Raw genomic sequence first — 72,089 nt, 5'->3', positions numbered from 1 at the left:
ATAGCAATATGATAAAGCACTAACTTGAAGCGTAAAATGCATTCTTTCTGGTTATTGCTCAGTATGAATGAAAGGTGAAATCCAGCAAAAAAATCATTTATCCTCTATCCATAGGACCCTCCAGCGATCTTGGGAATGGGACTTGGCACTCAGTGTGGAGTGCGTGCTGCAGATGCCACATGCTCCATTCATTTCTATGGGAGCTCCGAAAAGACCCAAGTACAGCACTCAGCATTCTCGTTGCTCCCATAGAAATGAATGAAGCGTGTGACGTCTACTTGTGGATGCTACGTGCTCCTCACTGAGAGAGCCGGGGTCCTGCGATCAGCTACTTATCCCCCATACTGTGGATAGAAAATAAGTACATTTTTGCTCTAGTTCTCCTTTAACCCCTTAAGGACCCATGACGTTGTCACGATTCGGCTGGCTGGAGGTGGATCCTCTGTGCCAGAGAGGGATTGGCGTGGACCGTGTTGGTGGACCGGTTCTAAGTTGCTACTGGTATTCACCAGAGCCCGCCGCAAAGCGGGATGGTCTTGCAGCGGCGGTAGCAACCAGGTCGTATCCACCAGCAACGGCTCAACCTCTCTGACTGCTGAAGATAGGCGCGGTACAAGGGAGTAGACAAAAGCAAGGTCGGACGTAGCAGAAGGTCAGGGCAGGCAGCAAGGATCGTAGTCAGGGGCAACGGCAGGAGGTCTGGAACACAGGCTAGGAACACACAAGGAACGCTTTCACTGGCACAATGGCAACAAGATCCGGCAAGGGAGTGCAGGGGAAGTGATGTATAAGTAGGGAGTGCACAGGTGAACACACTAATTAAGCCTGCTGCGCCAATCAGTGGCGCAGTGGCCCTTTAAATTGCAGAGACCCGGCGCGCGCGCGCCCTAAGGAGCGGGGCCGCGCGCGCCGGGACAAGACCGACGGGGAGCGAGTCAGGTACGGGAGCCGGGATGCGCATCGCGAGCGGGCGCCTCCCGCATCGCGAATCGCATCCCGGCTAAGAGAGACATTGCGGCGCTGCAAATGCGAGGAAGTTGCGAGCGCTCCGGGGAGGAGCGGGGACCCGGAGCGCTCGGCGTAACAGTCCCCCCCCCCTTGGGTCTCCCCCTCTTCTTGGAGCCTGAGAACCTGAGAATAAGACTTTTGTCTAGGATGTTGTCCTCAGGTTCCCAGGATCTCTCTTCTGGACCACAGCCTTCCCAATCCACCCAAAAAAATTTTTTTCCTCTGACTGTCTTGGAGGCCAGAATCTCCTTCACGGAGAAGACGTCAGAAGAACCGGATACAGGAGTGGGAGAAACAAGTTTGGGAGAGAAGCGGTTAATGATGAGTGGTTTAAGGAGAGAGACATGGAAGGCATTGGGAATACGAAGAGAAGGAGGAAGAAGGAGTTTGTAAGAGACAGGGTTGATCTGGCACAAGACTTTGAAAGGACCAAGATAGCGTGGTCCCAGTTTGTAACTGGGGACACGAAAGCGGACATATTTAGCAGAGAGCCATACCTTGTCTCCGGGAGCAAAAATGGGGGGAGTTCTTCTTTTCTTATCGGCAAATCTTTTCATCCGGGATGAAGCCTGTAAAAGAGAATTTTGGGTCTCTTTCCATATGGTGGAAAGATCACGAGTCACTTCATCCACAGCGGGCAAACCAGAGGGCAAGGGAGTAGGGAGGGGGGGAAGAGGGTGACGGCCGTACACCACGAAAAATGGGGACTTAGCAGAAGATTCGGAGACTCTGAAGTTGTATGAGAATTCGGCCCATGGTAGAAGATCTGCCCAGTCATCCTGGCGGGAGGAAACAAAATGCCGTAAATAGTCACCCAGGACCTGATTAATTCTTTCTACTTGCCCATTGGATTGGGGATGATAAGAAGAAGAGAAGTTTAATTTAATCTTGAGCTGTTTACAGAGGGCCCTCCAGAATTTAGACACGAATTGGACGCCTCTATCCGAGACGATATGCGTGGGCAATCCATGAAGGCGAAAAATGTGTACAAAAAATTGCTTTGCCAACTGAGGCGCTGAAGGAAGACCAGGAAGAGGAATAAAATGTGCCATCTTGGAAAATCGATCAACGACCACCCAAACAACTGTGTTGCCACGGGATGAGGGCAAGTCTGTAATAAAATCCATACCAATCTGTGACCAAGGCTGTTCGGGAACGGGCAGAGGATGAAGGAGGCCAGCAGGCTTCTGGCGAGGAGTCTTATCCCGGGCACAAACAGTACAGGCCCGCACAAAATCAACAACATCCGTCTCCAGAGTCGGCCACCAATAAAAACGAGAGATGAGTTGCAAGGATTTTTTGATGCCCGCATGGCCTGCGAGATGGGAGGAGTGTCCCCATTTGAGAATCCCGAGACGCTGGCGTGAAGAAACGAAGGTCTTCCCTGGATGAGTTTGCCTGATGGAGGCTGGAGAAGTGGAGATCAGACAGTCCGGAGGAATGATGTGTTGCGGAGAAACCTCTACTTCAGAGGCATCAGAAGAACGAGAGAGAGCATCGGCCCTAATGTTCTTGTCAGCAGGGCGAAAATGAATTTCAAAGTTAAAACGGGCAAAGAACAACGACCACCTGGCCTGGCGAGGGTTCAGTCGTTGGGCAGACTGGAGATAGGAGAGATTCTTGTGATCAGTGTATATGATAACTGGAAATTTTGATCCCTCCAGCAGATGCCTCCATTCCTCAAGCGCCAATTTAATGGCCAGTAGTTCTCAATCCCCGATGGAGTAATTTCTCTCCGCTGGAGAGAAGGTCCTAGAAAAAAACCCACAAGTAACAGCATGCCCGGAAGAATTTTTTTGTAGAAGGACAGCTCCAGCTCCCACTGAGGAGGCATCTACCTCCAATAGGAAGGGTTTAGATGGGTCAGGTCTGGAGAGCACGGGAGCAGAAGAAAAGGCAGACTTGAGATGTTTAAATGCGTCTTCCGCTTGTAGAGACCAGGACTTGGGATTGGCATTTTTCTTGGTTAAAGCCACGATAGGAGCCACAATAGTGGAAAAGTGTGGAATAAATTGTCTGTAATAATTGGCAAACCCCAAAAAACGTTGGATAGCACGGAGTCCGGAGGGGCGTGGCCAATCTAAGACGGCAGAGAGTTTATCTGGGTCCATTTGTAGTCCCTGGCCAGAGACCAAGTATCCTAGGAAAGGAAGAGATTGACATTCAAAGAGACATTTCTCCATTTTGGCATAAAGTTGATTGTCCCGAAGTCTCTGAAGAACCATGCGGACATGCTGGCGGTGTTCTTCTAAGTTGGCAGAAAAAATCAGAATGTCGTCCAGATAAACCACAACACAGGAATATAAGAGATCACGAAAAATTTCATTAACAAAGTCTTGGAAGACGGCAGGGGCGTTGCACAGGCCAAAGGGCATGACCAGATACTCAAAGTGTCCATCTCTGGTGTTAAATGCAGTCTTCCATTCGTCCCCCTCCCTGATGCGGATGAGATTATAAGCCCCCCTTAAGTCCAGTTTGGTAAAGATGTGGGCACCTTGTAGGCGATCAAAGAGTTCCGAGATAAGAGGTAAGGGGTAGCGTTTTTTTACCGTGATTTTATTAAGTCCGCGGTAGTCAATGCAAGGGCGTAGGGAGCCATCTTTTTTGGACACAAAAAAAAATCCAGCTCCGGCAGGAGAGGAGGATTTGCGGATAAACCCCTTTTTTAAATTTTCCTGGATGTACTCTGACATGGCAAGAGTCTCTGGAGCAGACAGAGGATAGATTCTGCCCTGGGGTGGAGTAGTACCCGGGAGGAGGTCAATAGGACAGTCATAAGGCCTGTGAGGGGGTAAAGTCTCCGCTTGCTTCTTGCAAAAGACGTCAGCATAGTCCATATAAGCCTTAGGAAGACCGGATACAGGGGGAACCACAGGGTCACGGCAGGGAGTACTGGGAACCGGTTTAAGACAGTCCTTGAGACAAGAAGTACCCCAGTTCTTGATTTCCCCTGTGGACCAATCAAGGGTTGGGGAATGGCGTTGAAGCCACGGTAATCCAAGAAGAATTTCAGAAGTGCAGTTGGAGAGGACCAAAAATTCAATTTTTTCGTGATGAGGTCCGATGCACATTAGGAGAGGTTCCGTGCGGTAACGCACGGTACAGTCCAATCTTTCATTGTTAACAGAATTGATGTAGAGGGGTCTGGCGAGACTGGTCACAGGGATGTTGAACCTGTTGATGAGAGAGGCCAAAATAAAATTTCTTGCAGATCCGGAATCCAAGAAGGCCATGGCAGAGAAGGAGAAGGTAGAGGAAGATATCCGCACAGGCACAGTAAGGCGTGGAGAAGCAGAGTTGACATCAAAAACTGTCTCACCTTTGTGCGGAGTCAGCGTACGTCTTTCCAGGCGGGGAGGACGTATAGTACAATCCTTCAAGAAGTGTTCAGTACTGGCACAGTACAGGCACAGATTCTCCATGCGGCGTCGGGTCCTCTCTTGAGGTGTCAAGCGAGACCGGTCAACTTGCATAGCCTCCACGGCGGGAGGCACAGGAACGGATTGCAGAGGACCAGAGGAGAGAGGAGCCGGGGAGAGAAACCGCCTCGTGCGAACAAAGTCCATATCCTGGCGGAGCTCCTGACGCCTTTCGGAAAAACGCATGTCAATGCGGGTGGCCAGATGAATAAGTTCATGCAGGTTAGCAGGAATTTCTCGTGCTTTTTTAAAGGTCGCGCAGAGGGCCTCATTATTCCAGGATAATTCGGAGGCAAGAGTACGGAATTGGATGGCGTACTCGCCAACAGAAGAATTACCCTGGACCAGGTTCAGCAGGGCAGTCTCAGCAGAAGAGGCTCGGGCAGGTTCCTCAAAGACACTTCGAATCTCCGTGAAGAAGGAGTGTACAGAGGCAGTGACAGGGTCATTGCGGTCCCAGAGCGGTGTGGCCCATGACAGAGCTTTTCCAGACAGAAGGCTGACTACGAAAGCCACCTTAGACCTTTCAGTAGGAAACTGGTCCGACATCATCTCCAAGTGCAGGGAACATTGTGAAAGAAAGCCACGGCAAAACTTAGAGTCCCCATCAAATTTATCCGGCAAGGATAATCGTAGGCCGGAAGCGGCCACTCGCTGCGGAGGAGGTGCAGGAGCTGGCGGAGGAGATTGTTGCTGGAGTTGTGGTAATAGCTGCTGTAGCATCACGGTCAGTTGAGACAGCTGGTGGCCTTGTTGCGCTATCTGTTGCGACTGCTGGGCGACCACCGTGGTGAGGTCGGCGACAACTGGCAGTGGGACTTCAGCGAGATCCATGGCCGGATCTACTGTCACGATTCGGCTGGCTGGAGGTGGATCCTCTGTGCCAGAGAGGGATTGGCGTGGACCGTGTTGGTGGACCGGTTCTAAGTTGCTACTGGTATTCACCAGAGCCCGCCGCAAAGCGGGATGGTCTTGCAGCGGCGGTAGCAACCAGGTCGTATCCACCAGCAACGGCTCAACCTCTCTGACTGCTGAAGATAGGCGCGGTACAAGGGAGTAGACAAAAGCAAGGTCGGACGTAGCAGAAGGTCAGGGCAGGCAGCAAGGATCGTAGTCAGGGGCAACGGCAGGAGGTCTGGAACACAGGCTAGGAACACACAGGGAACGCTTTCACTGGCACAATGGCAACAAGATCCGGCAAGGGAGTGCAGGGGAAGTGATGTATAAGTAGGGAGTGCACAGGTGAACACACTAATTAAGCCTGCTGCGCCAATCAGTGGCGCAGTGGCCCTTTAAATTGCAGAGACCCGGCGCGCGCGCGCCCTAAGGAGCGGGGCCGCGCGCGCCGGGACAAGACCGACGGGGAGCGAGTCAGGTACGGGAGCCGGGAAGCGCATCGCGAGCGGGCGCCTCCCGCATCGCGAATCGCATCCCGGCTGAGAGAGACATTGCAGCGCACCCGGTCAGCAGGTCTGACCGGGGCGCTGCAAATGCGAGGAAGTTGCGAGCGCTCCGGGGAGGAGCGGGGACCCGGAGCGCTCGGCGTAACAGACGTGCTGGTACGTCATGAGTCTGCTCCCATTCTATAACGCTGGGCCACGGCATGGCCCCACATCATAGCGGGTCGGGCCCGGACCGGAACCCGTGGCTAATAGCGTGCGGCATTGATCGCGGTGCCGCGCGCTATTCACCCTTTAGACGCGGCGTTCAAAGTTGAACGCCGCATCTAAAGTGAAAGTAAAACAATGCCGGTTAGCTCAGGGAGCTGTTCGGGATCGCCGCAGCGAAATTGCGGCATCCCGAACAGCTTACATGACAGCCGGAGGGTCCCTACCTGTCTGATCGCCGAATGACCGCTCAGTGCCTGAGATCCAGGCATGAGCAGTCAAGTGGCAGAATCATCGATCAGTGGTTTCTTATGAAAAACCAATGATCAATGTAGAAAATCAGTGTGTGCAGTGTTATAACCCCCTATGGTAGCTATAACACTGCAAAAAAAAAAAGTGAATCATTTAACACCTTCTCTAATAAAAGTTTGAATCACCCCCCTTTTCCCATTAAAAAAAAAAAAAAACTGTGTAAATTAAAATAAACATATGTGGTATCGCCTCGTGCGGAAATGTCCGAATTATAAAAATATTTAATTCATTAAACCGCACGGTCAATTGCGTACGCGCAAAAAAAATTCCAGAGTACAAAATACTGTATTTTTGGTTACTTTTTATATCATGAAAAAATGAATAAAAAGCGATCAAAAAGTCTGATCAAAGTCTTCAGATCACAGCGCAAAAAAGTAGCCCTCATACCGCCCCATACGCAGAAAAATAAAAATGTTATAGGGGTCAGAGGATGACAATTTTAAACGTATAAATTTTCCTGCATGTAGTTATGATTTTTTTTCAGAAGTATGACTAAATCAAACCTATATAAGTAGGGTATCATTTTAATGGTATGGACCTACAGAATAAAGAGAAGCTGTTATTTTTTTTACAGAAAAATGTACTGTGTAGAAACAGAAGCCCCCAAATGTTACAAAATGGCATTTTTTTCAAATTTTGTCTCACAATGATTTTTTTTCCATTTTTCTGTAGATTTTTGGGTAAAATTACTGACGTTATTATAAAGTAGAATTGGTTGCGCAAAAAATAAGCCATCATATGGATTTTTAGGTGCAAAATTGAAAGAGTTATTATTTTTTAAAGGTAAGGAGGAAAAACAAAAATGAAAAAAACTGAAAAATCCTGGGTCCTTAAGGGGTTAAGGACCAAGCCCATTTTGACCTTAAGGACCAGACCAATTTTATTTTTGCATTTTTGTTTTTTCCTCATACCTCTTTTATATTTCCATCCACAGACCCAATTGAGGGTTTGTTTTTTGCAGCACCAATTGTACTTTGTAATTACATCACTTATTTTAAAAATAAAATGGACGGCGCAACCAAATTAATATTATTTATGTGGGAAAATTGAAAAGAAAACCGCAATTTATCACATTTTTTAAGATTTTGTTTTCACGCTGTACACTTAACGGTAAAAATGACAGTTTATCTTTATTTTGTGGGTTAATATGATTAAAATGATACCCATGTTATATGCTTTTCTATAATTGTACTGCTTAAAAAAAATCTCAAACTATTTTAACAAAATTAGTATGAAATTGCCCTATTTTGAGCACCTATAACTTTCACATTTTTCCCTATACGGGGCGGTATAGGGGCTCATTTTTTGTGCCATAATCTTTTATTTTTAGGTTTTACTTTTTATAAATCTTTTATAAATTTTTTTGGGAATAAAATGTGACAAAAAAGCAGCAATTTTGGATTTTTAAATTTTTTTACGTTTACGCCGTTCACCGTATGGGATAATTAACAATATATTTTGATAGGTCAGACTTTTACACACGCGGCAGTACCAAATATGTGTATTAATTATTTTTTGGGGGTAAAATGGGACGTTTTAACTTTTTATTGGGAGAGGGGATTTTTCTAATTTTTTTACTTTTTTTTTCTTACACTTCAATAGTCCCCATAGAGGACTATTTAAAGCAATCATTTGATTGCTAATACTGTTCAGTGCTATGCATAGGACATAGCACCAATCAGTATTATCGGTGATCTTCTGCTCTAGTCTGCTCGATCTCAGACCAGAGCAGAAGACCCCGGGAGAGGGCCGGAGCCAGATGACGCGACCTCCGGCTGCCATGCTGGATGATTGGATCCCCGCATCAGCGATGCAGGCGATCCGATCATCCATTTAAAGTACCACACTGCCGCAGATGCAGTGATCTGTATTGATCATGGCATCTGAGGGGTTAATGGCGGACATCCGTGCTATTGGGGATGTCCGCCATTACCGGCGGTTTCCTGGCTACCGATAGCAGCCGGGACCTGCTGCGCATGACTCGAGCACCGGTCCGGTGCTTGCGGTCATGGTGGACCGTAAATGTATGTCATGGTGCGTTAAGTACCACAGCACCATAATGTACATTTACGTCCATTGTCGTTAAGCAGTTAAGGTTTTTTGTTGAAAATACTATTTGTGTGCATGAAAATTTGTGGTGTCAGTGGCAACAACTCTACTTTTCTTTACTCACCCTGGAGCCTCTTAAAGGTACACTTCAGGGACTGCCATTGGTGTATGGGACCAGCATCTATTGATCTTTCTTGGATTCAGCAAGAGTGGCAGCAGGTGACCCTTTCTGTTTTTATATGGCTTTATTCAAGGCTCATTCAAGTTAAGCATAAACACTGTCGGATTATCAAGTATATTCATGTACTGACCTACACACCTTCTCTTTTTTTTTATGTGCGAGCTTGTAATTGACATCCTAACCTTGGTACATACCAAAGAGATTCCTGGATTATATAACATAATATGTAACTTTCCATTTTCTTAACATTCCTGTGTCACCAACTACCACTATAATAGCGGCCAGATTTGAAAAATTGTATTGTAAAAAGCTTTAACAACATCTACACTGTGTATAGACAATGATCAGATAGTATTATGTGTTTTATTCTGCAGTATGGTTTAAGTATTTGTGAATCATGCTGAGATCCATAGCGAATAGTACTAATATTGTAACACAAGTATTTGCAAGAACAGGTGTGGCACCCGGCACTGCTATATCCAATCAGCCCGTAAGGATTTTCGGGATAGATAATGCTGCTGTGACCGTGTGATAGACTATCTTGCTGCGTGGAGTTGCAGACCGGTAGATAGAGGTGACTAATATCAGCCAATTGAATGAGGTAGAAAAAAGTCGCACTCACCAACCTGGAGCAGTGTTCAAAGTCTGTTCTTTATTCACACCGGCAGTGGAACAATAAAAGACGGTCACACACGCGGGGAGCAAGAGCAGCCACTCTCACGATGCGGGGGCACACCACCAGAGGCGACTAGTTTCGCATCACAGATTGACGCTTCTTCCGGCCAACAAGGTTGGCTGGAAGAAGCGTCAATCTGTGACGCGAAACTAGTCGGCTCTAGTGGTGTGCCACCGCATCGTGAGAGCGGCTGCTCTCGCAAACCTGCTTGTTTGACTGTCTTTTATTGTTCCACTGCCGGTGTGAATAAGGAACAGACTTTGAACTCTGCTCCAGGTTGGTGAGTGCGACTTTTTTCTACCTCATTCAATTGGCTAGTACTAATATTGTACTGAAAATCGAATATGGTTAGTCATTTCATGTGATAGAATATGATAAATAAAACCAGTAATTCTGGGTTTAATAACTCTGGGATGCTTTTACCAATCCTACTAATTCTCAGATGTCTTTTTCATGACACATTCTAGTTTATGATAGTGGTAAATTTCTGACGATACTTGCAGCGTTTGTAAAAAAAAACTCCAACATTTCATTCCCAAATAGTGTTGAGCGGCATAGGCCATATTCGAATTCGCGAATATATGGACGAATATTCGTCATATATTTGCGAATATTCGCATATTCGTTACATTCTCGTTTTATTTTCGCATATGCGTAAATTCGCGTATGCGAAAATTAACATATGTGAATATTAGCATATACAAAATTAGCATACGCGAAAATGCGCATATGCGAAAATTAGCATATGCGCATTTTCGCATATGCAAATTTTCGCACGCCAGTCTCACACAGTAGTATTACAGCCTTCTTTACACCACACAAGCTGGAAGCAGAGAGGGATGATCACTGTGATGTGTACTGTGAAAAAAAAAACAAAAAAAAAAAAACGAATATTCGTAATTACGAATATATAGCGCTATATTCGCGAAATTCGCGAATTCGCGAATATGCGATATTCGCGAATAATATTCGAATTGCGAATATTCGTGAGCAACACTATTCCCAAAAAATTCTCTTTTGGTAAGAAAAAAGGTCTTGCCAAATAAATTACATTTAGATTTACATGTACAATATGTATACTTTATGTTGGCATAAACATGTTGTGTTAGAGATTAGAGGGCCTAAAACTTTGACAGAAATTCTCCAAATTTTCACTAAAATTTCAAAAACTTTATTTGTCAGTTCAATTTGAAATTGATTTGAGGGTCTTTATGTTAGATATCCCCATAAACTACCCCATTATAAAAATTGCAGACCTTAAAGGGGTACTCCGGTGAAAAACTTTTTTCTTTTAAAACAACTGGTGCCAGAAAGTTAAACAGATTTGTATATTACTTCTATTAAAAAATCTTAATCCTTCCTGTACTTATTAGCTGCTGAATACTACAGAGGAAATTCTTTTCCGTTTGAAACACAGAGCTGTCTGCTGAATCATGAGCACAGTGCTCTCTGCTGACATCTCTGTCCATTTTAGGAACTGCCAGAGTAAAAGGAAATTCCCATAGCAAACGTATGCTGGCAGTTCCAAAAATGGACAGAGATGTCAGCAGAGAGCACTGTGCTCATGATGTCAGCAGACAGCTCTGTGTTTCAAAAAGAAAATAATTTCCGCTGTAGTATTCAGCAGCTAATAAGTACAGGAAGGATTAAGATTTTTTAATAGAAGTAATTTACAAATCTGTTTAACTTTCTGGCACTAGTTGATTTAAAAAAAAAAAAAAAAAAAAGGTTTTTCACCGGAGTAGCCCTTTAACCCCTTAAGGACGCAGGACGTAAATGTACGTCCTGGTGAGGTGGTACTTAACGCACCAGGACGTACATTTACGTCCTAAGCATAACCGCGGGCATCGGAGCGATGCCCGTGTCATGCGCGGCTGATCCCGGCTGCTGATCGCAGCCAGGGACCCGCCGGCAATGGCCGACGCCCGCGATCTCGCGGGCGTCCGCCATTAACCCCTCAGGTGCCGGGATCAATACAGATCCCGGCATCTGCGGCAGTTCGCGATTAAAATGAACGATCGGATCGCCCGCAGCGCTGCTGCGGGGATCCGATCATTCATAACGCCGCACGGAGGTCCCCTCACCTTCCTCCGTGCGGCTCCCGGCGTCTCCTGCTCTGGTCTGTGATCGAGCAGACCAGAGCAGGAGATGACCGATAATACTGATCTGTTCTATGTCCTATACATAGAACAGATCAGTATTAGCAATCATGGTATTGCTATGAATAGTCCCCTATGGGGACTATTCAAGTGTAAAAAAAAATGTAAAAAAATGTAAAAGTAAAAGTAAAAAAAAAGTGAAAAATCCCCTCCCCCAATAAAAAAGTAAAACGTCCGTTTTTTCCTATTTTACCCCCAAAAAGCGTAAAAAACATTTTTTATAGACATATTTGGTATCGCCGCGTGCGTAAATGTCCGAACTATTAAAATAAAATGTTAATGATCCCGTACGGTGAACGGCGTGAACGAAAAAAAATTTAAAAAGTCCAAAATTCCTACTTTTTTAATACATTTTATTAAAAAAAAAATTATAAAAAATGTATTAAAAGTTTTTTATATACAAATGTGGTATCAAAAAAAAGTACAGATCATGGCGCAAAAAATGAGCCCCCATACCGCCGCTTATACGGAAAAATAAAAAAGTTATAGGTCATCAAAATAAAGGGATTATAAACGTACTAATTTGGTTAAAAAGTTTGTGATTTTTTTTAAGCGCAACAATAATATAAAAGTATATAATAATGGGTATCATTTTAATCGTATTGACCCTCAGAATAAAGAACACACGTCATTTTTACCGTAAATTGTACGGCGTGAAAACAAAACCTTCCAAAATTAGCAAAATTGCGTTTTTCGTTTTAATTTCCCCACAAAAATAGTGTTTTTTGGTTGTGCCATACATTTTATGATATAATGAGTGATGTCATTACAAAGGACAACTGGTCGCGCAAAAAACAAGCCCTCATACTAGTCTGTGGATGAAAATATAAAAGAGTTATGATTTTTAGAAGGCGAGGAGGAAAAAATGAAAACGTAAAAATTAAATTGTCTGAGTCCTTAAGGCCAAAATGGGCTGAGTCCTTAAGGGGTTAAAGTATTCATAATGACATTTAGAAAGCTTAACACTTTAATGTTTAATCCTTTTTTTGCAGATGTTTCAGTTTATCTAATTTTGTCTGTAGCTCAGTAGCTAATAATAATAAAACTGCAACTCAACATATATTCCATAATTCAGCATTTTTTTTTTTTTTTAACCTAGTGGATTTTGAGGCCTACTTTTGAATTGGGTATTTTTCCAGTTTCATATTTGCTCTGCATTGGGTGCTGAAACATGAGAAATCCCCCAATAATGACCACATTTTGGAAACTATACCCCTCAAGGTATGTAACAAGGGTTGCAGTGAACATTTAGACCCAACAGGTGTTTTTGGAAATAGTGAGCCATGAAATAATATGTTACCATTGGTGTTCAAATGCTAACTGCACCACTTTTAACATTCCTTGAGGGGTGTAGTTTCCAAAATGGGGTCACATGTTTTTTTTTTTTAGCGTTTATGTCAGAACTATATGGTGTGTTTCCGTAGTCAGGAGAAATTGTGTTACGCATTTTGGGAGGCTTTTTTTTTCCTATTACCCCTTGTGAAAATGAATGATAATGAAAAATATGGGGCTACACCAGCATGTTAATGAAAAAAAATTTTGTTGTTTTTTTTTTAAACTAACATGCTTGTGAAGCCACCAAGTTTTCCTTTTCAGAAGTGGTAAAAAAAAAAAAGCCTCCCAAAATTTGTAACAAAATTTCTCCTGACTGCCCCATATGTAACTCAGAAGTGAGAGCGCTTCATAAGCATTTAAAGGCTAAATGGGTGATCTGCACGGTCTTGGCTGATAGTGGCAGGGATTCGGAAGGGGGCTTGCTGGGGATGTGCCCTATTCAAATGTGACTTTAACCTCTTCAGGACACAGGGCGTATGGATACACCCTGCATTCCGAGTCCTTAAGGACCGAGGGCGTATCCATACGCCCATGGGAAATCCGGTCCCCACCGCTAGCCGGTTGGGGACCGGAGCCGGATGCCTGCTGAAATCATTCAGCAGGCACCCTGGCACATCGCCCAGGGGGATCCTGAGACCCCCCCCAATCGCATGTCAATTCAGATATGTGATTTTCTCCAATTCCGGGCTGATCGGATCTCTGGTGACCCGATCACCCAGAAAATAGGGCTGATCGGAGCTGTCAGCAACAGCCCCGATCAGCCTAAGGGATAGGAGTGAGGTCGCAAAGCTGCGATCTACTCCTATCCCCTGGCATTAGTCAGAACGGAGTTCTGACCAATGGCAGCGCAGGACAGGGGGTTGCCATGGCAACCCCCCGTTCTGCCCGCCCCTGGATGTCGAGGGGCTCTGGGAAGAAGATGGAGGCCGTACCTGCAGGAAAAGATGCCTGGGGACCTGGGATCTTCGCTGGAGCCTGCTGGATCCTGATCAGGTAGGGAATCAACAGTGGGGGGGGGGGGGGGTAATTGAAAGTGAAAGTAAATCGATCTTTAATGTGGCAACCACTAGGGGGACCAAACTGCAACTCCCAGCATGCCCAGACAGCCAAAGGCTGTCTGGGCATGCTGGGAGTTGTAGTTTTGCAACATCTGGAGGGTCACCGTTTGGAGACCACTGTTCAGTGGTGCCCAAACAGTAGCCCTCCAGATGTTGCCAAACTACAACTCTCAGCATGCCTCGACTGCCCAGGCATGCTGGAAGTTGTAGTTCTGTAACATCTGTCCCTTCAGATTTAGCAATTTTCATGACATTTTTGAAAATTGCTGCTCTACTTTGAAGCCCTCTAATTTTTTCAAAAAGTATGTCCATTTTATGATGCCAACATAAAGTGGACATATTGTGTTTGTGAAGAAAAATAAAATGTATTTGGAATATCCATTTTTCCTTACAATTAGATAGCTTCAAAGTTAGAAAAATGCAAAATTTTCAAAATTTTCATGAAATTTGAGGATTTTTCACCAAAAAAGAATGCAAGTAACGCCGAAAATTTACCACCAAAATAAAGTAAAATATGTCACGAAAAAACAATCTCAGAATCAGAATATTCGGTAAAAGCGTTTTCGCGTTATTAATCCGTAAAGTGACGGTGGTCAGAATTTGCGAAAAAGGGCTCAGTCCTTAAGGTGAAAAAGGGCTGCGTCCTTAAGGGGTTAAGGTCGTGACACCTAAAGTTGTGGAAATATACACAACCTCCAAAGGTGGACTGCAACTGTCAACACATCCCACTCACACACAAAAAGTTAGCTAACAGCAGCCATCTTGGCCCGATCACTGCATGGTTAGCGCTGGTCATCAGAAGAGGCAATGACATACATGTGCCCACAGGTACAATCTGCATCCAGATTTAAGCGGTATTCCAGGATTTTTTTTTATTTGACTATGCTACAGGAGCTGTAAAGATAGTGTAGTTCATAATATAGTGTCTGCACTTTGTGTGACGGTGGTCTTCTGTGATTTTCTCCCCAATATTTATTTTTAACAGCATACAATATTATTCATGTCTCGGGATTTCCCAGGTTTCAGTGCATTGAGACCTGACATCAATAGTCAGGTGATCAGAAGGAGCCTGTCCTGCTCCAATTTAGAAACAGCTGTAGGCCCCCTGGTTAGAAAACTGTGTTTCAATGGGCGGGGTGGCTGATGTGTGGGAGGAAGGAAAGTGATCTCAAACTTTCAAGCATGGAACTATGGGATATGTAGTTTAGAGAACAAAATCCAACAGGAAATACCCAATTCCAGCAGATAAGTACTAAAAATCACCTTATGGTGGATAACCCCTTTAAGATGGGGCAGGCAGAGTGGGTGCCCTGATTTTTATATTCACTGCTGGGAGCCATGATTTGTCAGTCCTAATATGGAATATGAAATCACGGGAGGTGGCAGGAGCTCCAGGGTGATTGGTGCTGTCTCAAACAGCAACAATCACCCTTATCTTCCTGGCCATCGGAGGCTGGATTGGCATGGAAGCGTTGTGATTGGTCGGTCAGAATTAACTAACCAATAATGGTGTTCAGCGGGCAGGCCATCTGTGTGTGTGTGGGGGGGGTCCCATGCCTGATGTCCATGATTTTGTGGCGTCTTGTAACTGGGTGCAGTGTGTGTATAGATCGGTTTGTGATGCCAGGGCACTGTTAACCTACACGGTCCGAAGTTGATATAGCTTCTCCTGAGCCAGGCGTGGGGTAATGAATACACCGATGTAAGGGTAAGGATAAATATCTTTAGTGTTGCTGGAAATAGCAGATCTTAAACAGTTCAGTCTTTTACGCAGAGGGATGGGCAGAGTGTAACACAGGGAGCCTGTCATCTTGCTGGGAGTTGTAGTTGCTATTGAACGCAGCTTTAATAATATTAGCAGCACACACTGACTTGAAAGACTTAACTTGACTGACTGACTGAAGAAGAGATTCTCCACCAGGCTTTGATATTCACCTGTGCGCCAGGGTTTTTCCTGTGATTGGCTTGGCTGTGGAATTTTGTAGTTTTCTCCACCCTAGGCTTCTGCTCTGTACCTCAGCTTACTAGCAGGAACATACTCTCCCTCACTTCAACTGCTCTCACACTAACCTGAATTGCACTGAACTACAGCTCCTCACTAGACTGAACAGCTCCTCCCCCTCTACACTACATAAGGGCTAGGTTTAGGATTCCACCATTGGGGTGTCAGGGTCACCTGCCACAATCCCTGAAAGGTACAGTGCATAAATTAATACATCATTTACAATGGAGCAGGGGGCCCAATACATAGACAGCAGGGATGCCCGAGGCAATCTTTAGCCCACAGGACAGCCTTTAATGCTGGGTCTATGACAGCTGAAGTCAGTTTAGAAAAACATCAAATTGTATACCTTTTTGTGGCCTTGGAACTTCAATTATACATTATTTTATTTTGCTGCTACAATCCAACTCCCCCCCCCCCCCCATTTCAGAAATATATGGACTTTTATATTATGTTGTATGCCTGCACTGAATAGTCAGGTTGGTATGAATGTTATTTTTTTTTAAAAAGAGTGTGAATGCTAGGCTCAGGGGGTGTAAATATATAGATACTACTTTTTGAAATAAAGTTCATGACCACCTGACTATTCAGACAAAAGTAGAGATATACAGCCAAAATTGTAAAATCTCTGTTTTCAGGCAATGGTAAAGGTGTAGCAACATAATAAAATAGTGCTGAATTGGAGCACCAGATGCTACAAAATTATATAAAAAAATATATATATGTTTTTTTAAGCTGATCACATGTCTAAATTAGAACCTATGCACACGTTTGACATGGGACAAATGATACATACAGATGTTAGTGGTTACTTTGAGTTAAAAGTTGCCCTAATTTTCAGTCTGCAGTCAACATTCCTTTATACTGTTTCATTACCCCCTGATATGCAATTTACAACCTATTCCTAATTTTAGACTTTCTCATGTAAGCATGATTCTCTAAGTAATATGTGCTGGAGTTCTGCTTATCTAAGATGTTGTTGCATCATAAGCATTATCATTTCTCCTTGTTAAAGGGGTATTCCAGGAAAAAACTTATATATATATATATATATATATATATATATATATATATATATATATATAATAAACAGATTTCTAAATGACTTCTATTAAAAAATCTTAATCCTTTCAGTACTTATGAGCTTCTGAAGTTAAGGTTGTTCTTTTCTGTCTAAGTAGTCTCTGATGACACGTGTCTCAGGAACCGCCCAGTTTAGAAGCAAATTCCCATAGCAAACCTCTTCTAAACTGGGCGGTTCCCGAGACATGTGTCATCAGAGATTACTTAGACAGAAAAGAACAACCTAAAATTCAGAAGCTCATAAGTACTGAAAGGATTAAGATTTTTTGAAAGAAGTAATTTACAAATCTGTTTAACTTTCTGGAGCCAGTTGATATATAAAAAAAATGTTTTTCCTGGATAACCCCTTTAAGTTCACAAGGGATCTTTTCTCCCTCTGCTGAGAGACGCTGATGCTTAGTAGTAGTGTTACTCGCGAATATTCGCAATTCGAATTTTAATCGTGAATATCGCATATTTGTGAATATTGCGAATATAGCACTATATATTTGCAATTATGAATATTCGCTTTTTTTTGTTCACAGTACACATCACAGTGATCACTGCATCCCTCTCTGCTCTTCGCATATGTGCATATTCGCAAATAATGAGCCCTCTCTTCTTTAATGGTATAGGGAACTAATGGGCTAGTGCAGTGGTCTCCAACTTGCAGACCTCCAGATGTTGCAAAACTACAACTCCAGCATGCACGGACAGCCAACGGCTGTCCGGGCATGCTGGGAGTTGTAGTTTTGCAACATCTGGAGGTCTGCAGGGTGGAGACCACTGCACTAGCCCATTAGTTCCCTAAACCATTAAAGAAGAGAGGGCTCAATATTCGCGAATATGCACATATATTTTCGCATATGCGCATAAATATGCAAAATAACGAATATGCGAATTTCTCGAATATATGACGAATATTCATCCATATATTCGCAAAATATCGCGAATTTGAATATGGCCTATGCCGCTCATCACTACTAAGTAGTGTGTGATTTTTGTTTACCCTGCAGAAACTGCCAGATTCTCTCCTCTCATGTAACCAAATACACAGGGGGAGATTTATCAAAACGTGTCAAGAGGAAAAGTTGCCCTGTTGCCCATAGAAACCAATCAGATTCCTTCTTTCATTTTTAACAAGGCCTCTGCAAAATAAAAGAAGCGATCTGACTGTTTGCTATGGGCAACTGGGCAAATTTTCCTCTCGACAAGTTTTGATATATGTCCCCCATAGTCTTTATGTAAATCACCCTCCCCTGCACTTTCTTCACTCCATATACTCTGATACAGTTCAGCATGTGTGATCTGCTTTCCCTAAAAACTTGGATGCTTCTAATCCTCCACTCTGTGATCTACTATGTACAACCTCCTCGTCTTGTTCAAATAGGAGATGAGAGTTAACATACACTACTAGGAGCAGTGTGCTGTCAGGTCAATATCAGATTTGTCAGGACAGCCACCTATATGAAGGAGTTATATCCTCCACATCCTCAAGAAGCAAAATTGTATGAACTTTGAATAAAGATTACATTTGTATTTAGGAAGAATAGAAACAGTGGAACAAAAATTTATTAAAAAAAAGCTTCTCTATGGCTGGGTGTACATCAGTGTTTTTCATTTTCCTTACTCATATCTGTTACAGAATTTGAAAAACAAAAATTAAATAAGGGTCCAATTTATTTCTATGGGCTTTTGTTAATCCCTGCACTATGGTTATACCGTACATGCAGTACATTGAAGTCTATGGTGACGGACTTTATCTCTGTTAGCCTCCGTTATTTTTACATCTGTTATGGCTACTGAGCATGCTAAAAAAACACTGTATAAAAATGGTTAAAAAATAACTGACATTAACACTGATAAATGGATGTTAATAGTCCGTTATTTTATATGTAATTGTTGACTTCTTTTAACATCAGTTTCATATCCGTTAAAAATGACCTCAGGAGACAATAATGGACATTTCTTCATGGATTTGCCAAATGCTGATGTGAACATAGCCTAAGGTGCCTGATACAGTTTCCTGGATAAACTAGGCTGTAAACTTCTAAAAGATACTAGGCGGGGGAATTTATGAAGCGTTTTACCCTTGTTTTCCTGGGTAAAATTGGTGCAGTACATTTTTTTGCAACTTTTTGTGCTACTTTTCATATACACATGCATTCCTGGGTTTTGCTGTGGTAGACGTGTTTTGAGTTGTGTTTTTGCAGTGGTCAGAGATTTATGAAACTGCAATAAAAAAAAAAAAATTTGGTACAATGCACCCAAAAGGGCGCAAATCACCACCAAAAAAAAAACAGCATACAATATGACTGTGGATAGCATTATTAACCCCTAAAGGACTCAGCATTTTTCCATTTTTGCACTTTCGTTTTTTCCTCCTTACATTTAAAAATCATAACCCTTTCAATTTTGATCCGAAAAATCCATATGATGGCTTATTTTTTGTGCCACCAATTCTAATTTGCAATGACATCAGCAAAAAAATCAACAGCGAAACGAAAAAGAAAATCATTGTGTGCCAAAATTGAAGAAAAAACACAATTTGTAAATTTTGGGGGCTTCCATTTCTACACAGTACATTTTTCATTACAAATAACACCTTATCTTTATTCTGTAGGTCCATACGATTAAAATAATACCCTACTTATATAGGTTTGATTTTGTCATACTTCTGGAAGAAATCATAACTACATGCAGGAAAATGTATACGTTTAAAAGTGTCATTTTCTGACCCCTATAACTTTTTTATTTTTCTGCGTATGGGGTGGTATTAGGGCTCATTTTTTTGCGCCGTGATCTGAAGTTTTTATCGGTACAATTTTTCTATTGATCTGGCTTTTTGATCGCTTTTTATTCATTTTTTCATGATATAAAAAGTGATCAAAAATAGGCTATTTTGGAATTTTTTTTGCACGCACGCCATTGACCGTGCGGTTTAATTAACGATATATTTTTATAATTCGGACATTTCTGCACGCGGCGATACCACATATGTTTATTTTTATTCACACTGTTTTTTTTTTAAATGGGAAAAGGGGGGTGATTCAAACTTTTATATGGGAAGGGGTTAAATGATCTCTATTCACTTTTTTTTCACTTTTTTATAGTGTATTAACAAGTGTTTTTATAGTGTATTAACAAACAGTTCACAATCCTGAATCCAGATAAACGGCAGACATGATAAAATTAACAAGACTAGGCATGGTACGAGTATACAACAGAAACCAGGAATTACAGGGGATGAACAGAAGAACTGAAAGCTAGACACTAAACTGATCAGGAACATAGGACACTGTTCACACAGAACAAACAAACTGGACACCCCACTCCACAAAAGTAGTAGCCATTATAATAAAGCCAAATAGAGTACTAGCCAGCGGAGCACACACCACCTTTTGATCAGGATGCTGACCTAGTAGGAAACAGAAATATAAAAACATGAAACACAGGACTAGAACCAGATGAGTCAAAATAGACTCTAGGATACCAAACAGGAATTATAACATAGAAAACACAGGTAACAAGCAAGACTAAAACCGGACGAGTCTGAACAGACTCCAAGATATCAAAACAGAATTAATTACATACAAACGCCCAAACGTCTCCTCACTATGTCAGCGCATTCTCATCCTCTATATGAAAACAAGTATTATTATAAACCTGCCAGACACTGTATCCTCTAAATATAATACTACTATATACTATACTATCTGATTATAAACCTTCCATACACCGTACCCACTGAATATAATACTACCACACACTGTACATTCTGAATATAATACCAACACATACTGTACACTCTGAATATATGCCATGATTAAGGACTATATAGTCCGAAATGCGTCGGCGTTTCTGCTATGATTTTATTCCCCCTCTCTCTCTTGTTCACTCATTTTTTAATGGCTTGAATTAAAATTTGGGATTTTATTTGTTTTCCTTGGGAGCTGGACCCTGCTCTTCTTCTCTATTCCAAGTCTTCACTCCAAGCATGCGGTTGGATGTTGTCCGTGCTTCCTATCCACACTTGAAGTCCTCCTCCTCTCAAGAACTTACATGGTGGTGAGCTGGTTTTCCTCTTTTCACTTGCTGGTTCTGGTTACCAACTTTTCTGGTTACACTCTGAATATAAATCTGCCACATACTGTACCCCTGAATATAATACCGCCACACACTGTACTCACTGAATATAATACTACCACCCACTGCGCCCTCTGAATATAATACTACCACAAACCGCACCCTCTGAACATAACGTTGCCATACAGTGCACCCTCTGAATATAATACCACAACCGCAGTAACACCCCTCAACATCTGTTAGCTGATGCTAATACCATGGGAGGGGGGTATTGGTGGTGTTGCTAGTGGATGATGGGGGTGCTACTACTGGGGGGGTGTTGCTGGAGGATAATGAGGGTGCTACTGGCCGTCTCCCCTGGCAGTATCACCCCCATCATCCATTGGCAGGATCATCCTCTTGGCAGGAGCACTGCCATCATCCACCATCAGGATCTGCTGATGGAGGTACTACTGCTGGGGGGGGGGGGTGTTGCTGGTGGATGATGAGGGTGCTACTGCCAGGGGGGAGCATTAGGTAGGCAGCAGTTCCCCCACTTTAGGTAGGCAGCAGTTCCCCCACATTAGGTGGGTAGCAGTTTCCCCACATTAGGTAGCATATTTTCCCCACATTAGGCAGCATAGATTCCCCACATTTGGTACCAGTTCCCCACATTAGGTAGCAATTTCCCCACATTAGGTAGCACAGATTCCCCACATTAGGTCGAAATTTCCCCACATTAGGTAGCACAAATTCCCCACATTAGGTAGCAGTTTCCCCACATTAGGTAGCATAGATTCCCCACATTCGGTAGCACAGATTCCCCACATTAGGTAGCATAGACTCCCCACATTTGGTAGCACAGATTCCCCACATTAGGTAGCAGTTTCCCCACATTAGGTAGCATATACTCCCCACATTAGGTAGCATAGACTCCCCACATTAGGTAGCATAGACTCCGCACATTTGGTAGTAGTTTCCCCACATTAGGCCGCAGGTTCCTTTGCAGGTTCCCCACAATGGGTCAAAGTCTCCCCACATTAGATCGCTGGTTCAACCCCCCCCCCCCCCACAAAAAAAACCACATACAGCACAGAGAGGCACACACACAAACACACACACAGTCAGAGAGACACACACTCACAGACACACACACACACAGAGTTACAGTCACACACACACACACACAGAGTCATACACACAGTCACATACATACACACACACACACACACAGAGTCACACAATCTCACACACACACACGGTCACATACATACACACACACACACACACACACACACAGAGTCACACACAGAAAATAAGGCATACTTGGCACACCAGAAGGCCTCCTACATAATTCCAATACAAGAAATGATTGTGGGCAGGGGTGTAGTTTAAAGCTCCAGGGTCCCCCTGCAACACACACAGTCACATACACACACACACACCGAGTCACACACACACACAGAGTCACACACACACAGTCACACACACACAGTCACACACAGTGTCACACACAGTCACACACACAGAGTCACACAAACACACACACACACACACACACACACAGTCACATACACACACAGAGTCACAAACACACACACAGAGACACACAGACATAGATACAGACATACAGAGAGACAAACACACACACTCACCCATCCAGCGCAGCGCTCCTTCTCTCAGGGCATCCTTCGAGTGACATGACATTACTGACGTCCCATGCGGTGGTGCTGACGGACGGGTGCACAGCGGCGATGAAGGCCAGGGGGGGGGGGCTGACGGACGGGCGGACAGCGCAGGTGAAGGCGGGGGGGTGGTGGTATGCTGACGGACGGAGGATGGGAGGCCGGTCGGGCACAGATGGGGGGAGTCTGTGTAGCTGGGGAGGGGGGTGGGTGCTGCGGAGCATCTTGGTGTCACCCCATTAGGTTGGTGTCACCCGTTGCGGACCACACCCCCCGCATCCGGGTCGCAACACCACTGTTGCACAAACAGACATCATAGTAGCATTATAGCACAAAATAACCAGCAGAGAATGCAGGAGAACTCTGGTTGAAATAGACACACCCAAAATCTCATTGGTTCTGAGCATTAACCATTCCCAATCCAGGGAGAATAGCAAACTGCTCAGAAAAAACTAGAGTGGGAATACACGCCTAAACAGAAAAAAACAAAAACAAACAGACATTACAGTTTTTTTTAATTAAGGTTTTTGTATGTAAAACATAGACAGTAATGTAATAAACATGAGACAATTAGAACGTGAGAACCAAAATAGAGGTAGCTATCAAGAGGGGATCAGAATCCCTGAGCAACCTTCTTAAAACCACTAAAGGACTGCTCCAGGTGCAGGAATTGTACTAGCTAAATATAACAAGAAAGTATAAGAATACCTCTAAGTGTAATGAAGGCAAAAGAAAAAAGGTTATGGGCATAGGACCAATAATGCAGAAACGCATAATTACATTTTCCAGTCTTGGATTCTCCCGGGGATCCCAGAAGGAAAAAAGACAAACAAACACAGACACACTTGGAAAAAGGAACAAGACCAACAAACAAGTGAGAAAAATTAAACGAAAAAGAGGGGGTAAGGGGGAGGTGGAGATCCTACCATCATAACAGGATAGGTGAAGAGAAAGGTGAGGCCTAAGGGGAAGGGCTTAAATACTCCATCCATGGCTGCCAAGTGTCATCAAAAGCCTTTTGTGAATCCAAGAGGATGCTTGTCAACTTATCTTTGGCCATAATCCAATTTAATTTGGATTTAATCAAGTGGAGAGAAATAGACAGAGCTTTCCAGCTTGTAGTAATTGCAATTTTGGCAGCTAGAAAGATGAGGTAGATACGTTTCTACTTACCCTTTAAGATATCAGGTATCGGGGCTTTTAATATAACCTGTTCCGGGTTCTTCCGGAGATTAATCTCCATGGCAGAGAAAATCAAATGGTAAATGCTGATCCAAAAACATCTCACTTGTTGGCATTTCCACCAGACGTAGAAAATGGTGCCCCTCTGCTGGCATTTACGGAAACACAGAGGTGAGGCTGAGAGAAGCATCTTGGCGATCCTAGTGGGAACGAGGTACCATCTGAGTAACACCTTCAAACCCGCCTCCTGCAAGGCTATATTAATAGAGAGTTTAGAGGTGATCGCTGCCATTTGACCCCATTCCCTAGACTCAAAAGGAGCAATCCTCAAAAGGAGCTTTTCCCAGGCCGACGTATAGGGAAGCTTATCTGAAGTCCAAAGAGACCGCTATAGATGGTAGAAATAAAGCCTTTGCTCTCCAGTGAGTTAAGGCGACGGGTCACATTGACACCCTGAGTTTTGAGGCTGGTTAAGAAATGAGAAATTTGGCAGAACCAATATAGTCCGGGAGACTATGGAATGAGCAGAGATGTTCAAGGGACTTGAAACCTAATCTGTCAATAACCTATGCTAAGAAAGGCCTTGTTGGTCCACCAGGAGAATGCTGAGGGCACCATACCAGGAAGAAATTTTGAATTATGAAAAATTGGAGCACCAGGAGTATGGGCGGACTGCAAAGTAAAGCAAGTACTGAGGTTAGTGCCAGGGATTGTGATAGCTATGTGCAGAGAGGTCTGTATCTAGCAGGAAGCTACTGAAGGAGAATCATGAGGCACAGCAGGACCACTAGTGCTTTGATGGTGACCCACTGTGGAGCTAAGGGTCCTGAATGAATCTGCATTGTCTAGTTGTCTCAGTCTAGCTGCTTGGAAGTATTTCTTGAAGTTAGATACACCCAGATCTCCCTGAATACGAGGGGAATAAAGTGTTTTGCAACCTACCCTTCTACCCTGCCCTTCCCTGATAAAGCCCAGTAACCCTGCAAAACTAGCCTTTATCCTTTGGCCATCACCGTTTTCACTTTAATCCACATACAGTGACTTAAATTACAAAACATGTAATGGCTCAGGCATCATATTGTTATTTTCACCAGCACAAGGCAATAAATGCAAGTTGACTCTAGTGATACATCTTATTGATGTGACAAAAGAAAGAAGGCAGTTGTGCTTTGCATGTCAGGCAGAATGTTCCTGGTTATTAAATTATCGTCTGACTAAAGGCAACAAATGCTCAATGTTAGAAATGTCACTTATGAGAGAAATGAGAAAACTTATAATTAAATATAGAATAATATGAATCACTGATGGATCCACGAATGTCTGGCCGAGCTGCAATGAGTGTTATTTAATATTGTACAGAACAGTTCTTACCATCAGATTTGCTTATCTTTTATTGTGGAACACTACCAAAAAAAACGACTGCAATTTTTTCCCACCAAATATAGGAGTTATTATAGTCTATTCTAATGTGTTTCCATAGAGGGTTCATCCTGTAGACCTTAGATTGTGTTCACACAAGTGTAAAGTGATAACTTTATCGATAAACTGTCCGGCAGTATTTGGTTTTGATAATGCAGAATACTGGAACATTAGGAAACTGCATTTTCTACAGAATAGAAGGTTTGGTGGTATTTCCTTTCTCATTGTTAGGTTATAGTTCCATTGCATTTATATTGGCTGTAGTCTTCAAAATGAAGCATACATCCCAGACTGGCTGAAAGTTACTGATATTCCAACCAGACGTAATTAGAAGGAAAAATAACAATGACAGATATTCTGCCAACAATATAATCTGATTCCATTTACATATGCTTAAGAAATTATCCAAACCAAGGATTTTCATTTGTTATCTCCTCAATGGCAAAATGTGTATAGTCTCTTTAGCAGAAAACCAGGATAAATGCAACCAGTCTTCTCAATAAAGGCTTAGGCTGGAGTATGTCACTACAAACCTACCATGGTACTGAAAAGGAATAGTTTGTCAGTTTGACAGAAAATGTAAACCATAAGGGCTTTATCTGAATGTCTATAGTATACTACTAGTAATATTGCAAGGAAAGACACATATAATTCAAACCTAGAACAAAAAAAACTGATGGAATCAAATTTTCTGCAGTTTTTCTGCTTTTTACACCAGTCTGTAATCTGCGCTTTAGAATGCAAAGTGATGTAATTTCAGACATAATGTAATTTCAGATGTAATGTTTGTCAGTGGGCTCTAAGGACAACGACTGAGTAGTGCTTTTTTATTGATACACACAAACTGGCTTGACATACCGTATTTTACGCCATATAAGACGCTCCGGCATATAAGACGCACCCGATTTTAAAGGGTGAAAATCTAGAAAAAAAGATTCTGAACCTTCAACCTGCGGACCTCGTTGGCTGTCCGGGCATGCCAGGAGTTGTAGTTTTGCAACATCTGGAGGTCCGCAGGTTGAAGACCACTGGTATAGGAGGTAATACTCCCGTGTCCCCGCCGCTCCAGAGCCGTCACCGCTTCCCTGGATGTCGCCCTCCATCGCTGTCGCCGCGTCCCCGGGGTGTCCCTGTCGCTCCAGAACGTCTCTGCTGCCGGGTATCCTCGCTCTCCGTCGCCACGATCCCGCCACTACGCACACTGCTACGCACGCTGCTACGCACGCCACTCCTATTGGATGACGGGACGGCGTGCGCGACAACGGCGAAGGGGATCCCGGCACGGAGCAGACACCGAGGAGGCAGGTAAGGTCCCTCCCGGTGCAGCTGGGTAAGTGTCACTTTCGCTTCAGAGGCGGCGGTCAGCTTTGATCGCCGTGTCTGAAGGGTTAATACAGAGCATCACCGCGATAGGCCGCAGGGACCACCGCGATAGGACAGGGTTTTAATGTATATTTGCCGTATAAGACGCACCAACTATCCCCCCCCCAGTTTTGGGGAAGAAAAAGTGCGTCTTATACGGCGAAATATACGATAGGTCCTACGCAGACCAAAATGTTGCATTATATTTTCCGTGTACATCAGCTACTTCTACAGAGTTTACTATAGATCATGTCGGGAGTTACGATTGTCCTCTATTAACTATGAACTATTTCTGATTCTACACGTTTTCACATTGAATGTAAATAAAACTTTACACTTGCCTGTAACCTTGAGTGCCATTGATTATGCTTGTTCATTTTTGTTTTATAAAAGATACCAATCACAGCTCAGCTTTCATATCTCACATTGAGCTGTAATTGGTTGCTGTCTGAGACAAAAATTTGACACCCTGGCCTATATAGGGTATAACCAATAATCTAAATATTGTAATAATAATAATAATGTGATTACCCAATAATAGTTTTTTCTTTGCTATTTTAATTTGGCAACAACTACCATGTACTACAGAGTTTATTGGAGTCTACAGAATTTAGAATTCTTTTCTATGTTTAGCCATCTGAAATCGGCTTACTGATGGATTAGATTATATGCTGCCCATAGAAGTCTGTAGATGGAAATGGAGAGACATGTAGGAAATTAGCTTAATCTTCCATTTCCACTGCTCAATATTGCTCTATAGTGTTCTCCATGCTGCTGCTTCTGATGATTTCATATGAAAATGTTAGGGAGCAGGTTTTTTTTTTTTTTTACTGTGTGTGTGCAGTGTATAGGAAACATCATAGTTACCAACCTCCGCCCACTAGCCTAGGGGCCACTGAAAATTACAGACAAACGCTGCAGGGGGAATTACTGGTTAAAAAAAGGCCATGTACAAGTTAATGGGCATAAATAGTACTAATCCTCATGTACCCACATAACAGTGTGTCCTGAAAGATCAGTAACCATTTAAAGGGGTTTTCCAGGCTACAGGATTATTAGATAGTGTGACTTCCTTTGTAGTGAAAATAAAAAAAAATCTGCATACTTACCTCCCAAGATACTCCGTTGCTCTTTGATTCGCCTGTCCTTGCTGTACTACTGTTTTTTCTTCTTCCAATTATGTATTACTCCTGCAGTAACTGCCTGCTCAGCCCAGTGATTGGCTAAGCAGGGAACAAAATATCATCCTAAAGAAGAAGAACAGGACCACAGCGGAGAACAAAGGATGTGAGCAGTGAAACAGCAGGGGAGGTTAAGTATGCTTATGTTTTTATTTTAACTTCACAATAAGTCCCATTGCATAGTATTCCTGAAGTCTGAAAAATCCTGTGTTGTCTCATTAGTTTAAAAAAGCAAAAAAAAAAAAATGATACATTTCTATTTTTCATGAATTTACAATTTTGTCAGGATATATAACAGGAAACCTTGGATGTATCTTTTAATTTCATTATAGCAGTTGTGCATTATTGTAATGAACTATAGTAAAATATGTCAGTGTCACAAAACAATGATTCCTGTGTATATTAAAATTCCAATACCAAAATGAAAAACTCTGAAGAATTTTGTGTTGACGTTCACTTACTATGGTTATACCAAAGTTGAAAAAAAAATATTAATAATTCTATGCTATATCAATGTTTGCATATAGTGCCCAAATAAACGGTTTAAACTGTGTCCAGTTAAAGTGCTGTGCAGTTTTCAGGTAAATTTTGTGTACAGCGTGTCACACAGCACCCAGATTAAATCTCTCAGAACAACTCAACTTCAGCAGCTCATAAGTACTGAAAGGATTAAGATTTTTTAATAGAAGTAATTTACAAATCTGGAGCCAGTTTTTTTTCCCCTGGATAACCCCTTTAAATGTCAAGGAGTTGTTGCTGAGTTGCAGCATAAACACTTCTGCCCTCCCCCTCCCCTTACTGCTTGGCTTCCAGCACTATGCCCTGTACAGTATGTCAATCAGTCAAGGCAAGGAGGGGGTAAGCATTATATAGAGCTTGCAGATTCCGTATTGTGTACAGAGTGTAATGTGAAATACACAGAGTATAATTTGAAATACACACGTTATTTCCTTTATGGAGAAGCACATCATACCATGACACACTGGATCTAAAAACGTAGAACAACCATACCGATACCTACTGCATTTTGTGTTTACCACAAGTTATGCTTTATGTTTAAAATTGTTATTTAAAATCAATTTATATTTCATAAGGGATACATCAATTAACTCTCTGTTTACATGGTGCCTATTTAAACCTAATAAATGATCTCATAATGGGAGATATGGGACTATAACCGAATTGTGTGTTAGAAAAATCTCGACATCTATACTCATCATGTTTTATTTGCGCAACTCTACTTCTTTACATCCCTATTGATTCTCATTATTTGTACTATTTTTCAGTTTCAATAAAGAAAAAGTCATTGAAAAGAAAGAAGAACTGAATTCTGCTATAAGGCATGTAGACATCGACATATCATTACTGGGTACCTGATATATGGCATCTCAATAAAATAATCAGACATACAGTACAAGAGCCATAAGAATGTTACCCAACTACTGGCAATAAGCTGCAACCCACTGAATAGAATCAGATTTCCATGCACACCAGAAGTATTCTATCTCCAAAGTGAATATTGTGCTGAGAAAAGTGTAATTTAATATAATGTGAATCAACAGATCTCAGTGAGATTGTCTGAGCGCTTATATTGAAATCAATGGGAGTTTTCCGCAGGTCACAGTAAGGCTGGCCTTTCATAGCATATTGAATTTCCTCTATTGCTGTGGGACCACCACGTTCATTCAAATAGTTCATATGGAAATGTTTTACATTCATTATAATATACACAGACAGAGTCAAATAGCATAATAGATTCAGATATGAAAGCATTTTAAGTTATTAAAACCACAGAAGGAATGTTTTTAAATAAAAACATGATATATTGTTTGCTTAATTATGAAGCATTCTAAGAGTCATTATGTTAAATGCCCTCTGTGGCATGGAAACCTACAAAATGACCACACAATCTATTGCACTATAAAACTTTATCAAAGGAGTAGTGTAGTGAAAGATAACTTATCCCCTATCCAAATGATAGGGGATAAGTTATAGATCGCAGAGGGTCTGGTAACTTGAACCCCCCGCAATCTCCTGAACGAAGCACCGGCAGTCTGCTGGAAGGGGGTGTGCTGACCCCCGCACGGATCGGTGGCCGCCACGCCCCCTCCATGTATCCCATAGAGATAGATGGAGGGGGGTGTCTGCCTTGGCTTCCTGCTGAGGACAGCACGGTGCTTCCTCCAGATTGCCAGGGCCCCATACAGGAGATCGTGGGAGGTGCCAGCGTTCAGACTTCTCCTTTGGATAGGGGATAAGTTGTTTTTCACTGCACTACTTCTTTAATGCATCTGTATACAGAATTGAGCGAATCTCCCCCCCCCCCCGCCATAACCATTAAATATACCCTACCATAAAAACTCACAAACCCCACAAAAAATGCCCACAAGGGTCAGCAATCAAGATATATATATATATATATATATATGTGATGTCCTAGTACAGGACATGGTCCTGTACTACCCTTAGGCCCTTTCAGGTTGAGACCCTCAGTGCCCTGGGGGCTCCCCTGCAAGGTCTCCCCCTGTTGTTTCCAGAATGTTGTGACAGTATCCTTATGCATAGGTAGTACAAAGGACCTGTGTAAGTCTGTCACGTTATGTTATGCAGTCACATGATTTGTTGTCACATGTTCTCCCAGAGAGCACCAGCTTAACCTATGACCCGCAGCTTGACCAATGGGCTGTAGTCCAGCCCCCTCACTATATAAAGGGGCGGCCATTACAGTTCACTCTCTTAGCTCTTATTCTACCTTACTGAGCACAGCAAACACCAAGAGAACAAGTGATCAGCATCGGGAAGACCCCAAAAGCTACAGTCATTCCAGTAAGTCTCAAGTCTATGTCTGCTATCACTGAAAATAGTCAAGTCCTGCATATAGTCAAGTCAAGTTCAATCTCGAGTCAAGTTAATTACAAGTATATTGGTCCAGTAAGCTGCAAAGTCCTTCTAGGTCCTGGCCACCTCTCTGGGAAATCTGGCCTTAGCTGTGAAGATAATTCCATCTGTCTTATACTCAGTAAAGCCTCCATTTGACCATAACTGATTTTGGACTCTCATTTCACTACTAGCAACTGGGATAGCGGAGAAACCGTGGTGTTCTGGAACCCTAAAACCACATTGGCGTCACAGACACTAGGGGTTAACAACATCTTGACCACGGAGTTAAGACCATCTTACCCCACCACCTACATCATTAACCCCTTAACGACGCAGGACGTATATTTACGTCCTGCACCGGCTCCCGCGATATGATGCGGGATCGCGACGCGATCCCGCATCATATCGCTTCGGTCCGGGCGCTCATCAACGGCCGGGACCCGCGGCTAATATCACACATCGCGGCGATGTGCGGTATTAACCCTTTAGAAGTGGCGGTCAAATCTGACCGCCTCTTCTAAAGTGAAAGTGACCCGGCTGCTCAGTCGGGCTGTTCGGGACCGCCGCGGTGAAATCGCGGCCTCCCGAACAGCTGACAGGACACCGGGAGGGCCCTTACCTGCCTCCTCGGTGTCCGATCGGCGAATGACTGCTCCGTGCCTGAGATCCAGGCAGGAGCAGTCAAGCGCCGATAACACTGATCACAGGCGTTTTAATACACGCCTGTGATCTGTGTAAAAGATCAGTGTGTGCAGTGTTATAGGTCCCTATGGGACCTATAATACTGCAAAAAAAATTTTTTTTAAAGTGTTTATAAAGGTCATTTAACCCCTTCCCTAATAAAAGATTGAATCACCCCCCTTTTCCCATAAAAAAAAGAAAACAGTGGAAAAAAATAAATAAATAAACATATGTGGTATCGCCTTGTGCGTAAATGTCCGAACTATAAAAATATATCATTAATTAAACCGCACGGTCAATGGTGTACGCGCAAAAAAATTCCAAAGTCAAAAAAAGCGCATTTTCGGTCACTTTTTATACCATTAAAAAATGAATAAAAAGTTATCAAAAAGTCCGATCAAAACAAAAATTATACCAAGAAAAACTTCAGATCACGGCGCAAAAAATGAGCCCTCATACCGCCCTGTATGGGGAAAAATAAAAAAGTTATAGGGGTCAGAATATGACATTTTTAAACGTATAAATTTTCCTGCATGTAGTTATGATTTTTTCCAGAAGTGCGACAAAATCAAACCTATATAAGTAGGGTATCATTTTAACCGTATGGACCTACAGAATAATGATAAGGTGTAATTTTTACCGAAATATCCACTGCGTAGAAACGGAAGCCCCCAAAAGTTACAAAATTGCGTTTTTTCTTTGATTTTGTTGCACAATGATCTTTTTTTTCCATTTCTCCGTGCATTTTTGGGTAAAATGACTAATGTCACTGCAAAGTAGAATTGGTGGCGCAAAAAATAAGCCATAATATGGATTTTTAGGTGGAGAATTGAAAGGGTTATGATTTTTAAAAGGTAAGGAGGAAAAAACGAAAGTGCAAAAACGGAAAAACCCTGAGTCCTTAAGGGGTTAAACCCATGGTCCTGCCATACACCGGTGGTCCACCACAACTTTGGAATCACGAACAGGATATGGGTGTGTGCCTTCACCACCCAGTCAAATCAAGTCAGGCCACCCATTAACAGTATGCGGGTGTGTGCCATATGCAAGTTGCCGCAAGTCCTCCCCCCCAAGTCTGAACTGTGTCTAATAGAAAATCGCATGCAATTGCGAAAAAGTGCGTGCCACGAAAGTGTACGGGACTGTGTTACTAAAGTGTGTTTTTACAGATAAATTTGTAGGGAAAGTTTACAGATAAAGTAGTGTGGAAAGTGAAGGAAAGACTGTTAATTGTTATTGCTAAGTGTGTCAAGTCTGTACCTGAAGGGGTTAAACAGAGTCCGGTGTTTCCTCCGCCCAGTCAGTCCCCAGTGGTGACACCTCCGCGAGCTGGAACTAAGAATCCGCCCTGTGTTGCACAGGAGAATAATTTGCCAATCGGACCAAACCGGAAGTTCACTGGGCATAGCCACAGTGAAGGTCCCAGCGGCTGCGTCCGGCTTCACAGAATACCAGCAAGTACCCGCTTCAGCGCAGACTCTGCAACGATTTACCGCAATAAGTCTCCAGCACCGGTGGCAGTCAACATTAACCCCTCGGTGCCCAATAAAGTCTGCAGCTACTCATTACAATTTATTAAAGAAACAGCGCACCCAATTCTTCTTAAAGAGACAGCACACCCAATTCTTCTTAAAGAGACAGCGCACTCAATTCTTCTTAAAGAGACAACACACTCAATTCTTCTTAAAGAGACAACGCACTCAATCCTTCTTAAAGCGACAGCGCACTCAAGTCTTCCTAAAGTGACAACATACTCAAAAAGTCTGCAAGATGTCAGCACTGGTATTCTTGGGGAATCATGTCCTCCCTACCTACAATAGAGACCCCTTCACCCTGAGGGATTTCAAGGAGAAGATCCAGATCCAGAGTTTGTCTTTTATTCTCTCCCTCCTAATCAACAGGTGCAGCTGCTCACAGGACAACTACAGGGACCAGCACTTGAGGAAGTCTGCACCTGGCCCGCCTATGAGAAGGCGACGGTAGAGCAGATATTCGAGGGGTTTTACCAGGTATTTGAGTCACATTCTCCATCAGAGGTATGCCTCTAGTTGTAGGATAGACGGCAGAAGCCAGGTGAGACTCTGAGTGCTTATGCAGTAGCTCTACAAAATGCCCTAGTGAATGTTCAAAAGCCAGGTGGTATCACTCCTGAGCAGGGCAACAAAGTGTTAATGGGCAGGTTTATTGATGGTGCTCATAATAAGTGGGACAAAGCCCAGTTGAGAATGCTAGCAGTTCAGAAGCCCAGTCTGTCCTTCCCTGATTTTAAAAGACTGGCTATTCAAGTAATTGAGTCTGGGACTGAGTCTAAAGATGTTTGTACTCCCCTTGCTCCGGGGCGAAGATCAGGCCTATACTGCCCCATTCAAATGTTCCGACCGCAGTAAAAGCAACCATGTCAGTCACTACGGATTCAGTCTTACAACGTCTTAAGCAAGACCTTGCACAATTGACAAAGGTTATCAGGGAGCTCACCACCTGGCCTGCTCCACTCTCCCGTGAGCAATCCTTGCCTAGAGAAACCCCCTCTACTCCTGCCCCATATAATCCCAGTTACTTTGCTCCTTCACCCGCTAGGTATTCTGGGGGTAATAGACCCTTCTGTACTCACTGTAACAGTCTGAACACTGGACAATGCACTGCTGGGGTTTAAACTGAATTTCCCCTGGGGTCCAGGACCGGTCCCCAGGAAAACAGCCAGCAGTCAAAACTCCAGAACACCCTAAGTCAGGACTATCCCTTTATGTTGCCCCCTGCCCCTATGTAAAAGTCATTGTAGAAGGTGTACAGTTGGAGGCGTTAATAGATTTAGGGTCATGTGTCCACTATATCTCAAGTACTGTTTTACAAGTACTGGAATGTTAATTTGTTGTGTGAACCTGATAGTGTTGATGTCAAGGTAGTGGGAAGGTAACGGGAAACCAATACCCAGGCATGGATATTGGGAGCCCACTATTCAAGTGGGGAAACATGTGCTTAAGGGACAGGGAGTTATTGTAACTGATGTGTCTGATAAGGGATCTGCAGAATTCAAAGTAGGGATGAATATCATGAAACACTGTTTTACTGACATAGTAGATTCTTTGTATGCCTCTCTCTTATACATGTCCCCCTCAGGTCAGCGGGCTGCGCAGCACCACTTAAAGGCTCTCCAAGCGGAGCAGAAGTTTGCCAATCGACAAGGAGAAGTTTGCAAAGTATGGATTCAAGACATCAGGTCGGTGACCTTACAACCTAACACAGAGACAGTCCTGTGGTGCAGTGCACGTCCTGGAGTGAGAAACAAGGACTACCAAGCCCTGCTTGAGCCAATACAGTTGGAAGATCATCCACTAGTTTGAGCAGCAAGGAGTATTGTCACCGTTATTGATGGGAAAGTTCCAGTCCAGTCAAGAGCTCCTGAAGAGGTTGCTGTTCCTGAGTCCCAAGAGATGGTGCTGCGTAGGTCCCAACGGTCCACGCAAGGGCAGATACCCGCCAGATACAAAGACTAAAGTACACAATAAATGTACACATAGTTATGTACACACAAGTCAAGTATACCGCAGTCACATACAGTAGTACTGTATCACTCGCATTAGACAGTCTACTAACAGTCATATGTCAAGTGTATATAATGTCATATATCATTATGTTTGTGCGCAGGATACTTTCCTGGCCAGAAAGTACTCCTGAAACTAATCTAAAGCATATATTCACTATAAGGTAAAAGAAATGTCATAAAGTTATCTTTGTCAGTTGTCTAAACAACAACAAAAAACGTGGTCGCAAATGGCTGGAGGTGCTCAACCCCAAATGCAGTTGTGCATTTATACTGGGGGAGCAGATCCTGCCCTTGTAGTCCGTTGCTAGGGGCGATCCCCAGCATAAAAATGCATACAATGGAGGATGCCTACAGCGGACTACAAGTGCCACAATAGAATCCTACACCAGATAAACAGTGTGGATGTGTAACAATTAGAATAATACAATACAGAAATTTAGGTGCACTACTGTGGTAGATGTATACAATGACATTGGCTAATCCCTTAACACTGATGTTAAAATTGAGACATTCGCCAGTGTATCCTTATATGAAGTACACACCAGAGCCCGCACATTGCCCACTGGCCCCTGGTTTTTGCTTATTACGCACAGGTAGGTTAGTGTTAGGTCCCGTGCCATTTGAGAAACCTTGGCGTTGGTGTGCGAGCTCTGGTGTGTCCTTAATATAAGGATACACTGGCGAATGTCTCAATTTTAACATCAGTGTTGAGGGATAGCCAATTTCATTGTATACATCTACCACAGTAGTGCACCTAAATTTCACAAGGTAAAAGTAATTACCAAGTAGCTTAGGGGATAGAAACATTGACATTTTGGATCCATGGCCAGGAAGGTCCCCAGATTTAAATCACATTAAGAACCTGTGGTCAATCCTCAGAATATGGAACACAAACAAAACTCCAGTCACTGAATAGACAATGGGTTGTCACTAGTCGGAATTTGACCCATCGGCTTATACCCAGCATGCTAGGGCAAATTGTAGAAGTCTTAAAAACAGAAAGTTCAAGCTCTCTTGTGTTGGGGGGGGGGGGGAGGGTTTGTGGGTTCTGAGACTTCGCTTCGATCTGGAGAAGATGCTACAAGGATGACTGTACCATTTCATGGAGGGATTTTTATACATCTTTATGTTTATGTTTTCTGCCCTTATTAGTTTTCATTTTTTTGTGAAATCCTTTTTTGTTTGATAAGATTTGTTCAATAAAAATATATTTTAATAAACAAACAAACAAACTGAAGGTTCAAGACTGTAAATATCAGGTATTTGCATAAACTTCCTGTATTTGTCAAAAAAGTTCAAAAATGTATGAAATGCTATATATCATAGAATCATCTGACTAAAAGATCTGAAAACACTAAAGCAAAAAACTTTGTGAAAAAAAAAATTTGTGTCTCCAAACCTTTGGTCATGACTGTATATTTTGGTCATTCATGCACAGATACGTTAACATCCCGTGTTGACATTTTGTGGACAAATTTGTGTCACGGAAGGCACATGTGATGTGATCTCAACCTAAACTGTGGAGATGGAAGTTACCGTATACAGTAGATTCTGAATGCTGACCTATATTCTGAGGACTGTCAGGTATGTCTTAATATGAGTCCTCAAACCATGTTTTCTATCGCTTTATGTTTCAGTTGTAATTCTCATATTCCTATTGTAGGTGCTTTTGTTTACTTTAAGAAGGGGTATTCCACAAGGATACAATGAATTCATTGTTTGGGAATTGTTAATTTAATTGTTAAAATTAAAAAATTGTCTCAGAAAATGTGGAGTCCCTAACGCAACAATAAGTGTCAGTGATGTCCAAAACATTTGATTTCCAGTATAGACTAATACCTACAGTAGTTATATGCTCGGCACCATTTTTTCTTGTTAGTTATCTTCGAGACTGTTGGACTCTTCTTACATTTAATGGTTTTAAATTAAACAAAATGTTCATCAATAACGTAATCTTCTCAAGGGTATAACTCATCATGCCATATGTTAAATAGATTGTTTACTGAGTTGCCAGCTACAGTTGAAATATGTATGTCGGATCCTTTCCAAAACCATTGTAAAAACAGAGAAATAAGATAATGCCAAATGGATCATTTAAGGATATTGCTGTGGAATACTTGCATAGCTAAGGCATATTAAAAATTACTATATCTTTGAAATTCATAACCTTATAAAATGTGCCATTTACCATGAATGATTTTTATCATAAAAGCAAGAGGGGATTCTAAAGCATAATGCCTATTTTATGCTAGGAACCCATTCTAATTGTCCTTGCATTCCACATTTGAGGTCAGATTTGGCCCAACACTAGAATTGCACAGCTTCTATTAATTTCTTCTTTAATTTTAGTATGCAGGTCTCAGGCACATATGACAGCCTGCATGGCAGAATATGGACTGTATCTAAAACCAAGCTTTGGAAATATGATGCAAAACAATGAGAAATCACCTCTGTAACACAACATTAGAAGGGGTTGGCAATGCTTTTTTTCTGTCAAGACACTTATGCCTCTATATAATCAGGCAGGCTGCCCGGCATCTTATATGTGCATCCCACAAAGCACTGACACCCCATGCTCTCCAAGCATTACAAGGGCATACCACATCATAAAAATATTTACTCCATATAATAAACATGAGGTATTAGTTGATATTTTGGTCAAAATATGCAAGCTTGTAACCCTCGTCAAGGGTCCTTAACCCCTTGGGGACGGAGCCCATTATGACCCTAAGGACGGGAGCATTTTTTGCAAATCTGACCACTGTCACTTTAAGCATTAATAACTATGGAATGCTTTTACTTATAAATTTGATTCCGAGATTGTTTTTTCATGACATATTCTACTTTATGTTAGTGGTAAATTTTCGGCGATACTTGCATCCTTTCTAGGTGAAAAATGAAAAAATTTCATGAAAAATTTGAAAATTTTGCATTTTTCTAACTTTGAAGCTCTCTACTTATAAGGAATATGGATATTCCAAATAAATTATGTATTGATTCACATATAAAATTTGTATACTTTATGTATACATTTTTGCATCATAAAATTGACGAGTTTTTACTTTTGGAAGAAATCAGGGGGCTTCAAAGTTCAGCAGCAATTTTCCAATTTTTCACAAAATTTTCAAAATCGGAATTTTTCAGGGACCAGTTCAGGTTTGAAGTGGATTTGAAGGGTCTTCTGGTTAGAAATACCCGATAAATGACCCCATTATAAAAACTGCACCCCTCAAAGTATTCAAAATGACAATCAGTAAGTGTGTTAACCCTTTAGGTGTTTCACAGGATTAGCAGCAAAGTGAAGGAGAAAATTCAAAATCTTCATTTTTTACACTGGCATGTTCTTGTAGACCCAGTTTTTGAATTTTTACAAAGGGTAAAAGGAAAAAAATCCTCTCAAAATTTGTAACCCAATTTCTCTCAAGTAAGGAAATACCTCATATGTGTATGTCAAGTGTTCGGCGGGTGCACTAGAGGGCTCAGAAGCGAAGGAGCAACAATGGGATTTAGGAGAGTGAGTTTTTCTGAAATGGTTTTTGGAGGGCATGTCCCATTTAGGAAGCCCCTATGGTGCCAGGACAGCAAAAAACCCCACATCGCACACTATTATGGAAACGACACCCCTCAAGGAACGTAACAAGGGGTACGGTGAGCCTTAACACCCCACAGGTGTTTGACAACTTTTTGTTAAAGTAGGATGTGTAAATGAAAAAAAAAATATTTTTCCACTAAAATGCTGGCTTTTCCCCAAATTTTACTTTTTTACAAAGGGTAATAGGAGAAAATGCCCCCCAAAATTTGTAACCCCATTTCTTCTGAGTATGGAAATACCCCATATGTGGACGTCAAGTGCACTGCGAGCGAACTACAATGCTCAGAAGAGAAGGAGCGCCATTGAGCTTTTAGAGAGATAATTTGTTTGGAATGGAAGTCGGGGGCCATGTGCATTTACAAAGCCCCCCGTGGTGCCAGAACAGTGGACCCCCCCACATGTGACCCCATTTTGGAAACTACACCCCTCACGGAATGTAATAAGGGGTGCAGTGAGCATTTACACCCCACTGGCGTTTGACAGATCTTTGGAACAGTGGGCTGTGCAAACAAAAAAATTAAATTTTTCATTTTCACAGACCACTGTTCCAAAAATCTGTCAGACACCTGTGGGGCGTAAATGCTCACTGTACCCCTTATTACATTCCGTGAGGGGTGTAGTTTCCAAAATGGGGTCACATGTGGGTATTTATTATTTTGCATTTATGTCAGAACCGCTGTAAAATCAGCCACCCCTGTGCAAATCACCAATTTCGGCCTCAAATGTATATAGTGCGCTCTCACTCCTGAGCCTTGTTATGCGCCCGCAGAGTATTTTACGCCCATATATGGGGTATTTCTGTACTCAGGAGAAATTGCGTTACAAATTTTTATTTTTTTTTTCCTTTTACCTCTTGTGAAAATAAAAAGTAAAGGGCAACAACAGCATGTTAGTGTAAAAATTTTTTTTTTTACACTAACAGGCTGGTGTAGACCCCAACTTTTCCTTTTCATAAGTGGTAAAAGGAGAAAAAGCCCCCCAAAATTTGTAGTGCAATTTCTCCCGAGTATGGAGATACCCCATATGTGGCCCTAAACTGTTTCCTTGAAATACGACAGGGCTCCAAAGTGAGAGAGCACATGCGCATTTGAGGACTAAATTAGGGATTGCACAGGGGTGGACATTGGGGTATTCTACGCCAGTGATTCCCAAACAGGGTGCCTCCAGCTGTTGCTAAACTCCCAGCATGCCTGGACAATCAGTGGCTGTCCGGAAATGCTGGGAGTTGTTGTTTTGCAACAGCTGGAGGCTCCGTTTTGGAAACACTGCTGTACAATACGTTTTTTATTTTTATTGGGGGGGACAGTGTAAGGGGGTGTATATGTAGTGTTTTACTCTTTATTAGGTGGTAGTGTAGTGTTTTTAGGGTACATTCACACTGGCGGGTTACGGTAAGTTTCCCTCTAGGAATTTGCGCTGCGGCGAAAAATTTGCCGCAGCTCATACTTGAAGCAGGAAACTTGCTGTAAACCCGCCCGTGTGAATGTACCCTGTACGTTCACATGGGGGGGGGGGGGACCTCCAGCTGTTTCAAAACTACAACTCCCAGCATGCACGGTCTGTCAGTACATGCTGGGAGTTGTAGTTTTGCAACAGCTGGAGGCACACTGGTTGGAAAACCTTCAGTTAGTTTCAGTTACCTAACTTAGTATTTTCCAACCAGTGAGCCTCCAGCTGTTGCAAAACTACAACTCCCAGCATGCATGGTCTGTCAGTACATGCTGGGAGTTGTAGTTTTGCAACAGCTGGAGGCACACTGGTTGGAAAACCTTCAGTTAGGTTCTGTTACCTAACTCAGTATTTTCCAACCAGTGAGCCTCCAGCTGTTGCAAAACTACAACTCCCAGCATGCACGGTCTGTCAGTACATGCTGGGAGTTGTAGTTTTGAAACAGCTGGAGGCACACTGGTTGGAAAATACTGAGTTGGGTTCTGTTACCTAACTCAGTATTTTCCAACCAGTGTGCCTCCAGCTGTTGCAAAACTACAATTCCCAGCATGTCTGATCACAGAAGGGCATGCTGGGAGATGTAGTTATGCAACAGCTGGAGGTACGCAACTACAACTCCCAGCATGCCGAGACAGCTGTTTGCTGTGTGGGCATGCTGGAATTTGTAGTTTTGCAACATCTGGAGTGCTACAATTTAGAGACCACTGAACAGTGATCTCCAAACTGTGGACCTCCAGATGTTGCAAAACTACAACTCCCAGCATGCCCAGACAGCAAACAGCTGTGTGGGCATGCTGGGAGTTGTAGTTTTGCAAGATCTAGAGGGCAGTATAGAGATCACTGTGCAGTGATCTCTAAACTGCAGACCTCCAGCTGTTGCAAAACTACAAATTCCAGCATGCCCACACAGCAAACAGCTGTCTGGGCATGCTGGGAGTTGTAGTTTTGCAACATCTGGAGGGCTACAGTCTAGAGACCACTATAGTGGTCTCAGAATGTAGCCCTCTAGATGTTGCTATGCAACTACTCACCGGCTTCCGTCGCATCCGGCAGCCGTCCTCTTCTGCCGCACGCCGCCGCAGATCTCCGTCGCCGACCGCCGATCCCCGTCGCTCCGCTGCCTCCGGAGGGGTAAGTGGACTCTGGCGCCGCTCCTCTTCGTTTTCCCCGTCCTGCCCCGCCTATTGTGGGAGGGCAGGACAGGGAAAACGAAAGTAAACCCCTCCGCCCCAGATCTGCTATTGGTTGTCGCATCTAGACCACCAATAGCAGAGATAGGAGGGGTGGCAACTCTGCCACCTCACTCCTATCGCTTTAGGGGGATCGTGGGTGTCATGGACACCCGCGATCCCCCTTCTATTCCGGGTCACCGGGTCACCATAGACCCGTAATGACCCGGAATCGGCGCAAATCGCAAGTGTGAATTCACTTGCGAATTGTGCCGATCGCCGACATGGGGGGGTCTAATGACCCCCCTGGGCATTTGCACGGGGTGCCTGCTGATAGATATCAGCAGTCACCCCGGCCCGGTCCCCGCCCGGCGCGCGTCGGGGGCCGAAATTCCCACGGGCGTATGGATACGCCCTTCGTCCTTAAGTACCAGGACACAAGGGCGTATGCATACGCCCTTCGTCCCCAACAGGTTAAAGGGGTACTCCCGTGGAAAACTTTTTTTTTAAATCAACTGGTGCCAGAAAGTTAAACAGATTTGTAAATTACTTCTATTAAAAAATCTTAATTCTTCCAGTACTTTTTAGGGGCTATATACTACAGAGGAAATGCTTTTCTTTTTGAATTTCTCTTCTGTCACGACCACAGTGCTCTCTGCTGACCTCTGCTGTCCATTTTAGGAACTGTCCAGAGCAGGAGAAAATGCCCATAGCAAACATATGCTGCTCTGGACAGTTCCTAAAATGGACAGCAGAGGTCAGCAGAGAGCACTGTGGTCATGACATCAGAGAAATCAAAAAAGAAAATACATTTCCTCTGTAGTATACAGCCCCTAATTTTTTTTTATAGAAGTAATTTACAAATCTGTTTAGCTTTCTAGCACCAGTTGATTTATAAAAAAAAAAAGTTTTCCACTGGAGTACCCCTTTAATCTTTTGCTAGTCCCTACTCTAATATTTTAGAAAAAAATCACAAAAAAATGGGACAAAAATCACTCAAAAAAATCACAGAAAAGAGGCCACACTTACTGGTTACGGATACAAGGGCACGTTAGGCCCCTATTCCCATTATGATGTAGATCAGGCACAATGGTGCAAGTTGCACAGGTGCAAAATACTGATGAACAACCACTTACACGCCTACTATTCATGAGGGGTGTAGTTGCTTAGTAATAAAGTTTTGGTGTGGAGCTGGGGTGATTCCTGTCTACTGTATGTGTCTGTTTGCTACATTTCTTCTTCCATGGTGGTTTTTCATGTTTGCACTACTGTGCTTCATTACTCCTTTAGCCTCAGTCTTCTCTCTCTCTCTCTCTCTCTCTCTCTCTCTCTCTCTCTCTCTCTCTCTCTCTCTCTCTCTCTATATATATATGTATATATATATATATATATATATATATATATATATATATATATATATATGTCTAACTGTGGGAGCTGTTTTGGCCTCTTAATAGGATACCTTTGCACTGTGGCACCTTATACCTTCTATCATAGTCATGTATGCACTATACATGTACATCTGTTACATATCTTTGTGGTATAATGTCTAAACTGACATACAGTTCATTATTCGACCAGGACTTTCTCCTCAGTATCCTGGCTTTTTATTATTGTCTCTTTGTGTGATTTCTTATATGTATTTTAATGTCATTTGCATACTAATAAACAGTATTTAATATTTTCATATTTATTGTAGTCCGGAGGTTTTTTCTTGTGCCTTGTGCGCAAATTGTAGGTCTTATAGTCATTTCATTTTTGATAAAAAAAAATTCTATTTATTTTCTGTGTTGGAGCCTACATTGGGGAAGGGATTCTATAGGTTCATTATAAGACATGTGGTCCATGCCTCTCCTGCGTATGACAGCTATAGATGCAGATTGCTGTGATTGTGATATATAATAGAGTTCCAAAGTATAAAGAAACAGGCTTGTGACACTCACCAGGAATAAAGATGAGCGAATTTTAGAAAATTTCGATTTGGCCGATCCGCCGAATTTTCAAAAACAAATTAGTTTCGTTCCGAATTTATTCGCAGCAAATCGCTATAAAAAATTGCTATTTATGGCCTACAGAGAGCCTCAATATGGGTGTAGAGAACAATTTGCCTTGTCCTAACATGCAAAGGAAGTGTGCTGTGTTAGTGAAATAATACTGTTATTCAGTATGACATGCAGATTATAGGCATGGCTATTAGAATCCCTACCGCAGAGCATCTGGATGTGGCTGCAGGGAGACCATATGGCATCAACATTGAAGAGAATAAATAGATTTTTTAATGTAATTTTTATTTAATTTAATTTGAATGTATTTAAATGTTTTGAGTACCCATTCTGGTGAACATCAAGCTGGCGGTCCACCGCGAGGCGATCTACCACCTGTTCCATCTTGTGCCCCTCAAAATCCCCGCTCCCACTGTCTTCCTCTTTGTGGAACAGTAAATGTTTCTTTTAATGAGTTATGGTTCATTCATGGTTCAACCTGTTTCATTGGTTTCTTGTGGTAATTCCACAGCTAACATATGACGTCGACGACCATAAGTCCTCAGTCTTGAAAAGTTGACATAGATTTTTAGAAATTTAAGAGTTTGAAATTTAATCCCTTAAGGACCAGGGGTTTTTCTGTTTTTGCACTGTAATTTTTTCCTCCTTACTTTTAAAAAATCATAACTCTTTCAATTTTGCACCCCTATAACTTTTTTATTTTTCCGCACACGGGGCGGTATGGGGGCTCATCTTTGGCCCCATGATCTGAAGTGTTTAGAGGTACCATTTTTTGGATTAATTTGACTTTATTTTTTTACATTTTTTTTACATTTTTATTTCAAGTGACCAAAAATACTTTAATATATTTTTTATAATTCGGACATTTCCGCACACAGTGATACCACATACGTTAATTTTTATTTTTATTTACACAGTTTATTTTCTTAAATGGGAAAAGGGGGTGATTCTTACTTTTATTAGGGAAGGGGTTATGATCTTTATTAACTTTTTTTTTCACTTTTTTTTAGCAGTGTTATAGCCCCCATACAGGAGGAATAAGCCACCCTCCTTGTGTCCTGCAGCTGTTCGGGACGTCGCGATTTCGCCACAGCGGTCCCCAACAGCCCACTGAGCTAGCCTGGGATACTTTACTTTCACTTTAGACACGGTGATCAACTTTGAATGGCGCATCTAAAAGGTTAATAGCACGCGGCACTGCGATCAGTCATTATTAGAGGCCGGGCCCGACCCAAGCCGTGGCCCCGCGTTATAGACCGGGAGAGGTCTCAGGGCGCACAGGTATTCCCTGTGTCCTTAACCGGTTAAATTTAATATTACACTCCTAAGTTTAATGTCCCGGGCCCCGGCGTTTACTTTGAATAAATAGTATGGTTGCAAATCTGACAAGGAGTCACATGTCACATGGCGGCACAATGTCAGAGCCTGGAGGGGGCATCAGTATGAGAAGACCATATAGTGGCTGAATGACACAGTCTGGAGTTGGAGGTAGCATGAGGAGAACATATAGTGGCTGAATGACACAGCGTGGAGGTGGTGGCAGCATGAGGAGAACATATAGTGGCTGAATGACACAGCCTGGATTTTGCAGCAGTAAGAGGAAACCACATAGTGGCTGAATGACACAGCCTGGAGTTTGCAGCAGCATGAGGAGAACATTTGGTGACTGAATGACACAGCCTGGAGTTGGCGGCAGCAAGGGGAGACAACATAGTGGCTGAATGACACAGCCTGGAGTTTGAGACAGCATGAGGAGAATATATAGTGGCTGAATGACACAGCCTGGAGCTGGTGGCAGCTAGTGTTGAGCGGCATAGGCCATATTCGAATTCGCGAATATTCGCGAATATATGGACGAATATTCGTCATATATTCGCGAATATTCGCATATTCGTTATATTCCCGTTTTATTTTCGCATATGCGAACATTCGCGTATGCGAAAACTATCATATGTGCATATTGGCATACACAAAATTAGCATTCGCGAGAAATTCGCATATGCGTACGCCAGTTTCACACAGTAGTATTACAGCCTTCTTTACACCACACAAGCTGGAAGCAGAGAGGGGTGATCACTGTGATGTGTACTGTGAAAAAAAACAAAAAAAAAAACGAATATTCGTAATTACGAATATATAGCGCTATATTCGCGAAATTCGCGAATTCGCGAATATGCGATATTCGCGAATAATATTCGAATTGCGAATATTCGTGAGCAACACTAGTGGCAGCATGAGGAGACCATATAGTGGCTGAATGGCACAGCGTGGAGGTGGCAGAAGCATAAGGAGAACACACAATGCCTGAATGACAGCCTGGAGTTGTCGACAGCATGAGGAGACCACATAGTAGCTGAATGACACAGCATGGAGGTGGCGGCAGCATGAGGAGAACATATAGTGACTGAATGACACAGCGTGGAGTTGGCGGCAGCAGGAGGAGACCATATAGTGCCTGAATGACACAGTGCGGAGGTCGCGGCAGCATGAGGAGAACATATAGTGACTGAATAACACAGCATGGAGGTGGCGGCAGCATGAGTAGAACATATAGTGGATGACCGTGTTAACCAATTGATGACGGCAAATAGGTTGCCAGTCGAGACACAACCTCTAGCTGAAATTGGGAATTCAGGCCTCTTGCTGCAACCTCTGCCTCATGAATTTAGGCCTCTGCCTCTCCTCTGTGCATGTCCTGGCACTTCTCTGCCTGACATACTTAGTGCGTATATGAACAGAGTACAATACGCTCCACAACCTTTAACCACTTAAGGACTCAGGGCGTTCCTGTACACCCTCCCGGTCTATAATGCAAGTCCACAGCGTGGCCCACGTCATAGCGGGTCGGGCCCAGCCGGGACCCATGGCTAATAGCGCGTGGCATTGATTGCGGTGCCGCGCGCTATGAAGCCTTTAGGCGCAGCTTTCAAAGTTCATCGCCGTGTCTAAAGTGAAAGTAAAGTACCACTGGTTAGCTCAGTGGGCTGTTCGGGACCGCCGCTGCGAAATCACAGCGTCCCAAACAGCTGGAGGACACCAGGAGAATCCCTACCTACCTGCCTCCGATCACTGAATGACTGCTCAGTGCCTGAGATCCAGGCATGAGCAGTCAAGCGGCAGAATCATTGATCAATGTTATCCTATGGGATAACAATGATCAATGTAAAAGATCAGTGTGTGCAGTGTTATAGCCCCCTATGGGGGCTATAACATTGGAAAAAAAGTGAAAAAAAAGTGAATAAAGATCATTTAACCCCTTACCTAACAAAAAAACTGTGTAAATAAAAATAAACATATGTGGTATCACCACATGCGGAAATGTCCGAATTATAAAAATATATTGTTAATTAAACCACACGATCAATGGCGTACGTGCCAAAAAATGCCAAAGTCCAAAATAGTGTACCAAACGCAGGAAGTGCGTGAGGGGTAGGGCGAGGCACAGCTCTTCCAGGCTTCTGTGATGTCGCGCCTGCTGGGGAACATCCACTTTCTCCTGCAGCGAGCTCACACAATGTAAGCAAGGGGAAAGGTATACAGAGCTTTTTAAAGGGCAGGAGGGGTGTTAGAAATAGTTAGGGAATATAATCTGATTTAGTTTAGAAAATATGGTTTAATGACAGGTACTCTTTAAGCAAGAAGATCTTGGGTCAAAAATAACTATGCTTCATAGTTTATTTTAAATTTAAACTGTGCTTTCTATAGCCCGTTAAGGACACAGGGCATACCTGTATGCCCTGAGTCCGCTCCCTTTCTATAACGCAGGGCCACGGCATGGCCCGGTGTCATAGCGGGTCGGGACCCGTGAGTAATAGTGCGTGGCACTGATTGTGGTGCTAATAACCCACTAACTCACTAATAACCCTGTCGACGTGGCGTTCAAAGATGATCTCTGTGTCTAAAGTGAAACTAAACTACCCCCAGCTAGCTCAGTGGGCTCTTTGGGACTGCCACGTCGAAATCGCGGTGTCCCGAACAGCTGGAGCACACAAGGAGGGTGCCTACCTTCCCCCTGTGTGTCCGATCGCCGAATGACTGTTCCGTGCCTGAGATCCAGGCATGAGCAGTCAAGCGCAGAATCATTGATCAATGTTATCCCATGGAATAACAATGATCAATGTAAGAGATCAGTGTGTGCAGTGTTATAGCCCCCTATGGGGACTATAACATTGCAAAAGAAAAAAAAGTGAAAAAAAAGTTAATAAAGATCATTTAACCCCTTCCCTGATAAAAGGAAGAATCATCCCCCTTTTCCCATAAAAAAGAAAAAAACTGTAAATAAAATTAACATATGTGGTATTGCCGTGTGTGGAAATGTCTGAATTATAAAAATATATTGTTAAATAAACAGCATGGTAAATGGCGTACGCGCAAAAAAAAATTCAAAGTCCAAAATAGTGTATAGTATTTTTGGGTCACTTTTTATATCATGAAAAAGTGAATAAAAAGCGATCAAAAAGTCTAATCAATACAAATTATAAAAACTTCAGATCACTGCGAAAAAATGAACCCTCATACCGCCCTGTACGCGGAAAAATAAAAAAGTTATTGGGGGTCAGAAGATGACAATTTTAAACATATTTTCGTGCATGTATGTCACGATGCCGGCTGGCAGGTAGTGGATCCTCTGTGCCAGAGAGGGATTGGCGTGGACCGTGCTAGTGGACCGGTTCTAAGCCACTACTGGTTTTCACCAGAGCCCGCCGCAAAGCGGGATGGTCTTGCTGCGGCGGTAGTGACCAGGTCGTATCCACTAGCAACGGCTCACCTCTCTGGCTGCTGAAGATAGGCGCGGTACAAGGGAGTAGGCAAAAGCAAGGTCGGACGTAGCAGAAGGTCGGGGCAGGCAGCAAGGATCGTAGTCAGGGGCAACGGCAGAAGGTCTGGAAACACAGGCAAGGAACACACAAGGAACGCTTTCACTGGCACTAAGGCAACAAGATCCGGCGAGGGAGTGAAGGGGAAGTGAGGTGATATAGGGAAGTGCACAGGTGTAAATACTAATTGGAACCACTGCGCCAATCAGCGGCGCAGTGGCCCTTTAAATCGCAGAGACCCGGCGCGCGCGCGCCCTAGGGAGCGGGGCCGCGCGCGCCGGGACAGAACAGACGGAGAGCGAGTCAGGTAGGGGAGCCGGGGTGCGCATCGCGAGCGGGCGCTACCCGCATCGCGAATCGCATCCCGGCTGGCAGCGGAATCGCAGCGCCCCGGGTCAGAGGACGTGACCGGAGCGCTGCCGCGGGGAGAGTGAAGCGAGCGCTCCGGGGAGGAGCGGGGACCCGGAGCGCTCGGCGTAACAGTACCCCCCCCCCTTGGGTCTCCCCCTCTTCTTAGAGCCTGAGAACCTGAGGAGCAGACTTTTGTCTAGGATGTTGTCCTCAGGTTCCCAGGATCTCTCTTCAGGACCACAACCCTCCCAGTCCACTAAAAAAAAATTTCTCCCTCTGACCTTTTTGGCAGCTAAAATTTGTTTGACCGAGAAGATGTCCGAGGAGCCGGAAACAGGAGTGGGAGGAACAGACTTGGGAGAAAAACGGTTGAGGATGAGTGGTTTGAGAAGAGAGACGTGAAAGGCATTAGGGATACGAAGAGAGGGAGGAAGAAGAAGTTTATAAGAGACAGGATTAATTTGACACAAAATTTTGAAAGGACCAAGATAGCGTGGTCCCAACTTGTAGCTAGGGACACGGAAGCGGACATATTTAGCGGAGAGCCATACCTTGTCTCCAGGGGAAAAAACGGGGGGAGCTCTTCTTTTCTTATCCGCGAACTTCTTCATGCGTGATGAAGCCTGTAAGAGAGAATTTTGGGTCTCTCTCCATATGATGGAAAGGTCACGAGAAATTTCATCCACAGCGGGCAGACCAGAGGGCAAGGGAGTAGGGAGGGGGGGAAGAGGGTGACGGCCGTACACCACGAAAAATGGGGATTTGGAGGAAGACTCAGAGACCCTGAAGTTATACGAGAATTCGGCCCATGGGAGGAGATCTGCCCAGTCATCCTGGCGGGAGGAAACAAAATGTCGCAAATAATCACCCAAGATCTGGTTAATCCTTTCTACTTGTCCATTGGACTGGGGATGATATGCAGAAGAAAAATTTAATTTAATCTTGAGTTGTTTACAGAGAGCCCTCCAGAATTTAGACACGAATTGGACGCCTCTATCCGAGACAATCTGCGTAGGCAATCCGTGAAGACGAAAAATGTGTACAAAAAATTGTTTAGCCAACTGAGGCGCAGAAGGAAGACCAGGAAGAGGGATGAAATGTGCCATTTTGGAGAATCGATCAACGACCACCCAAATAACAGTGTTGCCACGGGAAGGGGGTAAATCAGTAATAAAATCCATACCAATCAGAGACCAAGGCTGTTCGGGGACAGGCAGAGGATGAAGAAAACCAGCGGGCTTCTGGCGAGGAGTCTTATCCCGGGCACAGATAGTGCAGGCTCGCACAAAGTCCACAACATCCGTCTCCAGAGTCGGCCACCAATAGAAGCGGGAGATGAGTTGCACAGATTTCTTGATACCCGCATGACCTGCGAGATGGGAGGAGTGACCCCATTTGAGGATTCCGAGGCGTTGGCGAGGAGAAACAAAGGTCTTTCCTGGAGGAGTCTGCCTGATGGAGGCAGGAGAAGTGGAGATCAGGCAGTCAGGTGGAATGATGTGTTGCGGAGAGAGTTCAACTTCTGAGGCATCCGAGGAACGAGAGAGAGCATCGGCCCTAATGTTCTTATCGGCAGGACGAAAGTGAATCTCAAAATTAAATCGGGCAAAGAACAGAGACCACCGGGCCTGGCGAGGATTCAGCCGTTGGGCAGACTGGAGGTAGGAGAGGTTCTTGTGGTCGGTGTAGATAATAACAGGAGAACTTGATCCCTCCAGCAGATGCCTCCATTCCTCAAGTGCTAATTTAATGGCTAGAAGCTCTCGATCCCCGATGGAGTAGTTCCTCTCCGCTGGAGAGAAGGTCCTAGAGAAAAAACCACAAGTGACAGCATGCCCGGAAGAATTTTTTTGTAGAAGAACAGCTCCAGCTCCCACTGAGGAGGCATCAACCTCCAATAGGAAGGGTTTGGAAGGGTCAGGTCTGGAGAGGACGGGAGCCGAAGAAAAGGCAGACTTGATTCGTTTAAAGGCGTCTTCTGCTTGAGGAGGCCAGGACTTGGGATCAGCATTTTTTTTGGTTAAAGCCACGATAGGAGCCACAATGGTAGAAAAATGTGGAATAAATTGCCTGTAATAATTGGCGAACCACAAAAAGCGTTGGATAGCACGGAGTCCGGAGGGGCGTGGCCAATCTAAGACGGCAGAGAGTTTGTCTGGATCCATCTGTAGTCCCTGGCCAGAGACCAAATATCCTAGAAAAGGAAGAGATTGGCATTCAAACAGACATTTCTCAATTTTGGCATAGAGTTGGTTGTCACGAAGTCTCTGAAGAACCATACGGACATGCTGGCGGTGTTCTTCTAGATTGGCAGAAAAAATTAGGATATCGTCCAGATATACAACAACACAGGAGTATAACAGATCACGAAAAATTTCATTGACAAAGTCTTGGAAGACGGCAGGGGCGTTGCACAGTCCAAAGGGCATGACCAGATACTCAAAGTGTCCATCTCTGGTGTTAAATGCCGTTTTCCACTCGTCCCCCTCTCTGATGCGGATGAGGTTATAGGCGCCTCTTAAGTCCAATTTAGTGAAGATGTGGGCACCTTGGAGGCGATCAAAGAGTTCAGAGATGAGGGGTAAGGGGTAGCGGTTCTTAACCGTGATTTTATTAAGACCGCGGTAGTCAATGCAAGGACGTAGGGAGCCATCCTTTTTGGACACAAAGAAAAATCCGGCTCCGGCAGGAGAGGAGGATTTACGGATAAAGCCCTTTTTTAGATTCTCCTGGACGTATTCGGACATGGCAAGAGTCTCTGGGGCAGAGAGAGGATAAATTCTGCCCCGGGGTGGAGTAGTGCCCGGGAGGAGGTCGATAGGGCAATCATAAGGCCTGTGAGGAGGTAGAGTCTCAGCTTGTTTTTTGCAGAAAACATCCGCGAAGTCCATATAGGCCTTAGGGAGACCGGTTACTGGAGGAACCACAGAGTTACGGCAAGGGTTACTGGGAACCGGTTTTAGACAGTTCTTGGAACAAGAGGACCCCCAACTCTTGATCTCCCCAGTGGACCAATCCAGGGTAGGGGAATGAAGTTGAAGCCAGGGAAGTCCAAGGAGAATTTCCGAGGTGCAATTGGGGAGGACCAAAAGTTCAATCCTCTCATGATGAGATCCGATGCTCATAAGAAGGGGCTCCGTGCGGAAACGTATGGTACAGTCCAATCTTTCATTATTTACACAATTGATGTAGAGGGGTCTGGCGAGACTGGTCACCGGGATGTTGAACCTGTTGACGAGAGAGGCCAAAATAAAATTTCCTGCAGATCCAGAGTCCAAGAAGGCCACTGTAGAGAAGGAGAAGGCAGAGGCAGAGATCCGCACAGGCACAGTAAGACGTGGAGAAGCTGAGTAGACATCAAGGACTGTTTCACCTTTGTGCGGAGTCAGCGTACGTCTTTCCAGGCGGGGAGGACGGATAGGACAATCTCTCAGGAAGTGTTCGGTACTAGCACAGTACAGGCAGAGGTTCTCCATACGGCGTCGTGTCCTCTCTTGAGGTGTCAGGCGAGACCGGTCGACCTGCATAGCCTCCACGGCGGGAGGCACAGGAACAGATTGCAGGGGACCAGAGGAGAGAGGAGCCGAGGAGAAGAAACGCCTCGTGCGAACAGAGTCCATATCTTGGCGGAGTTCCTGACGCCTTTCGGAAAAACGCATGTCAATGCGAGTGGCTAGGTGAATAAGTTCATGTAGATTAGCAGGAATTTCTCGTGCGGCCAGAACATCTTTAATGTTGCTGGATAGGCCTTTTTTGAAGGTCGCGCAGAGGGCCTCATTATTCCAGGACAATTCTGAAGCAAGAGTACGGAATTGTACGGCATACTCGTCAACGGAAGAATTACCCTGGACCAGGTTCAACAGGGCAGTCTCAGCAGAAGAGGCTCGGGCAGGTTCCTCAAAGACACTTCGGATTTCCGAGAAGAAGGAGTGTACAGAGGCAGTGACGGGGTCATTGCGGTCCCAGAGCGGTGTGGCCCATGACAGGGCTTTTCCGGACAGAAGGCTGACTACGAAAGCCACCTTAGACCTTTCAGTGGGAAACAGGTCCGACATCAACTCCAGATGCAGGGAACATTGGGAAAGAAAGCCACGGCAAAACTTAGAGTCCCCATCAAATTTATCCGGCAAGGATAAGCGTATCCCAGGAGCGGCCACTCGCTGCGGAGGAGGTGCAGGAGCTGGCGGAGGAGATGACTGCTGAAGCTGTGGTAGTAACTGTTGTAGCATAAGGGTCAGTTGAGACAGCTGTTGGCCTTGTTGCGCTATCTGTTGTGACTGCTGGGCGACCACCGTGGTGAGGTCAGCGACAACTGGCAGAGGAACTTCAGCGGGATCCATGGCCGGATCTACTGTCACGATGCCGGCTGGCAGGTAGTGGATCCTCTGTGCCAGAGAGGGATTGGCGTGGACCGTGCTAGTGGACCGGTTCTAAGCCACTACTGGTTTTCACCAGAGCCCGCCGCAAAGCGGGATGGTCTTGCTGCGGCGGTAGTGACCAGGTCGTATCCACTAGCAACGGCTCACCTCTCTGGCTGCTGAAGATAGGCGCGGTACAAGGGAGTAGGCAAAAGCAAGGTCGGACGTAGCAGAAGGTCGGGGCAGGCAGCAAGGATCGTAGTCAGGGGCAACGGCAGAAGGTCTGGAAACACAGGCAAGGAACACACAAGGAACGCTTTCACTGGCACTAAGGCAACAAGATCCGGCGAGGGAGTGAAGGGGAAGTGAGGTGATATAGGGAAGTGCACAGGTGTAAATACTAATTGGAACCACTGCGCCAATCAGCGGCGCAGTGGCCCTTTAAATCGCAGAGACCCGGCGCGCGCGCGCCCTAGGGAGCGGGGCCGCGCGCGCCGGGACAGAACAGACGGAGAGCGAGTCAGGTAGGGGAGCCGGGGTGCGCATCGCGAGCGGGCGCTACCCGCATCGCGAATCGCATCCCGGCTGGCAGCGGAATCGCAGCGCCCCGGGTCAGAGGACGTGACCGGAGCGCTGCCGCGGGGAGAGTGAAGCGAGCGCTCCGGGGAGGAGCGGGGACCCGGAGCGCTCGGCGTAACAATGTAGTTATGATTTTTTCCAGAAGTACGACAAAATCAAATCTATATAAGTAGGGTGTCATTTTAATCATATGGACCTACAGGATGAAGAGAATGTGTCATTTTTACTGAAATATGTACTGCGTAGAAACCCCAAAAGTAAAAAAATTGTGTTTTTCTTCAATTTTGTTGCACAATTTTTTTTTTCCGTTTTGCCATACACTTTTTGGGTAAAATGACTGATGTCATTACAAAGTAGAATTGGTGGCACAAAAAATAAGCCATCATTTTGGGGGAAAAATTGAAAGAGCTATGATTTTTTAAAGGTAAGGAGGCAAAAGGGAAATCGCAAAAACGGAAAAACTCTTTCCTTAACGGGTTAAAAATGTATTTGTGTACAACACCAGCCGTTGAGTACTTTTGCCTGGCCTTTCACAGTATCTAGGCCCTTGAGACTTTAACAGAAACAAAATAGTACACCACTTGGAAGTACATATGTGACATGCACTTATGAGGGGAGAAAAATGCGCTACAGTACGCTTAAAAAAGTATTTGTGTACAACACCAGCTGGTGAGTACTTTTGCATGGCCTTTCACAGTATCTAGGCCCTTGAGACTTTAACAGGTACAAAATAGTACACCATTTAGATGTACGTATGTGGTATGCACTTATGAGGGGTGAAAAATGCGCTACAGTATGCTTAAAAAAAGTATTTGTGTACAATACCAGCCGGTGAGTACTTTTGCCTGGCCTTTCACTGTATATTGGCCCCTGAGACTTTAACAGGTACAATATAGTACACCATTTAGATGTACATATGTGGTATGCACTTATGAGGGGAGAAAAATGCGCTACAGTACGCTTAAAAAAGTATTTGTGCACAACACCAGCAGTACACACCAGTGCTGCAGCACACAGTCATTATGTACTACACCCAAAATTGCACTTTCTCTCTCAATCTCACTCCCTTCATTATCAGTACTTCTAGGCAGTATTTGTGCTTGAGCTGAATCGCTGCTGTTCTGTGCAACACACTGTGCAACACACTGCTCTCTGTCCCTCTCTGTAATAGAACGCTGTAGACAGTGACTGGGAGGTGAATCGCTGCAGTAAGCATGCTTTTCTGTGCAAAAAACACTGCTCTCTTTCCCTCTCTCTGTGCAACAAAGCGCTGACTTGACTAGGAGGTGAATCGCTGCTGGAAAAAAGCTTTTCTGTGCAACACACAGCGCTGTCTATCCCTATCTATCTCTCTGCAGTGAAAGGCTGAAGTGACTGGCCTCGATATGTCTGCCGATTATATAGGGCTGTGACATCACAGAGGTGGCTGGCTGCTGATATGCTGCATGTGATTCAGGGTCATCCCACCTACCCTTGTTCCCGCCTTCCCAGGATTCCTTGCCCCATGTCCTCATATGTGGATACGCCATTTTAGATGCCCTAGAGCCTGGACCGCACTAAATGGAGTTTAATGAAGCGATTTGTGCAATCAAATCGCAGCGATATTTGCATTCGTTGCAAATCCAATTTTTCCTGAAATTCGTAGATTTTCATCAGATTCGATTTGCTCATCCCTAACCAGGAACTATCATACTTGCATTTATTTGGCACATGTAGTCTCGGCTCAGTCTGTGCAAGACCCTTTCATGCACCTTCATGCACTTCCTCTGGCTCGCACGGAACAGGGTCGGCTATGGGTGAATTGTTTGTGAGAAAGATAGTGCCAGTCTGATTGTTTTCCTGCAAAAAATAGAGTACTGATTGTTTTAATCGGTGGGGGTCTGGGTGCTGGGACCCTCAGTGATCTCTAAAATTAATGGATGGCAGTGCCAAATAGAAAGAAATGGACACAGCATTTAGATGTTTGCTGCTTTCCATTCATTTTAGCGATTGGTGAGGGTCTCAGCTCCTGGAAAACCTAAAAAACATGCACCTCTTGCCTACTGGGCTGTGTTGCACAAGTATAGTGGTAAGTGTTAGGTAGCCTAAGAATACATGTAGGCATAGTGTCCCAGATGTATTTATTTGTCCGAGAAAAAAATCTAGAGTGATTCATCCATAGTAACCAATCACAGCTCAGCTTTGTTTTTACCAGATTTTGTTAAGATATAAAAGCTGAGCTGTGATTGGTTACTATAGGAAAATCCCTCCAGATTTTGTCTTGGACAGATTGATAAATCTGGACCATTACATATCTGGACAAGAGAACCCTTTGGTTAGTTTAAAGTAAGGCTAAGTTTACGCTGTAAATGCCACAATCACGGAACTTCATATGGGTTATCAGTTTTACTATTGCATTTACTTTCTCCTGGGACATGTAAATTATGGGAAGTTGTGGACTGCCACTGCTAGTGTTGATATTATTGCTTTGTGTATCCACCTATATATCTTCTGGGTACTGTGGCTTATTATAGTCTGACTTCACAGTTTGGGAGACTTTAGTATGGGATATTATGGAAGCTCATCAGCATTAATAGACATTTGTTTACACATGTGGGGAAGTGTGTGTTACGCCTAGCGCTCCGGGTCCCCGCTCCTCCCCGGAGCGCTCACGGCGTCTTTCTCCCTGCAGCGCCCCGGTCAGTCCCGCTGACCGGGAGCGCTGCACTGTCTTTGCCGTTGGGGATGCGATTCGCACAGCGGGACGCGCCCGCTCGCGAATCGCATCCCAGGTCACTTACCCGTCCCGGTCCCCTGCTGTCATGTGCTGGCGCGCGCGGCTCCGCTCTCTAGGGCGCGCGCGCGCCAGCTCTCTGAGACTTAAAGGGCCAGTGCACCAATGATTGGTGCCTGGCCCAATTAGCTTAATTGGTTCCCACCTGTTCCCTGGCTATATCTAGTCTCCTCCCTTGCACTCCCTTGCCGGATCTTGTTGCCTTGTGCCAGTGAAAGCGTTTAGTGTGTCCAAAGCCTGTGTACCTGAACTTCTGCTACCCATCCTGACTACGAACCTTGCCGCCTGCCCCCGACCTTCTGCTACGTCTGACCTTGCCTCTGCCTAGTCCTTCTGTCCCACGCCTTCTCAGCAGTCAGCGAGGTAGAGCCGTTGCTAGTGGATACGACCTGGTTGCTACTGCCGCAGCAAGACCATCCCGCTTTGCGGCGGGCTCTGGTGAAAACCAGTAGCTTCTTAGAACCGGTCCACTAGCACGGTCCACGCCAATCCCTCGCTGACACAGAGGATCCACTACCTGCCAGCCGGAATCGTGACAGTAGATCCGGCCATGGATCCCGCTGAGGTGCCGCTGCCAAGTCTCGCTGATCTTCCCACGGTGGTCGCTCAGCAATCGCAGCAGATTGCCCAACAAGGACAGCAGCTGTCGCAGTTGACCGCCATGTTACAGCAACTTCTGCCTCTGCTACAGCAGCAACCATCTCCTCCGCCAGCTCCTGCACCTCCTCCGCAGCGAGTGGCCGCTCCTAGCCTCCGCTTGTCCCTGCCGGACAAATTTGATGGGGACTCCAGACTCTGCCGTGGATTTTTGTCTCAGTGTTCCCTGCATATGGAGATGATGTCGGACTTGTTTCCTTCAGAACGGTCTAAGGTGGCGTTCGTAGTAAGCCTTCTCTCAGGAAAGGCCTTGTCTTGGGCCACACCGCTCTGGGACCGCAATGATCCTGCCACAGCCACAGTCCAGGCCTTCTTCACTGAACTCCGGAGTGTCTTCGAGGAGCCAGCCCGAGCTTCTTCTGCCGAGACTGCCCTGTTGAACCTGGTCCAGGGTAATTCTTCCGTTGGCGAGTATGCCGTACAATTCCGTACTCTTGCTTCAGAACTATCCTGGAATAACGAGGCTCTCTGCGCGACCTTTAAAAAAGGCCTATCCAGTCGCATCAAGGATGTGCTGGCCGCACGAGAGATTCCTGCCAATCTGCAAGAACTCATCCATCTAGCTACCCGCATTGACATGCGTTTTTCTGAGCGACACCAAGAGCTCCGCCAGGAAAAAGACTTAGATCTCTGGGCACCTCTCCCACAGTATCCGTTGCAATCTACGCCTGGGCCTCCCGCCGAGGAGGCCATGCAAGTGGATAAGTCTCGCCTGACCCAGGAAGAGAGGAATCGCCGCAGGGAAGAAAATCTCTGTCTTTACTGTGCCAGTACCGAGCATTTCTTGGTGGATTGCCCTATCCGTCCTCCACGCCTGGGAAACGCACGCACGCACCCAGCTCACGTGGGTGTGGCGTCTCTTGGTTCCAAGTCTGCTCCTCCACGTCTCACGGTACCCGTGCGGATTTCTTCTTCAGCCAGCTCCTCCCTCTCAGCCGTGGCCTGCTTGGACTCCGGTGCCTCAGGAAATTTTATTTTGGAGTCATTTGTTAATAAATTCAGCATCCCGGTGACCCGTCTCGTCAAGCCGCTCTACATTTCCGCGGTCAACGGAGCCAGATTGGACTGCACCGTGCGTTACCGCACTGAGCCCCTCCTCATGTCTATTGGACCCCACCTTGAGAGGATTGAATTTTTCATTCTCCCCAACTGTACCTCTGAGGTTCTCCTCGGTCTGCCTTGGCTCCGGCTTCATTCCCCCACCATTGATTGGACCACCGGGGAGATCAGGAACTGGGACTCTGCCTGCCACAGGAAGTGCCTCTCCCCCCCTCCCAGTCCCGTCAGGCAAGCCTCTGTGCCACCCCATGGCCCCCGTCCTGGTGTCACACTGCTCCGTGCCAGGCCTCGCCCTCTGCCCTCCCTCCCCATTCCCACTCCTGCTGTACTGCCTGCCGTTGAGGAAACCCTCCATTCCTTCCAGGTGTCCTCATCCCAGGGGAGGCAGTTACCGGGCAAAGAGAAGGGGAGACCTAAGGGGGGGGGTACTGTTACGCCTAGCGCTCCGGGTCCCCGCTCCTCCCCGGAGCGCTCACGGCGTCTTTCTCCCTGCAGCGCCCCGGTCAGTCCCGCTGACCGGGAGCGCTGCACTGTCTTTGCCGTTGGGGATGCGATTCGCACAGCGGGACGCGCCCGCTCGCGAATCGCATCCCAGGTCACTTACCCGTCCCGGTCCCCTGCTGTCATGTGCTGGCGCGCGCGGCTCCGCTCTCTAGGGCGCGCGCGCGCCAGCTCTCTGAGACTTAAAGGGCCAGTGCACCAATGATTGGTGCCTGGCCCAATTAGCTTAATTGGTTCCCACCTGTTCCCTGGCTATATCTAGTCTCCTCCCTTGCACTCCCTTGCCGGATCTTGTTGCCTTGTGCCAGTGAAAGCGTTTAGTGTGTCCAAAGCCTGTGTACCTGAACTTCTGCTACCCATCCTGACTACAAACCTTGCCGCCTGCCCCCGACCTTCTGCTACGTCTGACCTTGCCTCTGCCTAGTCCTTCTGTCCCACGCCTTTTCAGCAGTCAGCGAGGTAGAGCCGTTGCTAGTGGATACGACCTGGTTGCTACTGCCGCAGCAAGACCATCCCGCTTTGCGGCGGGCTCTGGTGAAAACCAGTAGCTTCTTAGAACCGGTCCACTAGCACGGTCCACGCCAATCCCTCGCTGACACAGAGGATCCACTACCTGCCAGCCGGAATCGTGACAGTGTGTAATGGTTGCAATAGGATATCACTAATTTAGCTGTTATCTCATGCCATACTGGTATTTTCTCTTGGAAGATCTCTCCAATAAGGTCATAGTACTGTTGTATGTTTTTATAAGGATTACAAAAAAGATATTAATTTTTAAAAGAATTTAAACTCATTTAACATACAATGTGAACAGAGCTTCACTTACCATCCTGGCTGTAGCTCCGCCTCTAGTGATGTCATTACTAGAGGCAGGGCTACACCTGACAAGTATATACTGTAAATTCTTGCTGGCCAGGAGATATACAATCTATACTTTCTTCCCAGAAGCGCCAGTTACTGTATGATCGCAGAGGTAAGGTGCAATGCTATGCATCACTACTTATTTCTGAAGATGCTAAAACTATGGTGTTTATGTTTAAAAAATTTGGGAAAATTGGCAGGGACTCCCAAATCGCAGGAAGATGCCAAAGAAATGAAGGAAAAAAGTGCCAAACCCAAAAAACGAAAAGTGGGTTTGGCATTTTATATTTCTCTATTTATGTCCTGCTAACATCTGGCAGCAACATTTTACCCATGTGGAAGTGTTGAAGATTTTTGGATGTTTTACCGGGGTAAAAAAAAGTGGAAACCCAGCCTAAATGAGTGTGTATTTTCTAGTTCAAAATATGTGCAAACAGTCGAAGGCTAAGTTTCCACTTGTTTTTTTTTTTTTTTTGCAGTTTTTGAGCCAAAGTCAGAAGTGGATCCATAAGGAAGGAGAAGTGTTAGTTCTTCCTTTATATGTCCTATTCCTTTTTAATACACTTCTGGCTTTGGCTCCAAAACTGAAGTGGCTGTTTCCCCCCCCCAAAAAAAACAACAGTAAAAAGTACCTGGGTGGAATCCTAGCCTTATTCTGGCAATTGCCATTAGGTGTCCAGTCTAGATTTACCCAGGGTATTCCGGATTAAAGACAGTTCTCACAAATTCTGCTCTTCCGATACAATGTTTAGACATGTGACACTTATGGTTGAAAACATGCTATTTTTGTTGCAGTTTATTTTATGAAGTATATGTTACCTATATCGGCTTCTGAGAGGCTGAGTAGTACCTGCACAGGCCAGTCAGCAACCAAGCCATTCATTTTAGCTGTTCCAGGGCTTGTCAGTGCTGGCTGTTTGAAAGTATAGCTAGATATTGCACTGGGGACTAGAAGTGGGGGGTACACTACAGACTCTTAACAATCTTAATTTTAACCATCTGCACTGTTAGCTTGGAAAGGTTAGAAAGCCCATATGTCGTGCCGTTGCAAGTTCAGGAAAGGAAATCACAGCTGCATGGCACAGCAAAGCCACATATAATGTATCTTAAAAGAAGAACAGGAATGTTTGCTAAAATATTGTGGGTCATTTAATTTTTGCTCTCAGCGATTGGTAACTATATTTGATAGAGGTTAAATATGATCACCATATGGTTAACATTTTAAGCTATTATACTGTTTCCTTAACATAAACAGTTTTTAGAAAATAAGCCTGTGATTTCAGATGGGTTAGTGCCCCACCCTTCAGAATCCTTAATGCAGCTCTATTTGGGGATGTAATGGAGTGTAGTAAATAATAATAAATAAGACTAATTTCTATTTCTTTCACTTTAAATAAGATGTGGACATGACTTGTCCTTTTCCCTTTCACTAGAGCTACCTGTTACAATATCCCTTATATTACATATAAATAAACTCTATGGGGGTAATTTATCAAGGCTTGCATGCCAGTTTTCTGACATAAAAAGTTGAAAGTTTTCAGAAAATCTTATTTTGCTAAAAAAAAGAAAAAAAAATCTACTTTCCTGTGTTTTTAGTCACCTTAGTACGTCTGCCAAAGGGAGCGTGGCTTCAGTATAAAAGGGGTTTAATGTAAGTGTAGTGAGGATTTTAGTTACATATATGATATGCAACTTTTCAGAAACTTTTATGCAATGGAACTCATACATTTTATGCAACAATTAATGGGGTACAAACCACACATAAAAAAGTGCAGTGTGCATTAAAAAATATTGCAATTTCATAATACTTTGCGAGACAGTTTGATAAATTTTGCACAATTGAAACTGTCATATAGGAGAAAGTGAATGTTTGAAAAAAAGGTGTGAAAAAGTCCCAAATGAAAGATTCCCTGTGGCTCAATCACTAAGCTTCTACCAGCCACTCCCAGACAATTTAAGGGGCACAAGTGAATTTTAGAAGCTTTGGAGGTGTTGTCCCACCATTAAAAGGGTAATCTGTTTAGACAAACATATTTCCTATCTACAGGATAAGTGTCTGATCATGGGGTTGTGACCGTTGGGATTCCAGAACAGGACAAAGCCTACCTTCCAAGATTAATCTCTGGGGTGATGGCCTGGTCCTGCCTTAGCCATTACCTAAGGTGGGACATCGCTGCGTCCAGTGATTTGGTGGACCAGGCCATCAGTCCCGAGACAAACTAATCTCGGAAGTTGGAGACTAGGGCACTCAGAGGTCGGGCCCTGTTCTGGAAATCGTTAGGGGACCCCCTGAATTTAAGTTTTGCACAACCAGAGTACCCCTTTAAGACTGATCCCCTATCCAAATCCCAAACATATAGTACTTAAGCCAATATGAGAGTTTTCATATGTGGAAGAAGAGGTAAGTATGCAGTTTTTACTATTATTAATTACTAGAGGAACAAGCTCCATTTTTCTGCTTGCACTACCAACTAGATAAAATATTTCAGCTGCTGTACTTATCAGCTGCTGTATACTACAGAGAAAATTGTGCAGTTCTTTCCAGTCTGACAACAGTGCTCTTTGCTGACACCTCTGTCCATGTCAGGAACTGTCCAGATTAGAAGCATATCCCCATAGCAAACCTCTCCTGCTCTGGACAGTTCCTGACAAGGACAGAGGTGTCAGCAGAGAGCACTGTTGTCAGACTGGAAAGAACCTCACACATTTCTGTGTAGTATATCTGTAGTATACAGCAGCTGATAAATACTGGAAGGGTTAAGATTTTTAAATAGAAGTAATTTACAAATCTCAATGGCAGTAAAAGTAAGAAAGAATTGCACTCACCCAGACGTAGATCCCAAGAATAGCGTTCTTTATTCCAAAAAGCAGCTGTGTGCCCCTGCATCCTGAGAGCAGCTGTTCTCACTCCCCGTGCTTTGGAATTGCCTTATTCCTATTTCTGCTGCTCCATCTGCTTTTTGGAATAAAGAACGCTATTCTTGGGATCTACATCTGGGTGAGTGTTATTCTTTCTTATTTCTACTGCCATTGAAGTTACCACTATATTCCCGTCATCCCTCCCCTCTTCAGCAGGTGTTCTTTCATTAGACCTTCCTTATTGGAGCTCATACACACTCAGCAGTGCCTGGTAGAAATCTCTTTTCTGTGTACATGTTTTAATTTACAAATCTCTGGAACCAGTTGATTTGAAAACATTTTTCCACTGGAATTCCCCTTTAAGAAAGGCATGGAACATGTTAAAATCCAAACACATTAGATGTCAGATCCTTTTGACGTCAGCCAAAAGTTTATGCTTTTTTCTAAAGTTAGCCAATAGCCATAACACTCCTACTAGGTAGTAAACCTGTGTTACTGCCCATATGTGAGAAAGCAAAATGCGTGGGAGATACTGTAGGGAGAGCAGATTTTTGTGACAGCCAAAGGTCACCAGACATTGGGGGAGATTTATCATTAGGTGTCTATTGTAGACACAAATCTACCTCTTTACACTGCTGTCTAATTTACACTCTTGCTCAAGATTTACTAAAGTTGCACACGTCCTATGATAAAGTTTGTGCAAATGTAGAAAGCCCCCCCCCTCGCTCTACCGTACACTCCTTCTCTACCTCACACATTACAGAGCTGCACTTCACAGAGCTGTGGCATTTTCCCACGGTACATTGCTTACATAGCTAGAAGTGCCGGAGCAGCAGTGTGTGCCGAACAAAACGCTGCACAAATCATAAATCTTTATAAAGTACACAGAGGGGGAGATTCTCAAAGAATTTTGCACCAAATTAAAAATCGAAAAGTATCGACCACATTTTCAAAGAGCTTTTTGCTGCGGTTTACACTGTTCACGTCAGTTTTGTAAAAGTGGGTGTGTCCACGTATATTGTCTGCTTTACATGATATTTTCGAAGAAGTGAGAGTCTAGTTTACATCAAAAATTTCACACCAGCTTTTTGATGGAGTAGAAATCACAGAAATGGTTGTAGTTTTATTGTTTTTGTTTTCTTCTCATTTTAGATACGTGAATGCAGAGGACTACGTCAGATTCGGGGGATCGATGATGAACATCATTTTTTAAAATATCAATAAAAGGGTTAACGAGGGCTGTGGGGGAATGTTTTTGTTAAATAAATGGTCCTCACCCACCCTGGTAGGCTGTTGCTGCTTGGTTGGTATCTGGCTGATAATGAAAAAATGGGGGAACCACACGTTCTTTCTATTTATTTATTTAAAATAATAAAAATAAAAAAATGCATAGGGTTCCCCCTATTTTTAGTATCAGCTAGATACCAACCAAGCAGCAGCAGCCTGACGTTACCAGGGTGGGCGAGGACCATTGTTACTGGTCCTCCCCAGCCTAAATAATGCCAGCCTGTTACCGCCTAGGCCCAGGACTACCATTTTTGATGCTCCAGGCCTGTTGGTACCGGCTCTTCCCGGCACCCCTGTAGCGGTGGGTACCGGTGTAGTAATTAGAGGTTAGCATTAGCTGATTTTGGGGCTAACGCTAAACCCTGGCATAGTTATGGATTTCGTCTATAAGACGGCTTCCACTACTAAGCCTGAAAATTCCATTATAAAAAACACAACACATTGAAAAAACATTTTTATTTATAAAAACTCCCCCTCAGCCCTCGTTAACCATTGTATTGAAATAAAATAAAAAAAACGCTGGTCATCGTCGCAATGCACCGAATCTGCATTCCTCTGCATTCAGGTATCTGAAATGAGAAGAAAAGAAAAACAAGAAATAAAGGTTAGTACATTTTTTGCGCTCTCCCCTGGGGAGAGCGCACATAATGCAGTGTGTTCATAAACAGGGAGCCTCCAATTGTTGCTAAACTACAACTCCCATCATGGGGACTGTAGTTAAGCAACAACTGGAGTCTCCATGTTTGGGAACACACTGCCAGAAAGGCTCTGTTCCCATTTTGCAAAACTCCTAATGAGAACAGAGTCAGGCCTGGACTGTGTAGCTTGATCTGTCCCTCGCCCTTGCACTACTACTCCCATCAAGGGATAAAGTCTGTCCCATGATGGGAGTGGTTGTAGTACCGCAGTGCTGGGGGATGGCATGTACACTTTTAGGACTACTACTCCCATCATGGACGGACTCCGCCCATGATGGGAGTTATAGTCCAGGGGCAGATCGCACCAGGTCATTCTCCAGAGAACCGCTGCGATCTGCATTTATTAACTGTAAAAGCCGGCGGAACATGCGGCTCAACTGCACTGGCCACCGGCTCCTGTATACACTGCCCATATATGAAACGTGATACAGTATACAGGAGCCGCCGGGCAGAGAAGCATGTTCCGCCGGCTTTTACTGTTTATAAATGCGGATCGCAGCGGGTCTCAGGAGAATGACCCGGTGGGATCTGCACCTCAGCCCCTGGACTACAACTCCCATCATGGGCAGAGTCTGTCCATGATGGGAGTAGTAGTCCTAACTGTCCCAAAATAGTTAATATAATTCTCAGATGCTTTAGAACACTTTGGTATGTGTCCTCCGAGGTTGTGTATATTTGCACAAGAAAAGTGCATGTGTGCATTTATTTTGTGTTTTTGCCTTAAAAAATTGACAAAAAAATCTCTGTATACAATGATAAATTCCCCCCATTCTCCTTACAGCACCACATGGCCCTCCATATACTCTATATATGCACAACCCACAGTGTCACCTGTAAATAGTGTAAGGCCTCATTTACATCCATTGAATTATGGATTGCTATATGGTAGGCAATATGAAACCATATTGTGGAATGCATGCTGGCCCATATGGATTATTACTACATTCCCTGCATTGCAATATTGACATAGTGACTCTTGAGGGGAATATGGTGATATATATATATATATATATATATATATATGTATATATATATATATATATATATATATATATATATACACAAGAAAAAAGAAAGATAGCCAGCACAACAGCCTAATACACGGGTGCACACTGCCATGGCATATACAGAGTATACAAAAAAAGAGGATTGCAGCAGCACACATTGGTCAAAAAAATTGAGGCTCTTAGCGCACTTTTTGATCAAAACGTGTCCCCCATCCAGCATGTCACCCAGTCAGAGGCTATATGCCCAGCAGAGGTGAGTGGATAGTTGAGTGTTAGGCTCAGAATTTGTGCTAGGTTCCCATCCTAAATGAGGCCACCTCCCCGTGATGGATGGGGGACACGTTTTGATCAAAAAGTGCGCTAAGAGCCTCAATTTTTTTGACCAATGTGTGCTGCTGCAATCCTCTTTTTTTGTATAATATATATATTTATTGTGAGGACACATGCTCATATTTCTCAGGCAGTATAAGCATCCCTCTACAGAAATTATATGTATTGCAGTCACATTTGTGATCTGTATCACAAAAAATCCCAAATATGCCTCTTGGTTACAGTTACACCTCCACGCTGTGTCATTCAGGCAGTATATGGTCTCCTCATGCTGCCGCCAACTCTAGGTTTGTCATTCAGCCACTATATGGTCTCCTCATGCTGCCGCCAACTTCAGGCTGTGTTATTCAGCCACTATATGGTCTCCTTATGCTGCCAATACCTCCATGCTGTGTCATTCAGCCTCTGTATGGTCTGCTCTTGCTGCCGCCAACTCCAGGCTGTGTCATTCAGCCACTATATGGTATCCTCATGATGCTGCCACCTCCAGGCTGTGTCACTGTATCGCCATATGGTTTCCTCATGCTGCTGGCACATTAAATAAAACTTTTAGGTTCATCTATTTGAAATCTTCAAAAACATCTTTAATATTTTCAATTGTGAGGCCCTCTGGTCTCTTCAGGCTGTTGTCACCTCCAGGCTGGGTGATTCAGCCACTATATGGTCTCCTCATGCTGCCGCCAACTCCAGGCTGTGTCATTCAGCCACTATATGGTCACTTCATGCTGCAGCCAACTCCAGGCTGTGTTATTCAGCCACTATATGGTCTGCTCTTGCTGCCGCCAACTCCAGGCTGTGTCATTCCGCCACCATATGGTCTCCTCAGGCTGCCGCCAACTACAGGCTGTGTCATTCAGCCACTATATGGTCTCCTCATGCTTCCGCCACCTCCAGGCTGGGTCACTGTACCCCCATGTGGTTTCCTCATGCTATTGGCACATTAAATAAAACTTTTAGGTTGTTCTATTTGAAATCTTCAAAAATATCATTAATATTTTCAATTGTGAGGCCCTATGGTTTCGTCAGGCTGTTGCCTCCTCCAAGCTGGGTGATTCAGCCACTATGTGGTCCCCTCATGCTGCCGCCACCTCCACGCTGTGCCATTCAGGCATTATATGGTCTTCTCATGCTGCCGCCACCTCCAGGCTGTGTCATTCAGCCACTATATGATCTCCTCATGCTGCCGCCAGCTCCAGGCTGTGTCATTCAGCCACTATATGGTCTACTCTTGATGCCGCCAATTCCAGGCTGTGTCATTCAGCCACTATATGGTCTGCTCTTGCTGCTGCCAACTACAGGCTGTGTCATTCAGCCACTATATGGTCTCCTCATGCTGCCACCAACTATAGGCTGTGTCTTTCAGCCACTATTTGGTCTCCTCATGCTTCCGCCAACTCCAGGCTGTGTCACTGTTCCGCCATGTTGTTTCCTCATGCTGCTGGCACATTAAATAAAACATTTTATTTATGTTGAAATCTTTAATTTAAATGTTATCTTTTCAATTGTGAGGCCCTACGGTCTTTTCAGGCTGCTTCCACCTCCAGGCTGGGTCATTCAGCCACTATATGGTCTCCTCATGCTGCCACCACCTCCACGCTGTGCCATTCAGCCACTATATGGTCTTTTCATGCTGCCTCCACCTCCAGGCAGTGTCATTCAGGCAATATATGGTCTCCTCATGCTGCTGCCACCTCCACGCTGTATCATTCAGCGATTATATAGTCTACTCTTGCTGCCACCAACTCCAGGCTGTGTCATTCAGCCACTATATTGTCCGCTCTTGCTGCCGTCAACTCCAGGCTGTGTCATTCAGCCACTATATGGTCTCCTCATGCTGCCACCAACTATAGGCTGTGTCTTTCAGCCACTATTTGGTCTCCTCATGCTTCTGCAAACTCCAGGCTGTGTCACTGTACCGCCATGTTGTTTCCTCATGCTGCTGGCACATTAAATAAAACTTTTTAGGTTCATCTATTTGAAATCTTTAATTTAAATGTTAAAAATATCTTTCATCTTTTCAATTGTGAGGCCCTATGGTAATTTCAGACTGCTGCCACCTCCAGGCTGGGTCATTCAGCCACTATATAGTCTCCTCATGCTGCCGCCACCTCCATGCTGTGTCATTCAGCCACTAATTGGTCCCCTTATGCTGCCGCCAACTCCAGGATGTGTCATTCAGCCACTGTATGGTCTCCTCATGCTGCCGCCACCTCCACGCTATGTCATTCAGCGACTATATGGTCTTTTCATGCGGCCTCCACCTCCAGGCTGTGTCATTCAGGCACTATATGGTCTTTTCATGCTGCCGCCACCTCCACGCTGTGTCATTCAGCCACTATATGGTCTTCTCATACTGATGCCACCTCCAGGCTCTGTCATTGTGCCGCTCTGCGACAGTGATTCTAATAGCGACGCCTCTAATCTGCATGTCATACTGAATAACAGTATTATTTCACTAACCCAGTGCACACCCAGTGCGCTCTCTGTAGGCCAGAAGTAGCCATTTTTAATACAGATTTGCTGCAAATAAATTCAGACCGAACCCCATTTTTTCTGAATATTCAGCAAATCGTCTGAATCGAAGTTTTTAAAATTCGCTCATCTCTCAGTTACAGTATAAGAGCAGATAAATGAATACGTGGTCACTCTTGCATTAAGAGTTGCTTTTTCTGAAGTTATACTGATTGGAAAGTCTCTAATAAGATCTTTGCACATGTAAGGGAAGTTACTTATGTAAGTGTAGTTGCAGAAAAGATAGGGTACAGTCCAATTAGCTTGTACTCTACTTTGGAAGGTCAGCATTGATTAAGTTTTCTGTGCTGCAAATACTGGTACTTTTTTCTGCAGGCATGATGTGTTCAGACACACAGCACTAACTCCGGCTGTAGGTTGCTGAAGAGATTAGTGTTTGCAAAGGGACCCTCGTTCAGCTTTATTCTCCTCTGGCTAAGACAGTACTACTTCTTTGAGCTGGAACTTGAGCATTTCGCTTTCACAGCACGGACTAAAACAGAATGGGGACTTGCTTGTGACTTGAACAGAATTAAACCTAGAGGTAACACTTTTGCCTTTATGTATGTATACCTGGTAGGAGCAGTGGTAGGAGATGTTGCTCTGGCAAAAGCCAGACCTAGACTGGTTTGGGTCCACCTCTCTAGGAGAGAAGACTGGACCAGGGACTCTTCTCATAGCCTTCTAGAAGTTTATGAGTAAAAACAGGAAGCATAATGTGACCAAGGCATCATTTATATGATACAAGGCATATGCAGATCTTTAAGCCTTATAGTTCAATGTATGATAATAATGTGATGCAATATATAAACAGTTTTGCAAGTTAACTCACAGTATCCACACCTACAGATTTATGCAATAGGCAAAATGTTCTCTCACAGCCATAAAACAACTTCATATGGTAGCTGGTCCACAAGTACTGGCACACTACATATGTATTATTTATTTAATTCTCCCATAGAATACCCAGGGTATATAAGTTTCTTTTACATTTCCCTTCAGGGTATAAAAACCCCTCCAGGACTAAGCCCTTTACTAGGGTTACCCCTTTAAAAGTAACTTTAATTTTTTTTTTGCTTTAAAAAATCCCAAAGAAGGTGCAAATAATACAATATGTGTATTAAAAACACAACCTTTAGTATTGGTTTTAGGTCCTTCTAAACTTCTAATAGATTGGAGGTATTTTCAGAGCATCATCGTTCCATATCCCTGTTTCTATGGTCTATGTTATAATGGGTTCCTTCATTGAGTTCCTATGATTCTCTCCTTATTCCAGCACTAGGTTGCTAGTTAAAACACTATCTTCTAAAGATAGTAAAGGGCTTAGTCCTGGAGGCATTTTATACCCTGAAGGGAATTGTAAAAGAAACACTACATATGTATGGCACAGTTCAGTTATGAATGCACTGAATGGGCTAAGGAGCCTAACCAGCTTTGTACCTGGTGGTGCTGGCTGCTATCCACAGCTGTCACCCTTCATCAGTGACCGTCTTTGGAAATCATGTTGATGCTGCATTATTATTTAACTTCCTAGATGCTGCTATCAGCATCTGTGGCTGTCAGGTAGTTGTCTGACAGATGCTGGTGCTGTCAGGGTTCTCATTCGTGCCCCCATGACACAACTGCAGGGTGCCAATTGGATGTCATGTCAGCCAGCAGTCTTCTGAAGGCCTCTGTAGCTGCCATGTCATAAAAAGTCAGCAATAGTAGATCGCAGTACATTAAAATACAACTGTATAAAAATTAAAATCACCCCTTTTCTTATTTAAGACTCCTTATAGGGATTTTACTATGATCCACTTTCCACAGCATATTTCATATTTTGTTAGGCTGACTGACATGACATGTCTGCCTCTGAAAAATACTACAGACATGACCTTCTTTCATTGCCTTCCTTTTATCCACTTAGCCTTTCATATGAAAATCTATGAAACGCTAACATGATTTGCTCTAAACTCTATTTCCCAGCAGTCATCAGTGCAGATACTCATTCCTGTGCTGCATTGAAAATCTTATCTTCATCATGATAAAGTTATCTCCTTACACAACATACAGTGTTATTATAGTGAATGATATCCTCACCTCCTGCTAAGTGAATTTAGTGTTACAGACAATACTATAGAAAGTTATAGCTGTACATAATGTATATTTACCTCATCCTGACTAGTAAATATCCAGACTCTCTCATACATAAAGTGAGCCACTGAGCATGCCTGACCAGAAGAGAAAACTGCCTACAGGACGTATCAAATGACAATGAGCAAACATTTGCAATTTTGTTTAATTTTTCATACTGCATCAGTTTAGACCCATGTAAAATCCCTTTGACCCTTTCCTGACCCATGACATATTGGTATGTCATGGGTCAGGTGAAATGGTGGAGCCCCCCCCCCCCCCTTGGTAATGACGGACACCCTGGAGATCGCTCATCATTGTTCATCATTTACATGGTTTGTTGCTGTGATTAATAGCGATCACAGCATTTAAACATTAAATGCCAGTAATCCCTAGGGTCTGAGGTTACCATTAGCACTCCCACAATGTAATTGTGAGCTGCTGATTGTTGCCTGTCCCTACTGTAGGTGCAGCTTATGCCTACTGTAGAGTTATTTTGTATGTTTCTTCCATTTGCGAATAATAACACCAACCTTTCTAAGCTTCTCAACAAGCTGCTTGTTGATGGTCTTGTAGCCCATTGCAGCCTTTTGTATATCTATAATCTTGTCCCTGACATCCTTGGACAGCACTTTAGTCTTGGCCATGGTGGAGAGTTTGTAATCTGATTTATTGCTTCTATGGACAGGTGTCTTTTATACAGGTAACAATATGAGATTAGTAGCACTCCCTATAAAACATTGCTCCTAATATCAGCTTTTTACCTGTATAAAAGACACCTGGGAGCCAGAAATCATACTCAAAATGCAAATCAATTCATAACTTATTTGAAACCTATTTTTGTTGTTATTTTGCCTCTTACTGTTCATATAAACCTATCACTAAAATTCTAGACTGATCATTTCTTTGTCAGTGGGAAAATGTACAAACATTAGCAGGGGATCGAAATTTTTTTTTTTTTTTGCCTCTACTGTACCTGCCTGTTCGACCAATAATTCCCTCTTGTAGTAGGGCCCTTATACTTCTACTTCCTCCTGGAACAGCCACATTTATGACTGTCCAGTTAAATCTAATAGCTAAATTTAATAATATACTTGGTAGTTATACTTGTACAGTTTCATCATCAGAGAATAATCTGAGGAAGGGAGGGCTCCTCCCAAAATGCGTCATCACCTGTTTTTTATTTAATTTCAATAAACGGTTCTGCTGAGAACCTTTGTACCATTATCCTGGTCTTCTCTTCTCCTTGCTTGGGAGTCTGCAGCGCCGTTCAACAGGGGTCTTGTTTCCTGTTTCTTCATATCTTCATTCCAGGACAGCAGTCAGCTTACTCGTGTGACCCATAAGGCTGAGCAGCGACTCTCATCTTTCAGTACCCCATTATCACTGAGGTGAAAGGCTTGCATTATATTTTCTTAAGGTGAGCGGCCATCCACATTATTCGTGGGATACCAAACAAACCCACAACTCCATATTCCTAAGGGTAACACCCGAGGCGTGCCGGTATCAGTCTTCCTTTTTATATTCTCACAGATTTATTTTTAGAAGCCTTTTTAAAATTAAAATATGCAATCGGATTGGTTACCACAGGAAACGGCTCCACTTTTTTCCTCTGCACAGGTTTTAATAAATCTCCCCAATTATACATTGGTCAGTTTTAAAGGGAACCAAAGCATTATAAAGGGTAAAATTTTTATCCTCACCATCCCCCTCCAGGGGACACTCCTTCCCCCAGGGATGGTGAGGATATGAACTTATAAACTGATACCCGCAGGCCCCCTAAGTAGTTCCCTGGGCGGGGAGCTCCTCTTACCTAGTCCTGTGTCTTCGGCTGGTAGTGACGCCCCCCTTGGCGTGATTGACGGGCCGCATCATCGCTCTGCTCCATCTGTTCAGTGAACAGAGTGATGACGCGGCCCGTCAATTATGTGGAGGGGGCGTCACTGCTGGCCAAAGACATGGGACTAGGTGAGAGGAGCTCCCTGCCCAGGGGAATACTTATGGGGCCAGCGGGGAGCATCTTATAAGTTCGTATCCTTATCATCCCTGGGGGCAGGAGCGTCCCCTGGGGGGATGGCGAGGATAAAGATTTTACCTTATATATTGTTTTGCCAAGCGTTATATAGGGTGAAATCTGATGATTAGTTCCCTTTAACTGCTCTACTTTATATCAAAAATGTATTTAAATGCCTTCTGTCTGGGCTTAAATATTTTCTGGGTGTGAGAGTTTCTGGATTTAATAGTGC

Source organism: Hyla sarda, chromosome 4 (genome assembly GCF_029499605.1).
Source record: "Hyla sarda isolate aHylSar1 chromosome 4, aHylSar1.hap1, whole genome shotgun sequence".
Taxonomy (NCBI): Eukaryota; Metazoa; Chordata; class Amphibia; order Anura; family Hylidae; genus Hyla; species Hyla sarda.
The sequence above is the reverse complement of the archived record's forward strand: the minus strand, read 5'-3'. Positions refer to the sequence as shown.